Source organism: Telopea speciosissima, chromosome 9, assembly GCF_018873765.1.
Source record: "Telopea speciosissima isolate NSW1024214 ecotype Mountain lineage chromosome 9, Tspe_v1, whole genome shotgun sequence".
Taxonomy (NCBI): domain Eukaryota; kingdom Viridiplantae; phylum Streptophyta; class Magnoliopsida; order Proteales; family Proteaceae; genus Telopea; species Telopea speciosissima.
Window position 1 is genome coordinate 42424558 of NC_057924.1, and position 71209 is coordinate 42495766.

The 71209-nt window shown below is 41.1% G+C and overlaps 3 protein-coding genes across 3 annotated transcripts; 2 read left to right on the plus strand and 1 right to left on the minus strand.

Moving 5' to 3' along the window:
- Window positions 1–22325: 22325 nt before the first annotated feature.
- Window positions 22326–22895, plus strand: LOC122638921. Its single transcript, XM_043831771.1, has one exon. It carries the CDS (start codon window positions 22326–22328, stop codon window positions 22893–22895), a length of 570 nt encoding a protein of 189 aa, XP_043687706.1.
- A 12954-nt stretch (window positions 22896–35849) lies between these two features.
- LOC122639679 (cytochrome P450 710A11-like) lies at window positions 35850–37479 on the plus strand. The gene is made up of 2 exons (XM_043832572.1): window positions 35850–37422; window positions 37455–37479. Exon 1 carries the CDS (start codon window positions 35899–35901, stop codon window positions 37414–37416), a length of 1518 nt encoding a protein of 505 aa, XP_043688507.1. The 5' UTR covers window positions 35850–35898; the 3' UTR covers window positions 37417–37422; window positions 37455–37479.
- A 1919-nt stretch (window positions 37480–39398) lies between these two features.
- On the minus strand, window positions 39399–54000 carry LOC122640481 (protein SRG1-like). The gene is made up of 4 exons (XM_043833696.1): window positions 53752–54000; window positions 40189–40436; window positions 39776–40100; window positions 39399–39682 (listed from the first exon to the last, which is right to left on the minus strand). Exons 1-4 carry the CDS (start codon window positions 53998–54000, stop codon window positions 39416–39418), a joined length of 1089 nt encoding a protein of 362 aa, XP_043689631.1. The 3' UTR covers window positions 39399–39415.
- Window positions 54001–71209: the final 17209 nt, after the last annotated feature.

The following is a 71209-nucleotide window of genomic DNA, read 5'->3' on the forward strand; positions in this document are numbered from 1 at the left end:
TACCCTACCTTCTGAATTTGACATCAATCAAACTTACTATATTTCCCAAGATGGAATTTGGAGTATTAATAAGCTTATTTCTAGGGTTGTATCTGAGGAAGAGAAACTAAAGAAAGATAAACCCCTCTCGGCCCTTCTTACTTCCAAATCCCATAAGAGTAAAAGTATAAAAATCATACTCATAAGTCTATCAATAAAGAGTCCGATCGGATTAACAATTTGGGACCCAAATAAAAAAAAAATATGATCGCTGCTTCTTTTGCAAGAAGAAGGTTCACATAAAGAAGAACTGCAACAAATAGAAGACTTGATTATCAAAACCCAAGCCATCAGGTAATGATTCTTTGGCTTTTGAATCCAATCTATTAAAAGCCTCATCCAATTCTTGGAGGCTATAGCGGAGCAACTATTTATGTTGCTTTTACCATACAAGTGGTTCATAAATCGGAGGAGGCCAAATCAGAATGAATCAAGGCTTGTCAAAACGTTATTTTTAAAAGACCTTTATCTAAAGAACGGTCTTTCACATTGTGGCACAAGAGGTTAGGTCATATTTCTAAAGCAAGAGTGGAAAGGCTGATAAAGTCTGACATCCTACCTACTCTTGAAAGTGATCTAGAAACTTGCGTAGACTATTGTAAGGGAAAGATGACCAAAGTAAAGAAGAAAACTGCAGTCCGTAGTTCTGACCTATTGGAGGTCAATCATACAGACATTAGTGGTCCTTATTCAGCTACACTGTGTTAAAATTTTTATTTTATTACTGTTACAGATGACTATTCCCGATATGGCTATCTGTTCTTAATTAAAGATAAGTCTGAATCTCTTCACTATTTCAAGATTTTTAGGACTTAAGTTGAGAAACAACTGAGAAAGTTATTAAAATTGTTAGATCCGATCGTGGGGGTGAGTATTATGGCAGACATGGCGATGCTGGACAGTTTAAGGGCCCGTTTGCCAAATACCTAGAGGACTCTTGGATAGTTGGTCAGTTTACTATGCCACGAAGTCCTGAACAAAATAGTGTCGCCGAAAGGCATAACTGCACCGTTATAGAACTGGTGAGGAGTATGGCTAGTAGGACGAATTTACCTAAGTTCTTATGGGAGAAGCTTTGAAAACTACCCTTTATATCCTTAACAATGTAGCTACTAAACCCAGTTTAAACCATCTTAGAGTTTGGGGGTGTCCTGCAAAAGTAAAACTACATTATCCGACTTTGAACAAGTTGGATCCCAGGACTACTAGTTGCTATTATGTTAGCTACCTAGATCATTCGAAGGGATATAAATTTTATAATCCCTGCAGAGGCACTAGGATTGTGGAGCCACAGACAACAAAGTTTCTGGAATTTGATGTGGTCAAAAAGAATGATTATTCTCAGACTGTTCAAGATAGTGATATGATTGGTACATCAGTACCTGCTCTTTTACCTATTCAGACGGATGTGGGGCATACTACGCCATTGGTTACACTTGTTGGAGTTCGGGAGCCTAATATTGATGCGGTCCCTAGCATTCATGTAGCACTTGATGAGATTCCTCTCCATCAGGATGCGACTGAGGATCATATCATTGATGTAGTTCCAACTGAGATTCCTCAGATTCAGGGTGAGGCAGTGGTAGCACCATTACGAAAATCCATTAGGGAGAAAAATTCAGCTATACCATCTATCTATGAGGTCTATTTGGGACAACATGACTACGACATAGGTTGTGTGGTTGATCTAGTTACTTATTCAGGCATTGTTTTCTAGTCCTTATATTTATGGTTAGATGTGATGAGAGATGAGGTGCAATCGATGAAACATAATGGTGTTTGGGAGCTTATTGATTTACCTAAAGGTTGTAAGCCCATTGGGTGTACAAAACCAAAAGGGATTCCAAAGGAAAAGTTTAGAGGTTTAAAGGCAGACTGGTAACCAAGGTATTTACTCAAAAACAGGAAGTAGACTATAACAGGACTTTTCTCCAGTCTCTTCAAAGGATTCTTTCAGAGTGATCATGGCATTGGTAGCTCATTTTGATATTGAGTTGCATCAGATGGATGTTAAAACCGCCTTTCTCAATGGCAATCTTAATGAAGAAGTCTATATGGTTCAGCTTGAGGGTTTTTGCGGTGGATGGTTTAGACCATCTTGTGTAGACTTAAGAAGTCTATTTACGATCTCAAACAAGCTTCCAGGTAGAGGTATTTGAAGTTCGACAGTATCGTGACTTCATTCGATTTGGTGGAAAACAAAGTGGATCAGTGTATATACCACAAGGTCAGTGGGGGCAAATTCTATTTTGTCATAGTTTATGTGGATGACATCCTGCTTGCTAGTAGTGACCTAGGAATGTTGCATAACACAATGCAACTGTTATCTAGGGAATTTGACATGAAGGACCCTGGTGAGGTTTCTTTTGTCCTTAGTGTTGAGATCCATAGGGATCGTTCTCACCTTTACTAAGTTTTTCTCAGAGGGCTTATGTTGATCGTATTCAGGAGAGGTTCAGTATGTTGGATTACAAACTAGGGAACGTTCCTGTTCTTAAAGGTGACAAACTGAGCTCGACACAATGCCCAAAAAATGAAGCTGAGAGGGATGAAATAATGAGGTGTCTTATGCTAGCGCACTAGGTAGTATCATATATGCTCAGGTCTGTACCAGACCGGATATTACCTTTGTGACAGGTCTTCTTGGTAGATATTAGTAAGATCCTGGTCTTAGCCATTGGGTTGCTGCCAAGAAAGTATTGAGGTACTTGAAGGGGACAAAAGATTATATGCTAACCTACAGACACATTCCTGAACTCAAGCTAGTGGGTCATACAGATTTCGACCTTGTTGGTTGTGAGGATGATAGGAGGTCCACATCTGGTTATGTTTTATTGATGGCAGAAGGGGCAGTATCATGGAATAGTATAAAACAAACATTGGTGACCACTTCGACTATACAGTTAAAGTTTGTAGCATGCCATGAGGCTGCTACTCAAGTTATTTGACTTAGGAATCTCATAAAGTAGTTGACCATTTTAGATTCTGTGAACAGACCCATCCAGATATACTGTGATGACAGCTTTATTATGTTATTTATAAACAACAATAAAAAACTTAGAGGGTCTAAGCACATGAAGGTCAAGTATTTGACCATAAAGGAGATATTAAAGATAGGTGACATTGTAGTGGAGCATATTGTTAACATATGATATGGTTACAAATTCCCTAACCAAAGGTCTTCGCCCTTGTATTTTGAGAGACATGTCATAAACATGAGCTCAGGTGCATTATGAGATGTGCTCAGTTAGTGGGAGTTATTTCTTTGCTCCATTGTAAAGTGAAATTTCTCTTCATCTATAAATTTTTTATCGTATGGTAAACTTTGACTTATATACATCAGTTGTCATTGCATACAGTTTCTTTTGAACACATGGGTGTTTTAATTATTGACATGATATATAAGTTTTAAAGTCTTAAGGTATGTGATAACCTTAAGCAAAGGTAGGGGCACTTATTTATTGGCCTTAAGGTATGTCTTGTATCACATAAAGTAAAACTCGAGGTACTAAATGTAAGACATACAGGTTCGTTGGAACCATAAAGTTTTCTCTATTGTGTCCTTGCATCACTTAAGGAAAGGGAATTGGACTGACAAAGAGATGACACATAAAGATTATCTACAAAGTGTTATTCAGTTGCTACACTACCATATTGCATCCATTTCAGTAGAGTTAAGGGCAGTCGTGACTATGGATGGTCATGTGTCGCTTAAAAGATGCAGTTACTACCATGATTCGGTGTTTAAGACTCTATGTGAGGGGATTGATCCTTTAGAATTATCCCTAGACCAACATAAAAGCACACGCATGTTTACAAAAAATGATTTTGAACTGTTTTGAACAAAAATGCAATTTTTGGTTTTTAAACTTTGGTTACAATTAATATAGTCCAAGTGGGAGAATGTTAGAATATTTTATTTGATATTCTTACCTTTTTGGGTGGGCTCTATTAATTGTGGCAATTACTATTTCTATGGGATTGGCCTAATAAGGAAGATATGCAATATCTTGGGGATCTAATATGGACTGGCTAGTGTGGGCTCACAAATCACCGTTAAATCTGTAATGGGAAGATCTATGGGAATTTGTATAAAAGGGAAGCTAGGTCCCTCCTCTAACCCTAATGATCAATCACAATATTGAAACACCATTATGAAAAAACTGTGTCTCTAAGGTTCTACCATTGAGCCAATGCTAAAGGGGAGTCTAGAGGAGAAAATCCTTGCTTCAAGAAAGACTAAGAGAGATTATTCCGCTGCGTTCTTCGTCGTCTCTATGGATTATAAAGAAGGTACGCTCCGATGAACGATTCCATCACATACTTTGTTGTGTTCTTAATCTATCTATATGCGATCCTATTTGGATTTAATCTTACAAGAGAACCTCTTAGAAGTTGTTCTGAAGAGGTTACTTAGGCCTAGCATCACTTCTCTGATAACTCTATATGCAGCCAGGTCCGTAAGTTCAGCATGATTGTAGCCATCTATCGAATTTGGTTGGTGAGGAATGAGAAGCTTCTTAGTGATTCTGCCTGCAGCCCAGATGCCATTTTAATTCAGGTTCTGCATGACACCCGCTCTAGGTTCTCGGATTGGAATTCTTCCATCCCTGACTCTAGTAGTAACAGGGCTTTCTTCATCAGATGGCAGATCCAAGTTCCTTTCTCCCTTCCTCAACCTCGTCCTCTTATCTGGCCTTACCCTCCTAATGGATGAGTTGCAATCAACTGCGATGGTTCTGCCAAGGGAAACCTTGACGGTTTTGGCTCCCTAGGCCGTGACAACAGGGGGAATGTGCTCTTTGTGATTACTGGTGCTGTTGAAGACAACAACATTGTTCGAATGGAGCTAATGACAATCTATCGCAGTCTTACTATGGCTCAAAACATGGGGTTTACTCAGGTTCAAGTCCTTTCGGATTCCTTGGTTGCGATTGAGGCAATCCTTGATAACTTCAACGTCCCTTGGTTTGCAATTGGAATGGTTGAAGAGATTCATGATTTAAGAGATTCCTTCTCTTGCTGCTCTTTCATTCTTCACGTTCGTGAATTGAACTCATGTGCTGACTTCTTGGCTGGCTTGGTCCTTGCTCCTAATGAGATTTGGTTTCGTGCGAGCAATCTTCCCGATGAGTTGATCTCCCTTGCGAGGGACGATGCCAGAAGGAAAATCTATTATGGATTGTAATCCTTCTTTCCTCTTATTATTATTAATATAATCTCCTCCCTATTCCAAAAAAAAAGAGGCTCAGGGGACATCATTAATTGCTATGTCTGTTGATGTGGCATTTCAAAATTTTACCAATTTGGTGGGACTTTAGTTATTGTTCATGGGAAAAATAACTTTACCTCAACTTTACCTCAATATTTTCGCCCAATAAAACCCCACCAACATGTGGGTCCCATCTTCCCAACAACCCCTACCCCACCTTCCCCTCTAAACAAACTGGGACTTGGAGTAAACCTTGGAATGACATTTGGGAATGCATACAAAATGAACAACCGGTTTTTTCAACACTTAACAAATATGTTAGAATCACCATTACAATATTAGTTATATGCAATATTCCAACAATATCTATCTTGATTGATTTGAGTCAAGCTCCTTAGAGTTTGAGGGGTTGCTCTAGATCTTGTCTTGAACAATTGGGGACTAGTCATGAGCATGCTTAGTGACATTCATATCTTAGGGCCTCTTATGCTTTGTTGTGTTAAGTTCAATGTCATGAAATCACCAATAGAGTGTTGTGTGCAAGCAAAGCTCATGTAAGAGGGCTCATTGATTTGACTTGAGGGCTACGAACAACCCTCTCTTATCAGACGTCAAAGCTTAATGAACACCTTAAAAAAGGTTGTGCTACAATGGTAAAATTGCTGCCAATGGAAATTTTTTCTCCTTTCTTAATAATATAATCATGCATGGCTAAATATGGTTAATTTGTATAGCATGATTTGGAAGATGTAATAAAAGTAAATTATTTCTCTTACCTCCTACCTCAATAAGAGCTTGTGTTTTGAAAATACTGTTTTTATGTAGTATGGTGTTTTTCTATTTAACATCAAACACGATTTGTTCCGGTTCAGTCCGATTACTTTGTATTGAACCATTTATACATTTGGTCTAATATTATCACATACGATATAAATTTTTCGAGCATTATGTGCCCATAAGTTTTACTTAAAATGGTAGTCACGAATAGGGTTGGGTTGGGCACCCTTATCATATGGTCGTCGCATTGGGTATGCCTAGACATATTGATGTCAGGGTATGAATGCGAGTGCACATCATAATGTGCATTGGCGAAGAATCTTATTTGTCGATTCCCTCATGTATTACTGCTAGATGTAGGATGGGATAGACATGTGTCACCGAGACCCTGTACCTGAGAGGACCTCATCACAGCAAAATGTAAACGCATTCTTTGGATCATCAATGACTGAGATTCAAGAGAGTCAAAGCCGGTGTTTTGGGAATGCGCAAATATTTCGTGAGTGAGAGAGTTACTTATCACGGTCACCACTATCCGATTGGGGAACATCAAGACAAAGATTGTCTGTGAATGATCAGATCGGAATCTGGATCCAGTGCCGTTTTAGAAATGATTTTTGCAAAACCTATTTTACATAAAATGATAGTTTATGCGTAGTTTTTATTTAAAATATTTTATCATGTTTTGCGGGATCCGATCACGTACACAGATGCTCTCATATGGACAAGTTCTATGGAATGGGGTTTGGCAGTACATGTGTACATGCCCTAGATTCCATAACGATGATGTTGATTAGTAGTGGGTTGGTACGTACATAATGATTCATTATTATGTGAGGGTATAATTGGAATTTACAAATTAATTAATTGTTTATTTAATTTATTTGATAAGGTGCTATTTTTATTTATCCATTAAATGTAAAATAATTAATTAATTAAACATTCTCTATTAGATTTTGCTTCTTCACCAATTAGAAGCCCAACAGCTTAAATAGTTCCAAGTCAAAGAAGAGAGAGAGAAACAAACTCTCATTGGGTTTTACAAAATAGGGCTTTAGAAGCCCATTTTAATTAAACATTAAAAAATATGGAGGGGGGCACAACATTTTCAGCCTTGGGCGATTTTGGGTGCCCCCCCCCCCTCTTCCATGATTTTGGCTCTCTCTCTCTCTCTCTCTCTCTCTCTCTCTCTCTCTCTCTCTGTCTTGATCTCTTCTCTCTCTCATTCTTCTTGCTCTCTAGTTTTTGAGAGTTAGGGTTTTTGGAAACCCAGGATTGCTCTTGAAGATTTGAAAAAGAAGATCTAGTTTTGACTTGGAGAACCTTGGCTGCACCATTAGAGGTTCAAATCTGTTTATCTAGTGTGCTTGTTGGAGGAAGAACCACTGTCTATTGGAGGAGCAACACTTGAGGCTCATCATGTTAGCAAGTTTCTATTAATTGCTTTTGTTTTAATTATATGATTATTCATGGGATGTGAAAGGAACCTGAATCAATCTCTTTCCGTTGTGCATTCAGGTATGGATCTCTCTTTCCCTGGGATGGAAAAGAGATGAATTTTCTCTCTCTTAGGGATCCCATAATTTTATGGGACAAGAAAGAGAAGGATTGGGTAATGGTTTATTATACCATACCCTAATTGAGTTACACCAGGGCTCCCACGGGCAACCCTAAAATTAAAATAGGGCACCCATGGGCAGCCATGGGTTAACCCAGGAGGTGTAAAACCCTAATTGGTTTATAATTGGTTGCTCTAGGGTTACCATGGGAGACCATGGGCTGACCCAGATAAATTCAACCATAGGTTTTAGCCATGATCAACATGGAGATGATCCCATGAACTGCTATTTGACTAACAAATCATGGTTTTGTGTGAGGTTAGATTGTTTAGGATGTTACTCTCTCTCTATCTTAAATTTTACATGCTTCTTATTTGTAACCTTAATTGTATTTTCTTTGTTTATTTTCGTAGTTTGTTTATTTTATCAGTGTGCTTTTCTTATGGGCTCATGTTCTCTGTGCCGTAGCACAGGCTGCGCCCAGACACATGGGCCTGCCACTCAGGGGGCAGGGTGGTCATTGCGCCCACCTCCATGTGTCTGGGCGCAACCTGCGCCCCCGGCACAGAGAATAGTCTCCCTTTTCTTGTATTTGTTTTCATAGATTGTTTCTCATGTTTGGTTTTCTTTATTCTTCATTTTTTATTCCTATTTTTGTTTTATCCATATTTTTGCTTTATGCTCTCTCTTTCTCTTATTTCTTCATAATCTAAATAGGGTATTCATCTTAGTGTGATCGACTGACCTAGATAAGTAGTCAATTGAATCTTACGGGGATTGAATTCCGAAGACATGTTTCATTGTTAATCTCTCACATTTATTCCTTCATTTCCTTCTTATTGTCCTCCTCAAGGAGATGGATATCTCATTATATCTTTCCTTGTGACTACTGCCATTCCTTTTTCCTCCTCACTATTCTTCCCAATGAGATGGATTTCTCACTAATTTTTTTTTGGGGTTTCCTTTGCCCCTGATTTGCTTCCTTGTTTCTAGTGCTATTAGCACTAATGACATCTTTGCTAGTTTTTAATCCTTCTACTTGTTCTAGGCTAAAAAAAAAGTGTGTACCCAGTGCATGAGGCTCCCGCCACTGCGGGGACTAGGAAAGGTCATAATGTACGTAGTCTTACCTCTGCTTTTGCAGAGAGGCTGTTTCCAGACTCGAAACCGTGACCACTTGATGACAATGGAGCAACCTTATCGTTGCACCAAGCCCCACCCTCTACTTGTTCTAGGCTATCTTTTTATTTTTCTATTTTATCAATATTTTCAATATGGTTCTCACTTCTAGTATTAGACTATATTTATTTCTTATTATTGTTTTTTAATCTATATTATTGTACTTTATACTTTGTGTTCCTAAGTCATTCTCTATTTTCTAGTCAATGTCTCTTCTCTTATTCTATTTTGAATTAGTCTTATGTCAGATCTAATGTAGTTGTGTTTCTTCTTATCTTTCAAAATGTAAGTGTGTCTGTGCTTGTAGATAGTTCTTGTTTTCTATTTTCAGTTTATAAGTTTTTCATTTGTATTTTGTTTTTTTTTTTGGTCCTATGAATTTTCAGTTATTTATAAATTTTCTTGTTTTATCTATTTACAATGACTTGAAGTTTGTTGGCTATGGAATCAATAATCACGTGCTATCGTTGACATATCCTATGCTTAAATGATTTATCTCATACCCCTCAATCATCTTTGTTGATGGCAAAGTGGGAGAAAGATCCAAGAAAAAAAGTTCTTTAAGAGAACTTGACTAACAGGAGAAATGAATATATGATGGTGTGCGTATTGTGTATAACATAGGGGGAGAACTGTAGTTTCCGTGGATGACAACTCGTGCTGCACGACTCCCAACGCGATGTACCACACTCCTAGTGGGACTCTGATCACCGACGCAATCGCATCAGGAATGACCCCTAAACTTGGGGAGCACGGAACCCAACTAAGAGGCCAGGTGAGAGGTGTTCAGAAGTGGAAGCCTTCACCGTCTCGGTAACCGTGAACCCTATATAAAGGCAACGGGGGACCATGAAGAGATACATTCACTTTTCTGACTCTGACTCTTTCAGTACCCTTCTCTTACTGTTCTGCCAGACTGATTTTTGCATCGGAGAGTCCCCCCTCGGAGTCCGCTCCGGGCCTCTTCAGTGTCCTCTTCTTTTGCAGGTCTCCACATCATCGAGCAAACATTCTGATGGCAACAGATTGGCACCGTCTGTGGGAACTGGAAGAGCAGAGTCCGTAATGGTGAATACCAGAAACACTCATCGAACAGCATCAAACCATGAGGCTGCGAACAAGAGTAATCCTAGCCATGCCAACACACCCCCTCCTGAAGATCAACACCCAACGTAGAAGAAAGCAAACCACGGCGGGAGGGCCCCTAGGGGCAGAATCCGAAGGACGCAGTAGCAACAGGGTCAAACCAGTCGGGATCTGCTCCCACTGGATCCTAAGGTGCCGGTAACCCAGGGTCAGTTCATGACTCTACAGCAACAGTTCGAGATGCTGACTCAAGCTCTTGAATAGAACTCGAGGGCCCTTATTCACGCTGCCTCGCACGGGAACACTCCACCTCCCCCTCCTCTATGGACTCGTAATCAGGAGAACCAGAAGAGTAGTTCTGGCTCCACTCACGTAAGTGGGCATAGCCACGACCGTGACGCCGAGAAACAGAAGAAGAAAGCTACCGATCGAAACAAGACACATTCAAAGCATCAGCCCAAGGATGCCCTCAGAAAAGCCCCCGTACAGGACAATCTGAACAAGCAATTGAAGGTCCTCTGGGAGCAGATCCAGAGGATGGCTAAGAGACAGCCGTTGCCCAAGAAACCTGTCTTCTCTGGGAAGACAGCACTCTCGGATGAAATCATGACAATCTCCTTCCCCAAAGAGTTTAAGATGCCGGCGTTCGAGTACTATGACGGTACCATTGATCCTCTTCAGCACCTGAAAGGCTTTAACTCAATAATGGCATTTTGTGGGGCCTCTGACGAGATCATGTGCCGCGCTGTTTGAGTTAAAATAAAACCGTAAGCATATGGGTCAATCGTAGCTATGGGTTGAACACGAGGAGATATACGCCACTCTATTTAACTAACTTAAAAGTAATGCAAAGTGAACCAAATTAAAGTGTTAAATTAAACTAATTAAACTAATGAAAATCAATGCATCCTAACTCATAAGCATCTAACAAAATTAAGGGATTAAATCTGCGTCCTAACACATGAGCATCTAACCTATCAAACTAAAATGAATTGAAAGGAATAAAAATGCAGCCACACATACTAACCACATAAAAAGAAATAAGGGAATAAAAATGCATCCACAAACCACAACCATATAAAATTAAAATAAAAGAAATAGAGGGAGAAGAAGAAGAAGATAGAGAGAGATAGAGGAGATGGAGAATGAGATTGAGAGTTTAGATAGTAAAACCTGGATGTGCTTGCATGAATGTAATTGAAAAGCTTGAATACTTGCATAAACTTACCATGACCTCCTCTTCTAAATCTTTAAGTCTTGTCATCAACTTAAGAACTTAGACTAGAAGGCTTAAAACCTAAATTAGAATTAAGAAATTACAACCCAATTGAAGACTTAAATTGAAATTAAAACATAAACTAAACCTATTATAACCATTAAATGAAAAAAAAAAAAAAAAAAAAAAAAGCAAACTAGAACTTAGAAAAGCCAAAAATCACAAATTAGAAGGAGAAGAAGAGAAGAAGAGAAGAAATTTCACTAAGTGAATGAGCAAAATTTACAAGAGAGGTAGGGGGTATTTATAGGGGAAAGGGGAGAAGAGGAAAGAGGGAAGTGTAGGAGAAATATTCCCTAAGAAAAGAGAATATTCGGTTCTCCTTCCTCCTTTACATTGCCTTGAATCCCAAGAAAAAAGAAAAAAAATAGAAAGAGGGAGAGAAAAGAATATTGTTTACATAAACCTTCTATTTCTAGAAAAGTAAATTTCTAATTCTAACTTGTGCTTCCTTTTCTTTGTAGATATCTTCTCCAAGCAATAAAATTAAAGCATCTTTGATTTTTCAACCTTCCATAGATGAGAAAATATCTTTCAAAATAAATCTATAGCAAGTGAAATTTCAGGAATGCCCTTGAAAAGTTGGAGGAGAGAAAGAGAGTGATGACTAGGACTCCACTCAACCAAATAACAAAATCCCCAATGTGTCCTCTAAAAATCGTGGGGCATTAAATGCAGCCCATAAAAATCGTGGACACCTTATGGGCCTTTAAAATTAATGGAATCTAATGGCAATGTGGGTAGCAGTCCTTCTCTCTCTTCAAGAATGAAAAATTATCGAAATGGCCCTGTACTTGCAGTAGATCTCCACCATTGCTTAGAAATATCTTCTATAATGTCAAAAATGTCCTTGGGTAGTGGTAGACTGACTGTGGGCTTGCACTACAACTCCTTTTTGACCCATTATCCTTTCTTGGGCTGAAAAGAATAATCAACTGTACGGTGGGCTAGATGAATGCGTACTTGCGTTCCATCACGTCCAATTTGCTCCAAATTTAGTCCTCTTTATAGCCATGGAAGAAAAAATGGTAACTTTACGTGTAACTTGGGATATGCAGCTCCCGATAGTCCAGAATAGCCCAAAACCTGAAAAATACAAGAAAGCACCAAAGTAACTCTGCCCAATGTGGTAAAATGTATGCTTTATGCCTTAAGATTTCACACATAAATGTGCTCATCAGATTCCCCCACACAACGTTACTTTTCCTCAAGTAAAGCAAAAAAAAAAAGTAACCTAAAATGCAAAAAATCTTAACTCACTTTTGTAGGAATCATGGTTGCACTTAGCATGTGCAATAAGCCTTTAAACCCTTAGGTTACCCCTAGTGGACGAGTTGTGTCTCATGGGTGTTTGCAGTGAATATACACCCAAAATTCAATAAATCAAAAAGAATGACGTAAATCTTTCTCATGGCATAAGTAAGATAGTGCACACAATCTCAAAGAAATACTCAACTAAAGATCAAGGAGCCAAAGTGTTCCCCCACACTTGAGTTTTATCACCCCACATCAACTTAAGTAACAAGCATGTATCAAGGTCAAGGGATCTCCTCATATTTTCTAAACACTACTCACCTTCAAGTAAACCACTCATAATATCAATGGAACCAAAGACTTAGGCATTGAGTATTTTTTACCATACTCTATTTTTTTTCAGGCATTAAGGCAAAAGCTTTTCTTTTTTTTTTTTTTTTTTTTTTTTAACAACAAACTCTATTTCTACTCCACTACTGTTCTCTGAATGACATGGTGGAACATACACCAGACACCCAAATACTTGGTAGCTTCGCTTTTTGCATATATCCATAAGATATTGAGACATTGATGCAAGAGTTTTTTTTTTGAGTTTCCTTCCAAGGAGTTTCGATCAAGTCACCCTGCTTCATGAGGCACAGTGCCCTGTCTAGTCCCAAGGAATTCAACTTTCCTTTCTGTTTCTTTTTTTTTTCCATTCACTTTCACTTTCATGCCTTGCCTTGCCACAAACAAGTTGGTCTCAACTACTAGCCAAAAGATCAAGGGGTACATAAAACACATAGAGAAATCTAGTCATCAAATGAAATAACGCTCATATTTTCCAACTCAATCCCTCTCACCGGATACAAACCAAATAGCCGTCCTTGAAAAGGGATTTTTTATTATTTCGTATGCTAGGGAACCTAATTTCCTCTTTCTCTCGCTTTGCAATCAAAGAGACTTATGCACAAAATCAAAACTACCGCCATAATCAAAATTCACAAATAAAGTCCAACACACCCCCCCCCACACTTAATTTATGCAATGCCCTCAATGCATGCAGAAAAGAAAGAGTAAGGACTAGGGAGGAGGAATATACTGTGAGGTCATTCTTCAAGGTAAAGAGGCTCATGGAGATCCATGACCTCTTCTACAAGTGGAGTGGGCATCTCAATGTATGGCTTCAATCTTTGGCCATTGACCTTAAATGTAGCACCCGTATTTAGATTGAGGACTTCAACAGCCCCATGAGGGTAAACTTTTTGAACAATATAGGGGTCATCCCATATAGAACGCCACTTACCTGGAAAGATATGCAAACGAGAATTGTACAACAAAACTTTCTGGCCTACCTCAAAATATTTTCTCAAAATGTGCCTATCATGGAAAGCCTTGGTTTTTGCCTTGTAAATCCGGGCATTCTCATACGCCTCATTCCTAAGCTCTTCCAACTCAGATAGTTGGAGTTTCCTATGGGCACCTGCAGTGGGTAGGTCAAAGTTAAGCTTCTTGATAGCCCAAAAGGCCTTGTGCTCAATCTCTACAGGTAAGTGACATACCTTTCCATACACCATACGGTACGAAGATTGACCAAGATCAGTTTTGAAGGCTGTCCTATGGGCCCACAAAGCATCTACCAACCGGTTAGACCAATCCTTACAGTTTGGGTTGATGGTTTTCTTAAGAGTTTGGTTTATCTGCCGATTTGAAACCTCAACCTGGCCACTAGTCTGGGGATGGTAGGGTGTGGCCAACTTATGGACGACACCATACTTTCTCATGAGGACCTCAAAATGTCGATTACAAAAATGCTTGTCCCCAATCACTAATGATAGCCCAGGGAGTACCAAAATGGGAGAAGATGTTCTCCTTCAGAAATTTCACAACCATCTTGTGGTCATTGGTCTTACAAGCAATAGCCTCAATCCATTTGGACACATAGTCCACAGCAAGTAATATGTACAGGTTATCAAAAGAGTTAGGGAAAGGCCCCATGAAATCAATACCCCATACATCAAACACCTCAACCACTAGAATTGGGTTGAGGGGCATCATATTCCTCCTAGAAAGACGTCCTAAATATTGGTATGAAGAATATGCCTTGTAATAAGTAAAAGCATCTTTAAACAGACTAGGCCAATCAAATCCACACTGTAAACCCTTGGCCGCCGTCTTATTGGGCCCACAATGGCCTCTACAAGCCTGATCATGGCAAAAAGATAAGACAAATTATTGCTCATGATCAGGAACACATCTCTGGATTTCCTGATTCGGACAAGTCTTAAAAAGATAAGGATCATCCCAAAAGAAATATTTAACCTGTGAAAAGAAACGATTCTTATCTTGGGTGGACCAATGTGCAAGTGTCACACCCGTAACCAGATAATTGACAATGTCAGCAAACCAAGGTTCACTAGACACTGTCATCAGATACTGATCAGGAAAATTCTCGTTGACTGGAGAATCAATAGTCAAGGAATTAGGCAGCCGGGATGGATGGTCCGCAACCAAATTTTCACACCTTTTCTTATCCCTAATTTCAAGATCAAATTCTTGCAACAAAAGGACCCACCTAATGAGGCGAGCCTTGGCATCTTTCTTCTGCACAAGATATTTGATAGTTGCATGGTTAGTACAAACAATAACATGTGATCCAACCAAGTAGGGCCTAAACTTCTCTAAAGCAAACACAATAGCTAAAAATTCTTTCTCAGTAGTGGTATAATTAAGTTGCGCATCATTAAGAGTCCTACTTGCATAATAAATCACATGGGATAATTTGTTGATTCTTTGTCCAAGAACATCCCCTATAGCAAAATCAGAGGCATCACACATAAGCTCAAATGAAAATGTCCAATTTAGAGCTTAAATAATGGGGGCTGAGGTTAATGCTCTTTTTAATTGCTCAAAACTCTTATGACACTCTGGAGAAAAATCAAATGGGCAGTCCTTTACCAAAAGAGAGGTGAGAGGTCTAGCTATCTGGCTAAAATCCTTGATGAACCTTCTATAAAAACCTTCATGGTCAAGAAAAGATCTAATGTCCTTCACACTCTTAGGTGGTGGTAAATTGACAATAAGGTCCACCTTAGATCTATCAACTTTAATCCCCTCTTTGGACATAATGTGACCAAGAACTATGCCTTGCTTCACCATGAAGTGACACTTCTCCCAATTCAAGACCAAGTTCTTTTCTATGCATCATTTAAGAACCAAAGAAAGATGATGCTAGCAATTAAAAAAGGTAGAGCCGTGAATAGAAAAATCATCCATAAACACCTCTAGGAAGTGCTCTACCATATCAGAAAAGATACTTATCATGCACCTTTGAAATGTAGCAGGGGCATTGCAAAGCCCAAAAGGCATACGCAGGTAAGCAAAAGTTCCATAAGGGTAGGTGAATGTGGTCTTATGTTGGTCCTCTAAAGCAATAGGGATTTAGTTATAACCTGCAATAACCATCAAGAAAATAATAATATTCATGGCCAACTAGTCTCTCTAACATTTGATCAATAAAAGGCAAGGGGAAGTGGTCCTTCCATGTTGCTGCATTCAATTTCCTGTAATCAATGCACACTCTCTACCCCGTTTGGATACGGGTTGGAATCAATTCATTATTGGCATTCTCAACTACAGTGACTCCTCCTTTCTTAGGCACAACATGCACAGGACTCACCCATTGGCTATCAGAAATAGGATAAATGATGCCATGATCCAAGCACTTTAGGATCTCTTTCTTGATTGCCTCTTTCATCATAGGATTAGCCCTCCTTTGAGGTTCCCTAGAAGGTTTGGAACTCTCCATCAGATGGATATGATGTTGAACAATGGAGAGGCTAATACCTTTAATGTCAGATATGGTCCAACCTATGGCTTCCTTATGGTCCTTTAGAAGCTTAATCAACTCTTCTTTGTGAACAGAAGTCAAATCAGAAGCAATAGTAATAAGAAGAGTGTGATCTTGCCCTAGGAAGGCATACTTGAGGTTGGAGGGCAATGCCTTCAACTCTAATGTGGGGGGCTCAATAATAGAGGGTTTGGGAATGGAGGTGGATAGGGATCCAAGGGGCTCCAAAGGTGGTTGGATGCTCCAGACCTCAGATAAGGGGGTATCATCAACACCCTCCAATTCCTGCATACATTCTTGAAATCCCGAATCAAAATCAATCTCAAAGAACATATCAATATCATCAAGAAACCCTTGAAGCATATGTACCTCTTCATCCATATCAGGCTACTTGCCCAACCTAAACACATTGAAGTCAATAGAAGTATTGCCAAAAAATAATTTCATGAGACCATTCCTGCAATTGATTAAAGCTTTACTGGTAGCTAAGAATGGCCTACCCAAGATGATAGGGATTTGGTCCTTGAAGTTGGCAATAGGTTGGGTATCTAAAACAATAAAATTTAAAGAAAAAATAAATTCCCCAACCTTCAATAGGACATCCTCAATCATTCCCTTAGGAACTTGAACCGACCGATCTGCAAGTTGTAGAGTAATTTTGATCGATTTTAGTTCTCCCAATCCCAGTTATTGGTAGACGTGAAAGGGTAAGAGGTTCACACTTGCACCAAAGTCTAATAAGGCATGATCAATAGTGATATTGCCTATAGTGCAAGAGATGGTGGGACTTTCAGGATCCTTATGCTTGGCTGCTACTGGCTGTGAGATGAGAGAACTAATGTTAGCAGCCAAGAATACCTTTTTGGGCACATTTGTGATCCAATTTTGGGTGCATAAGTCTTTGAGAACTTTAGCATAAATGGGGATCTGGGCAATAGCATCCAACAAGGGGATATTCACCTAAACCTGTTTAAAAACATCCAAAATTTTTTCCACAAAAAGAGACTTCTTGCTAACCAACCTATTTGGGAAAGGGGCAGGTGGGGTATAAACTCTTTCAGGGGTGGTCTCCTTTACTTTCTCAATAGAATCATCTTTAGTTTCTTTAACCAAGTCATCTGGGATCTCTTCAGGTTCATCAGACGAACCAGGAATAGTAGGCACTTCAATGGCCTCTTCAGAAGGGGGAGAGTCAATAGGAGTATGAGATGGTAAAGACTGAGGTATACTAGCCTATTGATACTCACAGCCACTCCTTAAAGCATAGATAGCATTAACCTGGTTGGAGGGCCCTTGAAGCTGTTGGTCTTGTACCGGGTTGAGTAGAGGAGCTTGGGTACCTTGTTGAATATAAGCCTGATGCCTAGGATTTGGTTCAGGTTGGCTAGGTAACTTTCCTGTTTCCCTCTCATGCAAAATTGTGACAAGTTGGGTGAATTGCTTCTCCATAAGGGTCATTCTTTTCTCAATCTCACCTATTCTTGGTGCCTCTCCTGTATTGATGAACCCTGGGGGTGGCTGATAGGGTGCAAGGAGAGGAGGCCTAATAGAATTCACAGAAGGTCCTAGATGAGGACGAGGGGGAAAGGGGTTAGGAGACATTCCTTGACTTTGTGTTGCATGGTTAGGCCTTTGGACACCAAGCTGGCCTTGATGATTAAAGTTGGATGGGCCTGCTTGGTTCCCTTGATTCCAGGAGAAATTGGGATGATTTCTCCATCCAGGATTGTAAGTATTACTATATGGGTTATTTTGGTAGAGAGCAATTGCCCACCAAGGTGTTGGAGCATTCCTCCAAAATATGTCCAAGTGTTTGGCACCAACTGCATATTGTCACCTAGTTGACCTAGTTAACCGGTATAGACACTTTAAGAACTATGGACTCCAACCTTTTTATGAGGTTGTCAAGTTTTGCCTCCTTGACTGGCATACCCTCAATGAGATACCCCTTAGTGGTCCTTTCAGCCGCTTGGGAAGATTCTCATTCCCTAGTCTTATCAGCCAAGTTGGTTAAGAATGTCCATGCATCATTTTCCTCAGAAAAAGAAGTAAAGCCTGCAAGATACATGGACTCTACAAGTTGCTTGGTCTGATAATCAATACCCTCATAAATAATTTGGCATAGCTACCACAAGTCGAAATCATGGTGAGGGCATTCTAAGAGGAGGTCCTTGAATCTTTCCATGCATTTAGAAAAGGACTCATGTGGTTTCTGCCTGAACTGGAGGATGTCACTCTTAAGCTTATTGGTCTTGTGAAGATGGAAGAATTTTCTCAAAAAGACAATGGTGAACTCATCCCATGTATTAATGGAATTTGTAGGCAGTCTATAGACCCACTTCTTGGCCTGATCTTTTAGGGCAAAGGGTATAAACCTAAGTCTAACTGCATCATCAGTCAAATTCTGGACCTTAATTAGAACATAAACCTCCTCAAATTCCTTAAGGAAGAGATATGCATCTTCATTGGCCATCCCATGGAAGTGGGGTAGCATGCTAATGAAGTTGGTCTTGACTTTATAATTGTTTCCTGTAACAGGTGGTAAGTTAATGCAAGAAGGCTGTGCAGCCCTAGTAGGGTAAAACCTATCCTTAAGAGTCTTGGGTTGTTGGTCACCCATGGTCAAAGGTGGGGTTAAGGGTAATGGAGAATGTGGTATTCTAATAAGATGATTAGACAAATCATGAGTCCACACCGTAGCCACCTAAACAGATATGAGGTCTCTTTTAGAAAAATTGAAGAAAAATAAAAGACTTAAGAAAAATTACTAAAAACAAGAGGGAGCCCAAGGTAGATAGTGCATCTATCCCTAAAAAATCGAAACGATAGTTCAAAAACTATAAGGATGTCATATAGGTTGACAGCAAGGGAACCCGTATAGTCTTCTATAGCCACCTACGGTCGACTCCAAATGGATTCTGATGTAGAGTGGAGGTCTATTATACGTTTATGTTTCCAACGCTCTCACTATGTCGCTTTCCTGTTATCAAGAGTGGTCACCTCCAAAGATAAGTCACATGCCAATCCACCCAACTAAGTCAAGATGTAGCGTCATAGGTAACTTAATCCTATGAGAGACACCAAAAGATGGAGGGTTGAAGCATATGAAGGACTTTAGATTGGGCGCACACTATTTGAAATAGAAGAGAAACAAGAAGAGGTTTTAAAAACTGATTTTTTTTTTTTTTTCAAAAAAAGAAGAGAAAATAATTAACTAAAACACTTCGAACTACTTAAAAATCAGAGAAATAAAATGGACAATAATCTCCCTGGTAACGGCGCCAAAAACTTGTTTGAGTTAAAATAAAACCACAAGCATATGGGTCAATCGTAGCTACGGGTCGAACACAAGGAGATATACGCCACTCTATTTAACTAACTTAAAAGTAATGCAAAGTGAACCAAATTAAAGTGTTAAATTAAACTAATTAAACTAACAAAAATCAATGCATCCTAACTCATAAGCATCTAACAAAATTAAGGGATTAAATCGGCGTTCTAACACATGAGCATCTAACCTATCAAACTAAAGCGAATTGAAAGGAATAAAAATGCAGCCACACATACTAACCACATAAAAAGAAATAAGGGAATAAAAATGCATCCACAAACCACAACCATATAAAATTACAATAAAAGAAATAGAGGGAGAAGAAGAAGAAGATAGAGAGAGATAGAGGAGATGGAGAATTAGATTGAGAGTTTAGATAGTACAACCTGGATGTGCTTGCATGAATGTAATTGAAAAGCTTGAATACTTGCATAAACTTATCATGGCCTCCTCTTCTAAATCTTCAAGTCTTGTCATCAACTTAAGAACTTAGACTAGAAGGCTTAAAACCTAAACTAGAATTAAGAAATTATAACCCAATTGAAGACTTAAATTGAAATTAAAGCATAAACTAAACCTATTATAACCATTAAATGAAAAAAAAAAAAAAAAAAAAAAAAGCAAATTAGAACTTAGAAAAACCAAAAATCACAAATTAGAAGGAGAAGAAGAGAAGAAATTTCACTAAGTGAATGAGCAAAATTTATAAGAGAGGTAGGGGGTATTTATAGGGGAAAGGGGAGAAGAGAGAAAAGGAAAGTGTAGGAGAAATATTCCCTAAGAAAAGAGAATATTCTCTTCTCCTTCCTCCTTTACATTGCCTTGAATCCCAAGAAAAAAGAAAAAAAAATAGAAAGAGGGAGAGAAAAGAATATTGTTTACATAAACCTTCTACTTCTAGAAAAGTAAATTTCTAATTCTAACTTGTGCTTCCTTTTCTTTGTAGATATCTTCTCCAAGCAATAAAATCAAAGCATCTTTGATTTTTCAACCTTCCATAGATGAGAAAATATCTTTTAAAATAAATCTATCCCAAGTGAAATTTCAGGAATGCCCTTGAAAAGTTGAAGGAGAGTGAGAGAGTGATGACTAGGATAGTGATGACTAGGATTCCACTCAACCAAATAACAAAATCCTCAATGTGTCCTCTAAAAATCGTGGGGTATTAAATGCAGCCCATAAAAATCGTGGACACTTTGTGGGCCTTTAAAATTAATGGAATCTAATGGCAATGTGGGTCCCTCCATGTGGGTAGCAGTCCTTCTCTCTCTTCAAGAATGCAAAATTGCCAAATGGCCCTGTACTTGTAGTAGATCTCCACCATTGCTTAGAAATATCTTCTATAATGTCAAAAATATCATTGGGCAGTGGTAAACTGACTACGGGCTTGCACTACAGCTCCTTTCTGACCCATTATCCTTTCTTGGGCTAAAAAGAATAATCAATTGTATGGTGGGCTAGAATAATCAACTATACGGTGGGCTAGACAAATGCGTACTTGCGTTCCATCACGTCCAACTTGCTCCAAATTTAGTCCTCTTTACAGCCATGGAAGAAAAAATGGCAACTTTACGTGTAACTTGGGACATGCAGCTCCCGATAGTCCAGAATAGCCCAAAACCTGAAAAACACAAGAAAGCACCAAAGTAACTCTGTCCAATGTGGTAAAATGTATGCTTTATGCCTTAAGATTTCACACATAAATGTGCTCATCACGCGCCTTTCCCCCAACATTGAGGAAAGCCGTCAGGACTTGGTTCACTCACCTAGAGCCTGGCTCTATTCATGAATTTAAGCAGCTCAGCACAGCCTTCGCCTCTGCTTTCACGAGCAGTCAGAGTTACTAAAAGACACCTATGAGCCTCACCACTGTGAAGCAGAAAAGTGGCAAAACATTGAGATCTTACCTAACTCGGTTCAGCCAGGTCAAGTTGGAAGTAGAGGACCTTTATCCCAAAGTAGAGTACACTGCTCTATTGGCCGGGATCCGCGACAAGGACTCAATTGGGAACTCTGCAAGAGCAATCCTAGCAATCTGATGGAACTCCAGGCTAGATGCGAAGAGTACATGACGGCGGTCGAGACTCTAGCGCAAAGATGGATGCTCAGGGCAATAGGGCAGAGAGAAAGAGAACCGAGAGAGATGGAAGACGAGGCCGAGAAGACGATAGGAAGAGGTAGCGACGTCGGAGCAGAACCCCTCCAAAGCAGTTCGAACAATACACTCCGCTCAATCGACCCCGCTAAAAAATCTTGATGCAGATCCAGAATGAGAGGTACATCAAATGGCCGACAAAGATAGGCAACAGCCCAGACAAGAAGAATGGTGACAAGTTCTATCGTTTACATAACAGGACCGGTCACGACACCGATGAATGCAAGTACCTCAAAGGAGAGATCGAGAGCCTGATCCAAAGGGGCTACCTAGGGTGCTACGTCCATGACCGACAAAACTGTGACCACCCTAATGACCATAGAAGGAACCAAGGGAATGAACAGCATGCTTGTCGAGAAGAAAGAGACCATGGTAGAAGACGTGGTGCAAATCGGAGGTGCCCCGCATCTGCCGAGCGTCCTAGGAAAAATGATCAGGGAAATCCCAACGTTCCAACAGGAGTTATTTCCACCATATACGGAGGCCCGGTGGTAGAAGAAAGTTCAAAGTCATCCAGGCAGATGAAAGCTTATGCTCGAAGGGTCAACTCAACCAAAATTCCGAGCAGGAAGGTAAAGACCGGCCAAGTCATCTCGTTCTCTGACGATGACCTAGTATGGTAGTAACAATGCGGATGGTGAACTTCAATGTGAAAAGGATCCTCAATGATAATGAGAGTTTAGCCAACATTCTTTTCACAGAAGCCTATGATTGGGTGAAACTGAGCAGAGAAAGGTTGAAGAGGGTAGACTACCCCCTGCAAGGTTTTACGGGGCCAACCGTGAATATAGAAGGTTCCATTGATTTGCCACTCACAGCAGGAGCTGGAGACCAACAAACCACTATGATGGTCACCTTCCTGGTGGTCGACGTGCCCTTCATTTATAATGCCATTCTTGGACGAGTAGGGCTCAACGCACTGAAAGCAATGCTGTCTACGCCCCACCTCAGGATGAAGTTCTCTACCAGCCAGGGAGTGGGTGAATGTAAAGGAGACCAGCAAGTGTCACGGAACTGCTACACGACCGCACTGCAAGGGAAGGGGAAAGTAGGGGAGGTGCTCCCCATCGAAGACGTAAGAGATGAGAATACCCAAAGCCAAGCAGCCGAGGATCTATCCCTTATTGACATTACAGAGGGAAATGACAGCAGACAAATCAAGATCGGGTCGCACCTCCAAGGCACCCAGCGTGGATGATCGATTTCCTATGATCGAACTCGAACATCTTCACCTGGTCCACCGTAGATATGCCCGGGATTCCCCCAGAGTGTGATCGAACACAAGCTAAGTGTTGATCCAATTAGAAAGCCAGTGAGACAAAAGGGAAGGAACTTCGCCCCCGACCGGCAGTTAAAGATCAAGGAGGTCGAAAAATTACTGAAAGCCGGGTTCATCAAGGAAATCGTCTATCCCGAGTGGCTTACAAACGTGGTCATGGTGCCCAAGGGAAACGGGAAGTGGAGAATATGTATTGACTACACCGACCTTAATAAAGCCTTCCCAAAAAACACTTACCCACTACCGAGGATAGACCAGTTGATGGACGCCACTGCTGACCATGAGCTATTGTCATTTATGATGCCTATTCGGATATAATCAGATAAAGATGTATGAGCAGGACATCCCAAAAACGACATTTCAGACCGGCAATAACCAATATTGCTACAGGGTTATGCCGTTCGGGTTGAAGAACGCGGCCGTGACCTACCAGCGGCTGGTGAACAAGATCTTTAAAGATCAAATCGGGCGAAGCATGGAGGTATACATGGACGACATGCTGGTGAAGTGCATGGAGCAAGAAAAGCATATAAGCGACCTCGAGGAAGCCTTTCAAGTCCTGAGAAAGTACAGCATGAAATTGAACCCCATGAAATGTGCCTTCGGAGTCACCTCAGGCAAGTTCCTAGAGTTCATGGTGTCAAAACGGGGGATTGAAGCAAACCCTATCAAGATCGAGGCAATCCAAGGAATGACTTCCCCTCGAACAATCAAAGAGGTGCAAGAGCCGACAGGGCGCGTAGCCACGCTGGGCCGATTCATGTCCAAGTCGACTGACAAGTGCCTACCATTCTTCAAAACCTTGAAGCATGCCAAACAGTTTGAGTGGATGGACAAGTGTGACGAGGAATTCCAACAACTCAAGGAATACCTATCGTTACCACCGATGCTAGTGAATCCCGGAGCGGGGGAAGAGCTACAATTATATTTGGCAGTCTCCCCGGTGGCAATAAGTGCAGTTCTCATCCGAGAAGAGAAGAAAACCCAAAGGCCAGTATACTATGTTAGCCGAGTTTTGCTGGATGCAGAAACCAGGTACCGTAAGATAGAGAAAGTTGCATATACGCTTGTCATGGTTGCTCAGAAGCTCCGCCCATACTTCCAGGCACACACTATCGTGGTGCTGACCGAGCAGCCCCTAAAGAAGATCCTGCAAAAATTGGAACTCTCCGGGGGACTAGTGAACTGGGCCGTTAAGCTGGGTGAGTTTGACGTCCACTACAAACCAAGGCCCGCCATTAAAGCCCAAGCATTGGCAGACTTCTTGGTCGAAAGTACTCTACCAGAGAAAGATGGAGAGGAGGAGGAAAAGATAGCAGCTTGGACACTCTTCGTTGACGGGGCATCAAATTCTTCAGGAAGTGGAGCAGGGCCAATTCTGACCAGTCTAGAAGAGTTCAAGGTAGAATACGCCCTGTAATTCACCTTTCCAGCATCCAACAACAAAGCGGAGTACGAGGCACTGCTCGTTGGAATGAGACTGGCCAAGTCACTAATGGTCAGAAGGTTAGTTACCTACAGCGACTCCCAGCGTGTCGTAAGGCAGGTGAACGAGGAATACGAAGCCAAGGAACCTAGAATGGAGGAATACTTGAAAATGGCGAAAGAAAGAATGGAAGACTTTGAAGAATTCCAGATCCTCCAAATCTCCAGGGAGGAAAATGGAAGCGCCGATGCCCTATACAAACTGGCGACATCCGACTTCGTTCACTTAGGATGAATGGTGTACGTCGAAGTACTGCCACATCCAAGCATGGAAGAATTACTAGAAATTCTACCAATTATAGAAGAACCATGCTGGATGGATCCAATCATCATCTATCTACAAGGGGGCACCCTACCAGAGAGTAGAGAAGAAGCGAAGAGGATCAGGGTCCGAGCAGCCCATTACACGTTGATAGATGGAACCTTATATAAGAGGGGCCACACCCTACCCTACCTCAGGTGCCTAAGGCAGTCCAAAGCTGAATATGCCTTGAAAGAGGTACACGAGGGGATCTGTGGGCAGCATCTGGGGGAAGAGCCCTAGCACAGAAGATTATAAGGCATGGTTACCACTGGCCGCATCTACTACAGGGCACAATGGAGTTTGTCAGAAAATGCACAAAGTGCCAATTGTACGCGCCAGTGTCACACCAGCCCGCAACTCAACTGAGGTCGATCGTATGCCCGGTACCCTTCACAATCTAGGGAATGGACATCTTTGGCCCCTTTCCTGTAGCATCCCGGCAGAGAAAATTTGGATTAGTCATTATCGATTATTTCACAAAATAGGTGGAGGCCGAACCCCTAGCCACCATCATGGAGAAAAATGCAGAGAGGTTATTTTGTGAGTCAATAATATACCGATTTGGTATACCCCAGGCGTTGGTCACGGACAATGGTACGCAGTTTGACAACGATGAGTTCAATAATTTCTGTAGCACTTACGAAATCGAACACAAAAATACCTCAGTCGGGTACCCGCAAGTAAATGGCCAAACTGAAGTGACCAACAGAACCATCCTGGATGGAATAAAAAAGAAGTTGGACGATGCCAAAGGTCTTTGGGCAGAAGAATTGCTCAGCATTCTGTGGGCCTACAAGATAACTATCAGCGCCACAATGGGAGAGACCTTGTACAGGCTGACATATGGCACGAAAGTAGTGATACCCGTAGAAATCAGGCTCCCATCACCCCGAATAATCAACTACATTGAGGAGGAAAACGAAGAGGATCTGCGAGCGAACCTGGATACCATCAAAGAAGTACGTGAGAGATCCCAACTTAGGATGCAAGCATACCAATAGAGGGTTGGAAAGTACTACAACTCTCGCGTCAAAGAGAAGGTGTTTCAGCCTGGCGACCTTGTACTTAGAAAGGCGGAGGTTTCAAATCCAAGGCACCAAGGAAAGATAGCGCCAAACTGAGAAGGACCCTACAGAGTTACCAAAGTCATCAAGCCTGGCACTTACCACTTGGAAACTCTAGGGGGCAAGGAAATACCCCACTCCTGGAACTCGGAGAACCTCAGGAAGTACTACCAATAGCATCATCCATGCTCCATATCTTTTCGCTTGCTTTTTTCCTTTCAAGTGTTTGATTCATAGCTCTACTGGCACATTTGTATGCCTATATTGTTTTCATCAGAAGTAAAGTAAGTTTTTTCTTCAAGATGTGCTCCAATCAACTAAAGGAATACCATGCCCTTGAACGGGTAGAATACGCTGTGCAGGTTACCTCGGCCATGCCCTTGAAAAGGCCAAATACGCCAAGCAGGTTACCTCAGCCATGCCCTCGAACGGGCAGAATACGCCGAGCAGGGTACCTCGGCCATGCCCTCAAACGGGTAAAATACGTCGAGTAGGTTACCTGGGCCATGCCCTCGAATGGGCAGAATACGCCGAGCAGGTTACCTCGACCATGCCCTCGAATGGGCAGAATACATCGAGTAGTTTACCTCAGCCATGCCCTCGAACGGGCAGAATACACCGAGCAGGTTACCTCGGCCATGCCCTCGAACGGGCAAAATATGCTGAACGGGTCACCCCGGCTACACCCATAAATGAGACAGAACATACCATAGGCCCGATACGCCTCAACATCTCAAGGCATGCCACACACACCAAAGACGGACACCAACAAACAAAAATAAGACAAGTCCATTAGCAATAACATAATGGGCGCTCGGCCCTACAGAAAGCATAATGGGTGCTCGGCCCTACACAAAGTCAACATCCTTACAAAGATTTTTTGGCACAAGGCCCTATAAGAAGAACAAAAAAAAAAAATTGCCTCAACACAAGAAGAAGATCACATCCCTCGGCCGGGAGTAAGAGGAAGGTCGCGACCCTCAGGGTTATCGGTTATGGGCTCACCAGTAGCTGGCAGGTCCTCATCCTCGACCTCGTCCTGATCATTGTCTACTCCACGGAACATCGGACATTCAGCGTAGTTAATGTCTGGGTATGATGCAAGAGTTCAGTCCCGCACGATGTGCTTCCTTGCAAGAAGGCGTCAGCTCCTTCCTACGTGACCAACTGGGAAAATGCTTCAGACCTCTTGAAATCATCCACCGTTGTTTGCGTCATAGCTTCTTGGTCTTCCACTGCCTTTGCGAAAAGATCCCTCAACTTCCTCTCAAAGTCCTTCCACCGCTTCCTCATCTCCTTCTCCAAGGACACAATCTTCTTCCCCTACCCGTCCCGACCTCCTTAGCAAGGGCAAATTTTTCCTCAGCTGCGCGGTTATACAAGATGGTCATCTCCTCAAGGCGAGAGGTCACTTCGGCCATGTGTAGTAGAGCTTGTAGTAAAATAGTAACAATAACAAGGTTAGGAAAAGCGACGGGAAAGTGCAAACAGAATTGAAGAGGAGAGAACTCACCCCAGCCATTCAGAATATGCCCGAGCGGTGGCAGTACCGTTCGTATTGCCCTTCAAAACTTCAACGTCCCTGGGAAGATGACTCTGGAGAATGATCTCCCTGGCCACCTTGGGATCTCCTAAGGCGGTGTCATCATCCTTCATAACCCAAGCTGGGGTGAAGGTCACCTCGTTACGTATGGATTGAGATGCCTCAGCCCACGATGGCTGTGTCGTGCCACTACCCGAAGTCGAACCATGAACAGGAAGTGAGAGGACCACCGGACGAGGCATGGAGCGAGAGGGTGGAAGAGAACTCTCCTTAGCGATCGGCTCATCAATACGGACCTGCTTCTCGCCTTTCTTCGATTGACGATCATTCACCACGGTAAGATACTTGTCTGAGTCGAGGACCACTACGAAAATTAAAAAAATAAAGAGTTAGAACAAAACTGATATTGACAAGGTATACAACGGAAGAGAACCTAAAAAGTTCACCGAGACTCAACCCAAATCGGACCAACAAAGACTCATCCTCAATCTCATATGAGCGAAGGCACTGTCCACCACTAGTCCTAGTCAAGGCAAGCGAAGTTTTGTCCTCGGCATCAAGGAACCTCCTCTCATTCACCTCGGCATAGACTGCGGTGCCCCACAAAGAACTAAAAGGAAACCCGCTATCAGATCTCACAAAAAGAACCCTCTCTTCCACCCATGGATAGACGACTTGAGCTTATCAAGAATCCTTATCCCCTCCCATTGGCGAAAGTAATACCAGTCATCACCCTCAGGAAGGCTATATAGGGTGAAACAATGAACGAATAGATTCATGTGCACCCTCCTCCTATGATGGGAGAAGAATAGGAGAAAGGCAATCACCAAGCACCAGACATTGGGAGCAAACGGGGCGGGAGCTAACTTGTAGTAGCGAAAAAACATGGTATAGAAGCCATGGAAAGGCAGACGAAGACCGGCCTCCAAATGATCTCTATAAAGGCACAACTCATGTCGATTCCTGAAGCTGGCCCTCTCCCCTTCCCTGGCCGCCCTAATAGTGAAGGAATCTGGGATACCATACAAATCCCTAAGTCTAACTAGATTAGCTCCCTTGAGGTAAGAAGGGATGTCCCTAGCCACAACCTCAAGTAAAGGGTAGGCAAATGCCACGTCTATAGCACACGACTCATTGAAATCTTCTGCCTCACACTCAGCGACAGCGGGAGCAGATGATGGTTCAAACAACGAACCCGAATCATCGGACTCATCCGAAGATAAGTCCTTAGAATCAGAACTAGAGGACGAACTATCTAAGGGGTCCTGAGGAACAAAGGGGGACGAGCTACTAGAGGCCATAAAATAAGCAAAGAAAATGCGACTTACTTGTCACTTTGCCGAACGGAGGAGGGGCAAATCAGACCAAGCTTAGCCGAATAGAGCTTGGCTGAATAGAACTCAAATGAGCAGAACTTGGTCAACTAGAGCAAGAATGAGCATAGAAAGGATGAGCAGAGCACCAGAGAAGCAGAGCACCAAAGACCTCCAAGTGAAAAATGCAAGAGCCCCCCACCTCTATATATAAGGAGTGGAAGGGAGAAACTTGAAGGAGAAGCTAGGGGTCACCTCAGATACGCTTCCCAAGAAATGATGTGATAACCCATCTTTAATGCATAATAAGGGTTTCCCCCCTAGGTTGGTGACAAGACAAGAGTATCGCTTGTCAGAGAAGCCAACTAAAGGGGGTCTTCCCAAAAAAGGTTGATGTGTCACCCTGGCATTAATTTAATTCCCCATTAGCATTAATGGCAGGGTAAAGTCCCTGAAGCCCCAACAGCCTAAGCCGACCAGGCATGACCGAATTGGTCAACCTGTCGAAGGCACCAAGCCGACCAGGCACCCAGCCGACCAGACACTATCGACCAGACTTGCCCAATTATGCATCTAGTAGGCCAGACTGTAAGCCGGCCAGACCAGCCTAGTCAGCACTCCAGGCCAGCTCGAGTACACGCAAGGCCAGCCCCGCGTGCATGCAAGGCAAGCCCATCACGCACACCAGGCCAGCCCGAGCGCAACGCCAACCCAGCCAGCACGCCAGGCCAGCCCAAGCACACGCAAGGCCAACCCCATGCTCATGCAAGGCAAGCCCAGCACGGACGCCAGGCCAGCCTCGCACGCACACCAGGCCTGCCCAACACGCTCGCTAGGCCAACCCGCGCGCACACCAGACCAAACTAGCATGCACGCCAAGCCAGCCCAGTACGCACACTAGGCCAACCCGCGCACACACCAGGCAAGCCCAGCCAGCGTGCTAGACTAGCCTAAGACGCATGCCTGGCCAGTCCCATGCGTGCGTAAGGCCAGCCGAGCCAGCATGCCAGGCCAGCCCCCTGCGCATACAAGGCCAGCAAGCCAGCACGCCAGGCCAGCCTAGCACGCATACCAGGTAAGCCCAGCCAGCGTGCCAGACCAGCCTAGCACGTACGCTAGGCCAGCCCCCCACGCGCGCAAGGCCAGCCTAGCCAGCACGCCAGGCCAGCCCAGCACGCACACCTGGCAAGCCCAGCCAGCGCGCCAGACCAGCCTAGCATGCACACCAGGCCAGCCCTGCTCGTGCTTAAGACCAGCCTAGCCAACACGCTAGGCCATCCTAGCATGCACTCCAAGCCAGCCCTGTGTGTGTGCAAGGCCAGCTTAGCATGCATGCCGAGCCAGTCGTGCGCAGACTAGGCCGCCCCATGAGTGCAGTGTCCGCCCGCAGTCCAAGAAAAAAATGAGGGGAGGCGACCGAGTTCAGAGCCCAAGCAAGTCCGCCGGCTAGGTCCAAGAAAAAAGAAAAAGGGGAGGCCGACCAGGTCAGCCGAGCAGACCTGCCCGGCCAGGTCCAACAAAAAAATAAAAAAATAAAAAAATAAATAAGAGAAAAAAGAAAAGAAGAAAAAAAAAAAAGAGGGGATGGAAAAGTCTCACTCCCTAGGGCCCCTGGCAGCGCCCCGCGGAGTGGGGAGTAGCTGTTATACCATACAACGGCCCGCCAATGGAAAGCAGACATGTGGATGACAACTTGTGCTGCACGACTCCCAATGCGATGTACCACACTCCTAGTGGGACTCTGATCACTAATGCGATCGCATCGGGAATGACCCCTAAACTTGGGGAGCATGGAACCCAACTAAGGGGCCAGGTCAGAGGCGTACGGAAGTGGAAGCCTTCACCGTCTCGATAACCGCAAACCCTATATAAAGGCAATGGGGGACCACGAAGAGGTACATTCACTTTTCTGACTCTGACTCTTTCAGTACCCTTCTCTTACTATTCTGTCGGACTGACTTTGGCATCGGATAGTCCCCCCTCGAAGTCCGCTCCGGGCCTCTTCAGTGTCCTCTTCTTTTGCAGGTCTCCACGTCATCGAGCAAACATTCTGGCGGCAACAACACCATTGGGCTTAAATGATCACATCTATTGAATAGTTCCATTGCTTGGCTGAATTTTTAATTTAATTGAGTTATAGCTTGATGGCATGTAATCTAGCATATTAGCTACATAGTATGAACATTAATTGGTATCATCTTATTTCATTTTGTAACCAATATGGCATGAGTTGTGGGGGAGCATCATATGTTTTCACCTTTTCTCAAACTAGTTTGTTGTCACCAAAGAAGAGGTGAATGTTGAGCTATTGCATTTGATATATTGAATGTTTTTGGTGATTACTAATTGTGTTTTTGTTCGAATAAAAAGATTGTGAGTTTATTAGTATCCTGTCTCAAACATCAATAAATTACAAGAAGGAAACCTCAAGCAAATGAATGAAGTCATCGAGCAAATATCTTAATGGAAGATCCAAGTCAAGCTCGATGAACCAAAGTCATGAACCAAAGTCATGAACCATTGAAGCACTCAATTGATCAGACCAAACTTCAAGGAATCTTCATGAAGGTCAAGAATTAGGAATTACTTTTAATCTTGTAGATCTCTTTATATTCCTAAGTTGCAATTTATTCTCAAGTACTTAGATCCCAAAGACTTAACTTTAAGTCACCTAAGCTTTAATAAAGTCAAACCTTAAGTTAGAAGGTTGACCATAGTGACTTTACACATTTCCAACACAAGTCCTCTATTTCATGTACGTCCATGAATTAGGGATGAGTAACTGAGCTAAGAAGAGTGTATCAAACACTCTTAGGCCCTCTGTCTGGAAGACGTCTATATAAGTATACACAGAAGTCCACAAGATAGGACGAGTGTTTGATGTAACTCATTGGTGTTTAGAGGAATAATTTTCAGTAATCCTCAGTCTCTTGTCACAAATGTGTGAGTAATACAATTATTATGACTATTGGACCTTCAACGTCTATATTTATGACCGTTGGAGCTTAACGGACGCTGTTGAAGAGTAACTGCCTAATTCTTGTCAAATGTTTGTCTGTTGATTTTGGGTTGAAACACTACCGAGTCAAAGATGATATGACCAACTAGGAGCACGGAAGCAATAAAAGCATGCCCACTCTCACCGGATAACACAATGGACCAATGCAGGGAAGATAATATGAACAATATAATCATGAAATTCAAAATCCAACCAAGTTGCCAAATAGTAAATTTAAGACCATCTAAATAATATTTTCTAAACAGGCCATTTTGAAAACTCTTACCCTTCTTTTCTTCAAAGACTTTTTAACCAATACCAAGTGTCATAACATTGATCATGCTTATTCGTTTTGCAACTGTGTCCAAAGTTGTAGGAGAATTATGAAAGTTCTACAATCTCCAAAGTCAAATATTAGATTAGTTGCATTTTTTGCAATTTAATACAATTGGGGACATGTTTTAATTCACACACAAAAGGTTTTCAATGGATAGCATTTCAATCTTGATCGGATACATATGTTAAAAGCGAATCTGGACTAATTGATATTCGAGCCTATCTGATCCATTTAGACCATGACTAATCAATAAATATATATATATATGGATTTAGCTAGATCTAGTAGTCTAATCACAATCCATATAGTTATAACTTTCCATGTAAATAAATATATATAATTTATATAGTAATATATAAACATATAATACATTTGATTAATGGGAAACTTGGAGTTAGATGTTTGAACTTGTTTTTCTTTTTCTTTTTCTTTTTTGTTTTGTTTTTATGCTTTATACTTATTTTTCTATTGTCTTTGACTTACGAGAGTCATAATAATATGATAACTTGAGTAATAAAATAGGACTTCAAAGTTAGATGTTGGAAATGCTTTTGTTTGTTTGTATGTGTGTACGTGTTGTCTCTAACTTATGAAAATCAGAATTTTATTACGAATACTCCTTAGATATCTAATAGTTTAAACTTCTTATATGTTTTTTCTAATCTTAGGGAAAGGATTGTGCATGCCGCCTGCTTCAAGTAAGCAGCCTGTTTCAAGTAAGCAACAAGGTAGTTCTTTCTTAGGGGGAGGGGGAGGAGAGAGATAGATATAGGGTGGGGACCCTAGCGGTGTGCCTATCGTTTTCCCTTAATCTCATTAGGATGAATATTTTTCTATAGAAGAGGGTAACATATGAAATCAGAGTATACTTTTCTACCAATAGGAGGAGAGGTGACAAATCGTCCAATAGGAGTTGGACATTTATGAAGAGAGAGGGTGTAACACCCATGGGTGGTATGTGAGAATACGTGTAAAAGAATCTATACACTGGCATCATGTGATTCCTTTTCCTTTCTTGCGCACTCTTCAATTGGCCGGGGTGCAAGTGTAGGGCCACACTCCTTTTCCCGGATTGTTATCCTCTATTGTTCTCTACTCGAATAGCACCTGCTGTCCCCTCAAATGGAGGCGAAATGATGACTTAACCTCCCTATCCAAACACACTGCCCGAAAGAGATTAAGTCGTCATTTTGCACCCCATGTGAGGGGACAACACTGTGTTGTTTGGACAGCAAACAGCAGAGGATAAAAATTCCCTTTTTTTCCCCTTAAAATATTGATGATATGCAATAGGTGAAATCTTAACATTTTCTAAAATGTGATGGGGAACATAAAGTGCTGTCAAAGGAATAGATCCAGTAATTAATTGGCTAAAGATATGGAAGGGTAAATTTGATAGGATATGCAAACATGTTAAATTCCTTATCGGATCAGACATTTATTTTTTGGTAGATATCGGATCAGACATGAAGTCATTAAGGATGTGAGAACCCTTTTATTTAACATTGACCACCAACTCTTACGATTATCCACCCACCACGTGGCAACTTTTAAAACTTTATTTTTCACAAATTATATAAAACATTTGCTTGGGGAGAAAGATTCTCATTCAACTGAGATTGCAGGAAGTCTCAATGTCTCATTACCATCAGAGTCCCGTCTAACCATCCAATCGCAATACCAGACAGAAAATAAATAAATAAATTATTTCAGTGGGTGAAGAGAAACTTGGTACTTTGCTTTGTTGGTAAAATCCAATTAAAATTGTGAAAAACGTACTGCATCACGTAATCAACATTGCCAAGAAAGAAAGTTCCCAAAATAGTCAAACAGAACATCACCGCTCACGTCATATGGTCATACCATATGAACAGAGCTAAACCTATAGTAAGTGATGACCAAAGGAGGAAATATGGCTTCTGATTAGGGGTATTTTCAGAAAATGAGAATATAAGGGAATCAATAAAGAGTAACAAACAAGAAAATCCATATCAGCTGTGCGGGTCAAATTCGAATAGGAACTGAAAACCAAAATTGGAATCAGATCGAATACTTCCAAAGTGAATCGCATCGAACAAAATACGATTCGGTTTGAGTATCGGATTTTAGAATCGATCGGGTTCTTGGTTAAGTTCTAGATCCAACATAGGAATCAAATTCCAGAACCGAATTGAATCGGATTTGGATACTAATATTAATACTAATATACAAAAGTATATTAATACATTATAATACTAATATATTATTAATAATAATATTTTAATTTAGAATACTACTATACTAATATACTATACTATATTATAGAATATATTACTAATAGTAATATTTGAATTTAGAATACTACTATACTAATATATTATACTATAATATTATAGGGAGATTTTTACCAAAAAAATATATATATATTATAGGGAGGTAGTTTTCTAGGTGGAAATGTGGCCTACGCCAGCACTTCCATGTATTTATTCCTCTCCTCCTTAAAATAAGGGGGGGGCAAATGTGTCTTTTCATAGGATTGAGCTCTTCTTCAGGGAGCTCAGTGCCTAGGGAGTGCCTAGGGGGCATCCAGCCGTTAGGTTGCGCCGCACACATCCTGATGGCTGACTGGGCGTGCGCCGAGATATGTGAGGCACAACCTAGCCCTTGGATCCCTCCTGAGGTACTCCTAGTGCGTGGGGTTCCCTAGAAAGGAGCCGGATCCCTTTTCATATGGGGACGAAAGAAATAGATTCATGGGAGTGCTGATGTAGGCCGCTTTTGGACAAAGGTTTTTTCCCCATATTATAATATAATAATGGGCAAGATATTGTTGATTGGTTGTGTATCCCTCCATTAGCACAACGGCCAATGAGACTCATGGGCATCCACACAAAATGAGATTTTTTATTTTAAGAGACGTTGAACTGTAATTTTATGGTCATGTGTTTGGAGTTAAGAGCCATGCATGACGCAACCAAGCAGTGTACTTTTTTTCTGTATATATATTGTATATTATAATATATAGACCGAATACAGAAATTAGAATTGAGCCGTATAAGAATTGAATTTAGAAGCCATAACCGAGCCGCAAAGGTTCGATTTGAATATCGAGTTTCAGAATCTCTTCAGTTCTCAATTTGGTTTTGGATCATACCAACACTTTTTAGAACCGAATCAAAACCAAAACCAACCGGACGGATTAACCGATTTCAAACTGATTTAGACCCTTTTTATTATCAGAAGACTGGCCCGGTTCCCTCATTTACACCGCCAAGTGTTAACACCTATAACGTTAACACCAATAAATGATTGAAGACAACAAAGTCCTTTTTCGTTTATATTTTATAAATTCCCAAATCCTAAAGTTATTTGCCATGTCATCCATTAGTTATCCTGGCTGAGATCCTGGCTGACCTCCAGGTTGTGGGCCCAATTCTAACACCAGGTACTCTTCCCCTGTGCCCTTTAAAACTACTCGTCTCCCACTTGTTTTCCCGCTTCAGGGTTTCCTCTGTCTTTCACAAAGTCTCAAAGCCTAAGTTATGGTCTGTGAATCGCTTCTTTGCTTATTTTTCTGATCTTGTGTCGTTTGTTCTTTATTTCAGATTGTCTTTCTGAAGAATCATTCTCTGAATCTCCCTGAAACTGTAGAACTTTACATTTCTTTCTTGATTGAAAACTGGCTTTGTTTCATTTACGGCTCTTCTTTCTGTTTACTTCTTTAGACCATAAAACCCCCCAAATTTGACTGCTAAAGTTGATTCTCTCTTCTAGAGTTTGAGAAGGTTCAAACAGAAAGTTGTTTTGGATTCGACATCGTTTCTTGTTATATCTTCCCAAAATTTCTCATTTGGACCAAATCATAGGCTACAGCTTCTTCGTAATAGTGTCCTTCGGCCATGGATTCCATATGGAGCAGCTTGGCACTTGCAATTCCCTACCTCATCTCCTTCATTGCTTTTCTGATCGTAGTGGAGCAATTCAGCTACTTGAGAAAAAAGGGAACCCTTCCAGGTCCTCTGCTTGTGTTTCCTTTTCTGGGCAACGCAATCTCTCTGGTTCGTAACCCCACAAAGTTCTGGGACCTCCAAGCATCCTTCGCTAAATCAAACCCTGTGGGTGTCTCAGCCAACTACATCATCGGTAACTTCATCGTCTTCATCCGAAGCTCTGAGCTTTCTCATAAGATCTTCGCCAACGTTCGCCCTGATGCCTTCCATCTCATCGGCCACCCGTTCGGTAAAAAGCTCTTTGGTGAGCATAATCTCATCTATATGATGGGTCACGATCACAAGGATCTTCGCCGTCGGATTGCCCCAAATTTCACTCCCAAAGCCCTCTCAACCTACATCTTCTTGCAGCAGAAGATCATTTTCGAACACCTAAAACGCTGGCAGTCTCTCTCTTCCAGTAATCCTTCTAAGCCCATAGCTCTTCGTCTCCTCTGTCGTGACATGAATCTCGAGACTTCTCAGACTGTCTTCGTGGGTCCTTACTTAAGTGCCAAAGCTCGGGTGGGTTTCAACAGGGATTACAGTCTGTTCAATGCAGGGTTGATGAAATTACCGATCGATCTCCCTGGATTTGGGTTCTACAAGGCGAGATTCGCCGTCAAGAGGCTTTGTGAAACCCTAGCTGTTTGTGCAGGTCAGAGCAAAGCGAAGATAATGAAGGGAGAAGAACCCTCCTGTTTGGTTGATTTCTGGATGCAAGAGACAGTGAAGGAAATCAATGCAGCGGCGGAATCCGGCGAAAAAGCTCCTTTTTCCGACGATATTGAGATCGGTGGCCACCTTTTCGACTTCCTCTTCGCAGCTCAAGACGCTTCAACATCGTCTCTGTTATGGGCTGTGACACTTTTGGATTCACACCCTCGAGTGTTGCAGAAGGTCAGAGAAGAGGTCTCTGCAATCTGGACGCCTGAATCTGGTGCGCTCATCACCGTGGAGCAGCTGAGAGAGATGAAGTATACGGAAGCGGTGGCACGTGAGGTTGTGAGGTTTCGTGCTCCGGCGACTCTGGTGCCTCACATTGCCGGAGAGGATTTTCCGTTGTCAGAGACTTACACGATTCCAAAAGGAGCCATTGTGTTTCCTTCTGTCTTCGAGTCGTCGTTTCAAGGGTTCACTGAACCGGAACGGTTCGACCCGGACCGATTCTCGGATGAGCGGAAGGAGGACCAGTTGTATAAGAGGAATTTCTTGGCTTTTGGATCTGGAGCCCACCAGTGCGTGGGCCAGAGGTATGCGATTAATCATCTTGTGCTGTTTATTGCAATGTTCACGTCGCTGATCAACTTCAAGAGGCACCGAACGGACGGCTGTGATGACATCGCGTATGTCCCCACCATCTGTCCTAAAGATGATTGCCTGGTTTACCTCTCCTCGAGGTGTCCACGTTGCCCGCCCTTCATGTAATTGTGTGTGTGAAGTTTTGAACTTTCGAGTAAGAAGAGGAAGAAAAACTACAGTGACGAAAATGCCCTTCTATTATCCTTCAAAGTTTGGACAATAGGGGTGGATGTGTAACTGTGTATAGATAAGATAGAGGGTGAGATTCTTTTTGTGGGATTGTGAGGCCTTGGTAGGTGGGCAGGTAATTGGAGATGATGGGGGTAGGCTTGGGAAATAAACAAAATTTGTTGGTGGTGTATTGTATTGTGATAGTCCTTGATTCATTGGAAAATTGTTTGATTTGCTTTTCCCACTTTTGATTGATTTTAATTTAATATAATTAAAATTGTTTATTGAGGTTGTTGTGAGTTGTGGCTGTGTGGCTGGAAGCCCTGAACGGACCAAAACCGGTCCAAAACTGGTCTGAGTTTGAATGTAGCTGTTGACAAGTCAATGATTGGCAGATGGACCGGTGAATCAAAGGATCTTTTATCTGTGGGTGGAGTTGACATCTCCGCTTACGGAGCTAATATTATAAACACAAATTCTAATCTTGACAAAATTGACAAGAAAACCCAAAATTAATTGTTAATTAATGTACGTACAATAAGCATACTGATGTAAGGAAAAAACATTCTTAATTTGGAACGAATCAAAAAAAATTTATAAGGTTTCTGTTATCCGTAGAATCAAGCACTATCAGTCTGTGTGTGGAGTTGACATCTCGTCTTCCAGACCATTCTAAACTCTAATTCTAAAGTTAACAAATTGACAAGAAAACCCAAAAATTAATTTTTAATTAGGGGACATAAAATGAGGATAATAATTTAAGACAAAAAAAAAAATCCAGCTTCTCCCGTACGTATACAAGATGACTCCCCCTCTGTCAGATTGATTCCAATCGAAGGGTGTCCAACTTGGAGGGGCTTGCTGGGCTGGGCCTAACCGATCAAATTCCAGTTCAGCTCTTATCAAGGATTCCAAAGGGACTTTGTAACTGCATTGGGTCATCTAGTCTTGGACTTTTCCACCCCACCCAGGCCCATCTTAACCAGCTAAAGCGGAGACCCTCTCCTTGCCTCCCATCGACCTTGAAACCCCCTTCTCAACCGAATCGTTATCCTCTCCTGTTACAGCACGGTGCTGTAACGCATCGTGCGACACTGCAGAGGTCATGTGGCACAGTGACCCCCACATGGTGCACATGGCCTCTCCAGTTGCCGCACGATGCGTTACAGCACCGTGCTGTAACAGGAGAGGATAAAAATTCCTTGTCAACCTTCTATTGGTAAGATTTAGAAGGTTCTTCTGCTGGAAGGCCTTGTTAAATGTGGCGGTGGAAGTGTTCCATATAATATACATATAAATTTTTTTTATAGTCAAGGATCTCAATGAATACATCCATTAAAACTAACAACGAAGACTCATGATTATTCTGAATATATATTGATGGTGTGTTCCTCGAAAAGAATGCAGCACTCGGATATGATCTCCATCGAATGGACCATCTCCAATAGCTAATTCTAAGCTTGAAGAAGAAAAAGACTTCTCCTTTTCTCTTTTCAACTCTTTTATTTTTTATTTTTTTTCTAATTATATATGTTGTACAATTTAGGGGTTCAGCCATTCAAGGTCCAAGACCTCATCGATGTGTACTAATTTTCAATACAGATAGATGCGATTTTAAATTAAACATGCATAGATTATTTTCATTACGGTCACACCAGAACAAATCTTCAACAGTTCAACATTATTTTCATTACACACTTTACCAAGAGAACGGAACCAGAAGAAAACCGAACCGAACCAACCTTCAACACTTCACAACATTATTTTCATTACACACTTTACCAGGAGAACCGAATCAGAAGAAAACCGAACCAAACCGAACCAATCTTCAACACCAAAGCAAACCTCAACTTTTTATTAAACATAACAACACATTGGCAAGTTCAGAGCAAAGTCCAACTTATTTATATGCTTATTAGCATTTAACTAATTACTGAATCTTTAAGTTATATCCTCAATTAGCACTGCCTTCCCCGTTTTGAATCCTCATGACTTCAATATAACCTTTTCCATCAAGCTTCCGAGAAAAGAGTGCTTTGAAATAATCTTCAACCCTTACTATTCTAAACAATGCTGGTCTACCTGGTCCGATCAAGCTTCTTGCAGGGCCCACTTCTTTATCAGGATTTGGGCTGTAGAATGTCGCCATAGAGAGTCGCTCTTTCTCTGAGTTCACTGTTGCCCTGTGCTCAATGCTGCGGTATGTCCCATTGCTCACAATCTATCATAACAAAGAAATCAAATCACCTATATATGTGAATGGCTGAAGACCAATAACATGAAGACCAAGACACTAAGAATATGTAGTCTTTACCTCCATGATGTCTCCAATGTTGACTATAAAAGAATCTGGAAGAGGTTTAATTGGAATCCAGTTCCCATCTTTTCTTATCTGAAGTCCTTCCATTTCGTTAAGTTGAAGGAGAATGGTTAAACCCACCGCATCTGAGTGTGGTGAAAGTCCAATTACTTGCTCTGGTCGAGGACATGGAGGATAGTAATTCATTCTCATTGATTGCATCCCATCACTAAACAGCTCTATTATCTCACCAGTCTCCATCTTCAGGGCTTTCCCCATCTGTTCCAATATGGCCATGGCAATCTTTTTCAGCTCCAACGAATAAACATCCAATGTGTCTCTGCAAGAGAAGACATTTTAGCATATAAATAGGTAGTTAATTAGCAAGTTTGAGAGAGAGAGAGAGAGAGAGAGAGAGAATTATAAACCTGAAAGGAAGGGGGAGTTTGGGAAATAATTGGGGCTTCCGTTGGTATGTTGGCTGGGTTACCAAGTAGAACATGTCTCCCCAATCAAGTTTCTGCTCCACAGGTACAACAAAGGCCTGCCCAAAGCCTTCCAAATCTCCTGGTTGCTGCCAGAACTTCTTTTTCTCTTCCATTGGTAACTTGAAGAACTCTTGAATCTCCAACTTTGTTTTCTCCACTAGTGAAGAGCTGACTCCATGGTTTATCAGCTGCACATTTCAGTCATTGTTGTTAATAAAACCAATTCTTATCTGTGCTTCTCAATATCTTTATCTTGAGTAATCTAAAATTGAGAGAAAAGAACCTATATGCTCCTACGTTGTAGCGTAATATAAATCAGTAACACCAGTAATCAAAGCTTAGGAGAAGAAGGATGCTGAACCACGATAGACTCAGATTAGAGATCTATAGTGGTCTATTCCCTTTATAGATAATAACTTACAAGTATAGTTTGAAAAGGAATACTTAAGGTAGGAAAGAAAGTAACTACTAACTCCTAACACCTACTAATAATTCCATAAAAAAAAAAACCTAATAAAACTTAAAGTAATAAAGCAACGTACACATAGAAAAGATGTACCCCAACGGTACACTTTTAACACTCCCCCTCAAGTTGGAGCTTATAAGTTACCCAGCTTGGAACAACCTATCCTTTACGTAGAAAAAAATAAGTGCTTCTTGGTAAATACACCACCATGTTGATCAGCAGAAGGGGCGAACAATCTCAATAAGCTTCTTCATAACAGCTCTCTGCACAAAGTGACAGTCAACTTCAATGTGTTTGGTTCTTTCATGATCGAAACACCGAATTGCTGGTAATGTTTATTACAACTTGTTTATCACAAAACATCTTCATATGTTGATTAACTCGAAACCCTAACTCTAGAAGCAAAAGACTTCAACCACATCAAGTTAGCTGTAGTATGAGTCATGGTTTTATACTCAGTCTCAGCACTAGATCTAACCACCATTTTTTGTTTCTTACTTCTCCAAGTGACAAGATTTCCACCGAGAAACATTCAATAACCAGTGGTAGACCTCCGATCTTCATCAGTACTAGGCTAGTCAGCATTAGAAAACCCCACCAATTCAATATTCTAATGCAGACAATAAATGAGCCCCTTCGTTGGAGCCCCCTTCAGATACCTTAAGATACGACAAGCACCCTCCCAGTGAACTTTTTTCGGTGATTTCATAAATTGGATAATAACACACACAACAAAAGAGATGCCAGGTCTATTAACAGCTAGATATATAAGCTTCACAACTAACCACCTATAGCACTGTGAATCATCAAAATCCTCACAATCTCTTGTTCCAAATTTCTGAAGCGAATCCATAGGAGTATCAATTAATTAGATGCAAGCATCACAGTCTCAATCAAGAGGTCTTACTCATGTTAACGTTGGGATGCAGCAATGCCTTTCTTGTTTCATAGTAACTCAATACTAAGAAAATATCTTAGGGAGCCCAAGTCTTCCATCTAAAAATTGTGCTGTAGATAAGATTTTACCTCTACAATCCCTGATGCGTAACCACCATATATGGGAATATCATCAACATAAACAATTAGCATAACTACTTTATAACCTCGACGGCGAATAAAGACAGAGTGATCAGCATTGCGAAAAACCGCATTGGATAACAATCACGCTAAATTTGTCAAAGTAGACTCATGATGATTGTTTGAAACCATAGCTTTGTTTAATTTACATAGTCGGCGAGAATTCTCCCTCCTGAGCAACATATCCTGGGGGTTTCTCCATATAGACCTCCTCCTGTAAATCAACATATAGGAATGTATTCTTGATATGTAGTTGATACAGAGGCTAGTCCATATTTATAACCAAGGAGATAAGAACACAAACCGAATTTAATCGAACAACCAGTGAGAAGGTCTCGACATAATCAACACCATATGTCTAAGGAAAACCTTTCGCAACCAAACAAGCCTTAAGCCATTCAATTGAACCATTAGGAGTGTACTTAATTATGTGCACCTGACGATACTGTACCAGATCTTACTCTTGGAAGTAAATCCATTGGAGTCCATATCTATCGAAAGTTTAACACATCCATTTCTGTGTCCATAGTAACTTTCTACCTAGGATGAGAGAAAGCTTCTTGATAAGTCTGAGGAATGGAGTTAGTAGATATGGATAGGGCAAGATAATGTAAAGGAGAAGGGAAGTAAGAAATAGAAACATAATTCTCAATAGGGTATGCAGTTGTAGCTTTGTGAAAATGGGGACCTTTGTAAAGAGTCAATGGTAAGTCAGTAGGAGCTTCAACAAGAGGAGTAGACCGGTGGTGGGTTATGGCATAGGTGATTGACTCTTTTCCACACAACTGATACACTTGCAAAAATGGAGGAGAGGATACAATTGGAACACCATCAAACATCACAAGAACCGACAGAGGTGGTACATAATTACTATTATTCTCAAAAAAGGACCAAGCATGTGAGGAACAAAATGGAGTGCTTTCAAAGAAGGTAACATCGGCGCTAACAAATTGTCGAAGAGTAATTGGGTCATAACATTTATACCCATTTTGGGTTCTAGAATAACCTAGGAAAATACAGCCTACTGCCTTGGAAGACAACTTATCACCCTAGGGTTGTAATATATTAGCAAAGAATACACAACCAATGCGATATACAACAAGAGAATAGAGAAGAACCAACGCCACTTGCAGATAGAGATGTAAATGGATATTAAAAACTTCGTATTCGATCCGCATTCGTATCCATTTAGGAGAATTCGAATCCGTTAAAAAATAATCGGATATGAATATGATAATCCCTCTATCCGACCAATTATTATCTGATTCGTTTAGCAATCCGACGGTAATAAATATTTGAAATATATCTCTGTGTTTGTCTATCCTTCTAAGTTACCTAATTGGATTTTGTTATCTTATTTTTATATTTTTATAAGTTAAGATAATGTGATTCTTTTTCTAGATTTTCTATCGGTTTATATATATTATTTTATACAATGTGTTACGTGGAATCACATATCTATTAAAATAAATACAAGATAAAATCAAAAGTAGAAAACGTGAGAAAATCAAAGACTAAGAAGAGCACATAGAAGAAAGGGTATTTACTGAACTCTCAAGTCTCAACCCTAACCCTCATCATAAAAATGGTAAAGATGTCAATGCTAGTCGAAAACTCGTATTCAATCCATGTTCATATCCATTTAGGAGAATCCGTATTAAAAAAAGCATTATTTTAAATCTATTCCAATCCGTCCAAAAACCAATAAGATATCAGAATCCATCCGAATATAATCGGATACGAATATGATAATGCCACTATCCGATCGAATTCAATCTATTTGCATCCCTACTTACAAAGCCAAGCTGAGATATGGCCAAGCTAGCGAAAGACTCCAGACACCCTTCAGCTATGAGCCGAGCATCTGTCTGCAACAACATGCGACACAAAATTTCTCCTGTGATGGGACTATCACCCAGTATAGAATCCCCTATAGTAATGTTCCAGTCCAGAACGAAACGTGATGGACCGGTCCCCTGCTGACTTTCCCTCAGATCCCTAGCATGACACTCCAGGCTTGCTCTCACGACCTCCCCATCGAGACCCTTGTCAGGGTCCTGCATCTCCCTAGGAAGCTCATTCCTTACCTACACTACAATGGGAGAATCCACCCTGTCGAGCTCAGCTTCCGGCCTTATAGGCGTAGAGCCCAACTTGCCATGCTCGTCCTCAGGCGTCGGCTCACCATCGAAATATGGCAAGATAATAGCTACCTCTCTGAACTCTTTGGTCAAACTTAGCTGAGCTACGAAATCATTCCTGGCCTATAACCCTCGTTCAGGAACACTTCCAAAAGGACCAACAGAGGCCTCAAATCCCATACCTACTCCCATCGACTGCGACTTAACATAAGCAGAAGACGAGCGGACCACATCGCAATCTAGAACCAACCTCCTCCTCTTATTCTTCTTCACTTCAACCTCAAGGGGGCCTGAGCCACCCCTCTTCTTCTTCCCAACAGTAAAAGCATTAGCTATAAGCATAAGACGAGCCTCGCTCCTTTGAACAGCATGCCTCTTACCCTCACCACCGCCAACAAGCTAGGATCTCCTTCCCTTTCCTACCAGCAGACTGCCCCACTACATCGCCACCCTCAAAAACTTTATCTATAAAAAATAACGGGACACCAAATTTTCAAGAACAAGAAAAACCGCATAAAAGAAAAATATGCCAAGAACTGAGCTATCACTGACCCCTAATAAGGCCGATCTCGATCAATATGCGACAATCGGTCAAACAAGGGTGAGGCACCCCCTTCACCGGATAGATAGCCCTCATATGCTCCTCCTCAGATTTAGTCAACACACTAGCCTTATTCACTTGGTTTATCGATACTACCTCCATCCAATGTATGGCAAAACCAAAAGAAGCCTCCAACCTAAAGAACTTGTTCCTTCAACCGTTGGTTGCCCTATTTGGGAGCTGAACTATCTTCACCTCCTTCCTAATGTGAGAGAAATAGTACGACGACAATGCCTCCCCTTGTGATTTCAAAATAAAACAATAGGGAAAGATCCCAATTGAAGGCATGATGCCACTCCGCCGACTTGCCACGACAAACCCAGCAATGCACTTCCACGCGTTTGGAGAAAGTTGCACGGGAGCAATCCAGTAGCGACAGAGAACATCGATGAACAAAGAAAGGAGGGGAAGCTACACGCTGGACATAAACATGTCCTCATAAGAAATACAACCCCCAGGCCTCCTCGACATCATAGTCTAGTTATTCTTTGGCAGAGACAACTTAAAATAGGCCAAAATCTGATACCTCGACCTAATCTTTTCTAAGTCCTCCTCCCTCAGTATAAAGTAAAAATCCCTGGGGCCCCTTGGGCCCTTGCTATGAGTACGAACCAAAGAGTCAGCTACCTCTAACCTCTTACCCCTAGGGCTTCAACGCGCTGTCGTGGAAGCCGTCAAAGCTGGAGACAACATGCAACCAAGAGAACCTTCAGAACCACCACGATCAGAAGATGAGCCACTACCCTCGCTCACGGACACATCACCCCTCTTATCAAACTCTGAAGCCATCTTCCTTGCCTTCAAACAAATAGACAACGAGCAACGTACTGTAAAGATAGCTGCACATCTTGTGAGAAGTAGAAAAGCCCTAAAGCACAATCAAGAAACACTCAGATGATAACTTGCAAAGGAAGAAACACTCACGAAAGAAGAAATACACATATATACGTTTCTCAAAAGCAACAGCCCCGGATCCAACAAAAAATAATCCATAGTAACGCACGACCCAGATCATAACTTCTTTCAAATCAAAAGACCAAAAGCACCAACATTTATTATCGAAAAGACCCAAAAAGTCAACACCGTCACGACTACCAATAAAGTTAAAAAACTTTATAACCATCTGACAATAGACAATAGAGAAGATCCTTCATGAAATAAATATAGATGGCCTCACCGTTGGATGAGAATATTTTACTCCATCGACCCACTAGAGCGCCTCGACGGAGTAGGGGACTTATATGACACACATGCTACGTCACACCCTTACCTCGAGCCCCATAACTTTTTCAAAAACTTTGTCTTACTCCATTGACTCTTCATAAAGACTCGAAAGAGTGGGGGACTTATGATATAGCTCATAGTCAACCTCCAATGCCAGCCAAACATGTGTAAAGAGTTTAGGCTAGGAAACCAACCCAAGGGAAGAAGCATCCATGGTCCAACCGGATTCTCAACTATGATCTCACACCCAAAGCATGCACAAACAAACTTTACATGTGGACCACCAAATGCGCATTTACTGATGAACACTGACAGTTTGGTTACAGGTCCCCAAATCGGATCGCCAACCTGTCTTGGAGACTATGTAACGCTAAAAAGGCAAAGGGGCATCAAAACCTTAGGTTTTGGCCATTAGGAAAAGCTCTGAGACCAAAGCCCCCATCTCTGGCCCCGTTGACTGTTGTTTGATCCCAAAATCTGACTTAGGTATCAGAGAAATCTCCCCTGGGACACATCCTAGGATGTTGACGCTCCCTGTCTTCTGGTTCTATTGTTATGTAGGCTTACATTGGACGGGAACAGATCAGAGGAAGGAAGATTCTGGCATCAACACAACCATTTTTGTTTAGTGCTATTCTCCCAAAAGTGTTACGAGAACAATGAAGCAACTTTTTTGTGCTTCTTCATTACTGTTTCTTTTATTTTCCTGATGAAATTGAGACGTACAAATGCATTTTCACATTTTTTTAATTCCACCCCCACTGTTGGTGGGGCCCAGCCCCAATTAATGTCCAGCCCATATGGACTTCTTTAGTTCGGTCAAGCGGTGGAATTTGAATCGTCTAAGGGTTTTGGGTGGTGGAACCTAAAGAGCCTTTTTTTCAGCTTTTGTTTTTCTTGCTTTTGGTTTTCAATTTTTGGCCGTGAGTTCTCAAGAGAAGAAGCATCGATTTTACAAAAAATCAAGAGAAAGAAAGAAAAGAAAAGGAAGAAGAGGAGAAGAAGGAGAAGGAAAAAGCAAGGAGCTTGGGATCTGTTTTGAAGCCTTATGTTTCTACTACAACTTTGAGATCTCTACAAAGCAAGGAGACTTTGTGAGACGTGGTGTTTGTGGTGAGAACTTGGTTTGACTTCTTTTGAGTTAATCCCCTTTTTGTATTGTCTCCAATTGCTTGTACATCTCAAGTTTGGGCAAAAACTTGAGAGAATCATTATTCCTATTTTTCTCATAGTGGATTAGTGCAAGATTTGCCCCGTAGTTTTTTCCCTTTACATTGGAGGGTTTTCCACGTAAAAAATTCTTGATAATTTTGACATTGGATTATTGCTTTCTCAATACAGACTAGACAAGTGGGTTTCATTAATCTCAACAAGTGGTATCAGAGCTGCGGTTCTCAGGTTGATTTATTTACAGTGTTTGGTGTGTATTAAGATGGAAGAGTCATCTAGTACGATGATTAAACTCACTGGTCCTAATTATTCAATATGGAAGCCCAAGATGGAGGACATTCTTTATTGCAGTGATTTGTATGATCCAATTGAGGGAATTGAAGCCAAACCAGAAAATAAAACTAAAAAAGAATGGGACAAGATGAATAGGAAAACCATTGGTACTATCAAAAAATGGGTTGATGATTGTGTGTGTCATCATGTTGCCAAAGATACCAATGCCCAAGCACTTTGGAAAAAATTGGAAAGTCTTTATGAGCAGAAGAATACACAAAATAAATTTTTCTTGATTAGAAAACTTGCCAATTTGAAGTTTAAAGAGGGACGTTCTATTGCCGAGCATTTAAGTGGTTTTCAAAGTTTAGTAAATCAGTTGGCTACAGTGAAGATGACTTTGGAAGATAAACTGTAAGCATTACTACTATTGAGTTCTTTACCTGACACTTGGGAAACCTTTGTTGTTTCACTAAACAACTCTGCTTCAGAAGGTGTGTTATTACTGAGTGTGGTAAAATATAGCATATTCAATAAAGAAACTAGAAGAAAAGATAGGGGTTTGGATAGCTCACAGGCTCTTATCACAGAAAATAGGGGTAGGAGTAAAAGTAAAGGACCAAGAGGTTGCAGTAAATCCAGAGACAGGTCAAAATCCAGAGAAGGCAGAAAATGTTATCATTGTGGTAAAGGTCACTTGAAGAAAAACTATTGGGAATTGAAGATGGAACAGAAAAATGAGAAAACTCAAAAGAATTCAGATGATAAAAATACTACAGCCACTGTCTAATTCTGAAGAATTGGTGGTGCTTTCTTTTGATGAAGAGAAATGTAATCATGTTATAGACCATGATGTTGAGTGGGTTGTTGACTCAGCTGCATCCTTTCATGCCACTTCCACAAAGGAGTTCTTCACTCCCTATAAAGCAAGAGACTTTGGGAATGTGAAGATGGGAAATAGCAGCTACTAAAAAATTGATGGAATTGGAGATGTGTGCCTTCAGACTAGCATTCGGTGCACATTAACTCTGAAGGATGTGCGACATGTTCCAGACAGTCGCCTAAGTTTGATCTCCGTCAATGCTTTGCACCATCTCGGATTTGAGAATCATTTTGGCAATGGAAGATGGAAACTTGCCAAGGGATCACTGGTACTTGCTAGAGGAGAAGCATGCCACACACTATATAAGACATACATGAAGGTGTGAGTGGATGGGCTGAATGCAATAGATGATGATTCTTCACCATGTTTGTGGCACAAGCAGCTGACTCACATGAGTAAAAAGGGGTTGCACATATTGGCAAAGAAGTCTCTCATTCCTTTTGCCAAAGGTATGTCATTAAATCCTTGTGATTACTATTTGTTTGAGAAACATCATAGAGTATCTTTTAATAAGTCATCTGTTAGAAAATCTAATGTGTTAGATTTGATTTACTCTGATGTTTGTGGTCCCATTGAGGTTGAGTCACTAGGTGGCAATATATATTTTGTTACTTTTATTGTTGATACTTCATGAAAAGTGTGGGTGTATTTTTGGAGAACAAAAAATCAGGTATTTCAGCACTTTTAGAGATTTCATGCCATGGTGGAAAGAGAAACATTAAATCAATTGAAGTGTCTCAGAACTAATAACGGAGGTGAATACACATCCATTCAATTTGAAAGCTACTGGTCAGAGCAGGAAATGCAACATGAGAAGACAGTTCTTGGTACCCCACTGCATAATGGTGTGGCTGAGAGGATGAATCGCACCATTGTTGAAAGAGTTAGATGCATGCTAAAAATGGGTAAGCTGCCTAAGCCATTATGGAGTGAAGTTGTTCGTACTGCCTGTTACCTAATCAACAGATCTCCATCAGTGCCTTTGGGTTTCGATACTGCAAAAAAAGTGTGGACAGGTCAAGATGTTTCATACTTTCATTAGAGGTATTTGGTTGCAAAGCTTTTGTACATGTGCCCAAAGAACAAAGGACAAAGCTTGATGATAAAGCAGTTCCATGTGTGTTTGTTGGCTATGGAGATGCAGTGTTTGGTTACAGGTTATGGGATCCAGAGAAGAAGAAAATGATTTGAAGCAGAGATGTGGTTTTTTCATGAGAATGAGACTTTGGCAGATTTTGAGAAGACTGCAGAGCCTAGGGTCAAGGCTTATGGTGCTCCAAACCCCACACCAGTTTCTTCTCCATCAGATAGTATCACAGATAGGAGAGAGGTGCAAGAAGAACATGGTGATTATGATGAGTTAGAGACAGTTGGTGATGAAGATATGCCAGATGCAGAAGGTGTTGAGCAGGGGGAACAGCCCCCTCCACCAAAGATTACAGAACCTCAGGTCAAAAGGTCTATATGAGGGAGCCAACAATCAATCAAATATCCCAGTTCTGATTATATTTTACTTACTGATGAGGGGGAGCTAGAAAACTTTCAAGAAGCACAATCTCATAAAAAGAGAGACAGTTGGATCAAGGCAATGCATGATGAGATGAGTTCTTTGAAAAAGAATGACACCTATGATTTGATGGAGCTTCCAAAAGGAAGAAAAGCATTGAAAAACAAATGGGTATTCAAACTCAAGAAAGATGGTGAAAAACTGGTGAAGTACAAAGCTCGATTGGTGGTAAAAGATTTTGGTAAGAAGAAAGGAATTGATTTTGGTGAGATCTTCTCTCCAGTTGTGAAGATGAGTTCCATTCAAGTTATTTTGGGTTTAACAGCTAGACTGGATCTTGAGTTGGAGCAGTTAGATGTAAAAACTGCTTTTCTCCATGGTGTGTTGGAGGAAGAAATATATGTGGTTCAGCTAGAAGGATTTAAAGTGAAAGGGAAAGAGCATATGGTTTGCAAGTTGAAGAAAAGCTTGTATGGATTGAAACAGGCGCCAAGGCAGTGGTACAAGAAATTTGATTCATTTATGGTGGACCACAGCTACACAAGAACTTCTGCAGATCATTGTGTTTATTTCAGAAGATTCTTTGATGGTAACTTCATTATACTTCTTCTTTATGTTGATGATATGCTATTATAGGACAAGATTGTAAGATGATTGGCAGGTTGAAAGATGAATTGTTCAAGTCTTTTGACATGAAGAACCTAGGCCTTGCAAGACACATTTTAGGAATGCAGATTGTTCGTGACAGGAAAGCAACGAAATTGTGGTTGTCACAAGAACAATATGTTGAGAGGGTCCTTGAGAGATTCAATATGAAAGGTGCTAAACCAGTTAACACACCTCTTGCAAGTCACTTTAAGTTGAGTAAGAAGATTTGTCCCTCCACTGAAGAAGAAAAAGAAGAATTGACAACTATTCCTCATTCATCTGCAGTTGGGAGCTTAATGAATGCAATAGTTTGCACACGTTCGGATATTGCCCATGCAGTTGGTGTGATGAGCAGATGTTTGTCTAATCCTGGTAGAGATCATTGGGAAGTAGTGAAATGGATCTTCAGATATTTGAGGGGTAGTTCCAAGTTGTGTTTGAGTTTTGAAGGTTCCAAACCAGTCATGGAAGGCTTTACAGATACAGATATGGCAAGTGACCTTGATGGTAGAAAATCCACTTCAAGGATTTTACTTACTTTTGCAGGGGAGCTATGTCATGGCAGTACAGACTGCAAAAATGTGTTGCTCTATCTACAATTGAAGCTAAGTATATTGCTGCTTGCCTGCTACAGAAGCAGGAAAAGAGATGTTGTGGATGAAGCATTTTCTTGGTGAATTGGGTTTGAAACAAGAAAAGTATGTAGTATTTTGTGATAATCAGAGTGCTATGGACTTGAGTAGGAATGCTATGTATTATTCCCGCATGAAGCACATTGATGTGGGAAATCATTGGCTACATGAAGTTGTGGAGAAGCATTTTCTTCGGCTTAAGAAGATTCATACTAAGAAGAATCCTTCAGATATGATGACCAAGGTTGCTCCTAGGGAGAAGCTTGAGCTTTGCACAGCTTTGATCGGGATGGACTCCAAGTGAGGAGTCGTGTGGTGGATCTCCTTTCTCATGGGCTAGAGGGGGAGATTGTTGGTGGGGCCCAGCCCCAATTAATGTCCAGCGCATATGGACTTCTTTAGTTTGGTCAAGCGGTGGAACTTGAATTGTCCAAGGGTTTTGGGCGGTGGAAGCTAAAGAGCCTTTTTTCGGCTTTTGTTTTTCTTGCTTTTGGTTTTTGGTTTTTGGCCATGAGTTCTCAAGAGAATAAGCATCGGCTCTACAGAAAATCAAGAGAAAGAAAAAAGAGAAAAGGAAGGAGAAGAAGGAGAAGGAAAGAGCAAGGAGCTTGGGATTTGTTTTGAAGCCTTGTGTTTCTACTGCAACATTGAGATCTCTACAAAGCAAGGAAGCTTTGTTAGACGTGGTGTTTGTTGTGAGAACTTGGTTTGGCTTCTTGTGAGTTAATCCCTTTCTGTATTGTCTCCAATTGCTTGTACATCTCAAGTTTGGGCAAAAACTTGAGAGAATCATTGTATTCCTATTTTTCTCATAATGGATTGGTGCAAGATTTGCCCCGTGGGGTTTTCCTTCTACATTGGAGGGTTTTCCACGTAAAAAATTCTTGGTATTGATTGTGTGGTTGTTCTCTTGCAATTTTATTTCTCTTATGTGCTTGGTTAAATTTGCTTGATAATTTTGACATTGGATTATTTCTTTCTCAATACACAATAGACAAGGGGGTTTGATTAATCCCAATACCCACCTCCAAAAAAAAAAAAAATGAAAATACTTGGTAGGAATTTACCAAAGATGTCGGCTCAGGTTTTCATACACGTAAGGGCGTGTTCTGTTGAAGGTTTCTGAGGAGTTGGATTTGATGGGATCTGGATTCCGTAATTTTTTTTTCGTGTTTGGTTTCTCGGAACACGGTTCCGTGTTGAATTCCAAGAATCCACAGGAATCCATTTTTCTGTGTAACTTGAGAATCCACTAGAATTCACCCCAAGGGGTAAATTCTAGTACGAATCCACACAAGTCCATTTTCTCGAGTCTCCTTCAACCTCTCTAGGAGTGCAGCAAGATTGGGAAAACGCAGGTCTCCTTCACCTTTGAGTTCGCGCAGGTCTCCTTTACCTTTGAGTTCACGCAGGTTGGAATAGGAAAAAGAAAAAAGGGTTTTACACTGGAGAGATTGGGAAAACACAGAGGTGCTCGGTACTCTTGAGTTGCAGAAGATGAGATTGGGAGATGAGGTTTAGTTTGAAGTGGAAAATCCTAAAGACCTAAACGAAAGGGGAAATTGGAGGTTAGTTACCTCTTTATTATCTAGGTTTTGTTTTAAATCTATTTTTTTTTGATGGGTTCGTTAGAACTTCCAAAACTTACAACGTGGGGTGGGGGAGATCTGTTTTAGACATTTGATTTTGATCTGCTTTTGCGATGTTTCTTGGACTTGATTTTGAAGAAAATAGAGGACGACGGAAGAACCCACATTCTTTTTCGTTGTTTTGTTGATTTATCTTATTGGTTTTTTATTTGCAGGTTCCTGGGTTGTTTGTAGAGTTGAATTTCAGTTTCCCATCTTCTTTAGAGAGAAGCTTCGAGGGACAACTACCATTCTCTTGAAAGAGTTCTTAGCTAAGTACGTCAGAGGTTTAGGTATTTTGAAGCAAGGAGGACTGGAGGAAGTGGGTAGCTTCCAATAACGGCAACAGAAGAGGCATGTGGATTGCAGAAAAAAGTACTCTGCTTAAATCGGGGCTTTCAACAGGTCATCAAAACTTAAAAGTTTAGTTTTGATCTTCTAAATCTACTTTGGGGAAAGAAGACATTTTTTTTTTAATATTCGTGTGATTGGATTGTTCATCGAGGAAATTTAGTTGCTCCCTCCAACTGATTTTGAAGGTTATTGTTTGTAGCAGTTCTTCTTGAACTCTAGATGTTCTATGCTTGGATGTTCTCTCTGTTAATTACTTTGTTGATGTTGGTACTTGTTTTTTGAAGTTCAATCTAGATTTTTATTGCATGAAAACGGTTTTGAAGGGGAAGATCGCTGTTATTCTGTGTTACATTGGCAAATTTCCTTCTTTTTCTCTTAAATTTTGTAATCTCATCTCATATTGGAAGAGAAGGGTAACCAAACAGTTTTACAAATGGATTCAGAAGGATTCCATCTGACAGACTCAGGGTAACCAAACAGTTTTTGTTCTCAACTACGAATCCACATGAACCAGATCCAAAATCAGAATTTGACTCCTTAAAAACCTTCAACCAAACACGCCCTAAGGGTTTACATATGGAATTACTCACTCTCTTGGATTCCATATGTGTGCCTTTAGGCATAGAGCGAGAATGGTTCGTACGAGACTTGAGCTAGTCCCTTTACCAAAGGGGGGGGGGGGGCTAAGTGCCAAATGATTTTAGTTTAATTCTTCTCACTAAGCAGTATACTAGATCAACCATGACTTGGTATCCCCCCCTTTTTTTTTTTTTGTTTCTTTGGGGGTGGGTTAGCTTCCTAATTTCTATATTTGAGTCATACCTAAAATAGGAGGATAACTTGAAAGTTTCTGAAACTCTCGCATGAATCATAGAGATATGAAAACACTAATCACTTACTTGGAAGAAACCCCATTCTTGACAAGCAGAGTGTAGCCTCGTCAGTTCTGAGTCCATGGATTCTACCGAGAGTAGTTTCTGCAAGTTAATTACAGGGACTGCAGGGAGTGAGACAGCATCAGAGATGATTGGAGGATCTTGATCAGGACGGATGTAGCGGAGTGGAACACTGTTGATGGGTTCCTTGATCAGCACCTGAACGCTAGGTACAGCCAGTGATCCTCCAAAAGTGACCGGTTTGGGAGCCATTAATAGTTATTATGCTCTGCAATACCCAAGACTGGATCGAGAAGTATAGAATTTTCTCTCTTCTTTTGAGCTCTTCAAGCAGTAGAAGATTAAGTAAGACGAATAGACAAACCTACGACCAATGCAACCCTATTTATTATCCGATACTTCTCTTGTGAGAAAGAGGTTTGGCCTCTCCAAATTAGTCAATACTTTCCTATATTTTCACCATCGTCTATCTTATATTCCTTCGTCAAAATAGGTAAATCAGGGATTAAAATCCTCTACAGAGCGGGCATCTTACGTTGCACTGTAGTGCAGGCCTGAGAGATTGACACGTAGAAGAAACTTCATCCAATAGTGTAAACTTGATGCATGACAGTTTTTTTTTCTTCTCGAACTTGGCACTGTTGGATGTCGCGTCTTTCATGTGTCGAGTTCTCAGGCCTGCACTGGAAGAAGCTTTATCCAATGGTGTAAGGAAGTGTTTTTTTTTTTTTCTCAAGCTTGACACCATTGGATATCGCAACTTCCATGTGTCGAACTTTCAGACCCACACTGCAATGCACCGAAAGACTAGGCCCAATAGAGGATTTTTTTCCGTAAACCAGCCAAGACTTGCACGTACCATATGCTCTCATAAAAATATATTCTTAAAAGAATATCCAAAAACATAGCGAAACCACTAAGTCAAAAGTTCGGGTATTGCTGGATTTAGAGGAAATCTCCATTTTCCTTGTTTATTATTTTTTTGTGTTGTTTTCCCTTCACAGGTATTTTCTTCAGAATAAAATGTCATCCAACCACCAACATGATCCACTAATGCGAATAATACCCCCACCAATTTTCATGTCTTTTTCACCAACCTGTCGTGTCACGGTTCTCGTATACAATATAAAATTAAGGGATGCACATGTAAGATTAGTCAAGTAATCGGCTGATTACTTACTCAATATGAGAAATAAATATGGCCTTCGTACGAGGCAGCTAAAGCAAGGACTTTTTGAAACCGATACCAACAATTCCAAAGATGGCAAGCTCTTTGAGAAACAAGCCGCACAATCGTTGCTGAATCAGAGTTTTTATGACAGCCCGAGATATCCAAGTCAGCATACATTCTATGCCCATCAAGAACAAACTCTCATCTTTGCCATTGAGTTGGTGCAAACACCAAAACATTTTGAAAAGGCCGTTAGTAATCTCCCATTGTGGTCACAAATAATCCCCCCCCCTCCACTAATATAATCCACATTTAATTTTACCATATTGAAAGGTGGGAACCAATAGATTGGTACCAGGAAATTTTGCTTTATTTTTGGAGGGATCATATGAAGAACTTGGATGACAAGGCTATCCTTCATCGACATCAATTTAGTGAATTTTGAAGGATGAAGTGTTGGATTTATGTGTCCATCAAATCCGGTTCGGTCCGGTTCAATATGATTTTATTTTGTATTGAATCTTTATACATTTTGGTTTAATATTATCACATGTGATATAAACTTTTTGAGTATTATGTGTTTGTAAGTATTACTTAAAATGGTAGTCACGACTAGGGTTTGGGCTGAGCACCCTTATCATATGGTCGTCGCATTGGGTATGTCTAGACATGTGATGTCAGGGTACGAATGTGAGTACTCACACGTTCGATGTGTGTATTGACGAAGAATCTACTTTGTCGATTCCCTCATGTATTACTGCCAAATGTAGGAAGAGATAAACATGAGTCATCGAGACCCTGTACTTGAGGGAACCCTATCACTGCAAAGTGTGACCGCATTCTTTGGTTCATCAATGATTGAGACTCAAGTGAGTCAAAGCCGGTGTTCTAGGAATATGCGAATACTTTGTGGGTGAAGGAGTTACTCAACATGGCCACCACTACCCGATTGGGGAACACCAAGATTGAGACTGTCTGTGAATGGTCGGAACAGAATCTAGATCCAGTGCCATTTTGGAAATGGTTTTTGCAAAACCTATTTTACATAAAATGATAGATTACGTATAATTATTTGATTAAAGTGTTTTATCGAGTTTTGTGGGACCCGATCAGATACGTAGAGACTCTTGTATGGACATGTACTATGGAATGGGGTTTGGCAGTACTAGTGTACATGCACTGGATTCCATAATGATGGGGTTGTTTAGTGGGGGGGGTTGTACATGATAGTTTATTATCATGTAGGGAGTTATTTGGAATTTGCTAAAATAATTGGTTATTTATTTAATTAATGGATATGGTGCTAATTATAATTATCCATAAATTAAAATAATTAATTAATTATATCATTCTCTATTAGATTCTGCTTCTTCACCAATTAGAAGCACTTGAGTTTAAACAGAAAAGCTAACAAGGAGAGAGAGTGTCAGACTCTCATTGGGATTGATCAAAGTAGGGTTTTAGAAACCCTATTATATATTCACACCAAGGGGAGGGGGCAGCTACACATTTTTGGCAGCCTTGGACGAATGTGGCTGCCTCCCCCCCTTTGGACGAATTTGGTTCTCCCCGTCTCTCTCTTGTGATCTCTTCTTTCTCCTTCTTCTTGCTCTCTATTGTTTGAGAGTTAGGGTTTCAAAAACCTAGATCTATGCTTGAAGAACTGAAGAGGATCTAGGATTACCTTGAAGAACCTTGGTTGCACCATTGGAGGTTCAGATCTGTTTACTTGGAATGCTCATTGGAGGAAGACCCACTGTCTATTGGAGGAGCAACACTTGAGGCTCATCAGGCTAGCAAATTTATATTAAGTCCTGTTGTTTTAATTTTATGATTATTCATGGGATGTGAAAGTAACCTGAATCGATTGTTTTATGCTGTGCATTCGGGTATAGGATGGTTCCCTCTTTCCATGGGGTGGAATAGAGATGTGTTTTCTCTATGACATGGATCTCATTAATTTTATGGGACGTCAAAGAGATAGATTGGGCATTGGTTTGTCATACCAAACCCTAATAGGGTTCTAGTAGGGCACCATGGGCGACCATGGAAAACCCTAAAAATTGAAAATAGGATGCCCAAGCCAGTTTAGGGTGCCCTAGGGCAACCCTAGGGTTCCCTAAGGATAACCCTGGAGATCCCAAGAGTTGGGAACTCGAAAATATAATTTCATTAGTTTACCAAGGTGAACCACCATGATCCCATGGACCATAGCATCGCCTATAGTGTGGTATCAGAGCCACCTTTTTCACCCATGGATATCATATAATTAATGTTTTAATGTAATTATCATGTATGGGATGCAAGTTGTCAGATTCTTTATTGAATTTGTTGAAGATGCACATGGGTGGTTATATGGTTGTTGTAACAACCTTCCCATGTGCACATTGGTAGTTGCAAAGTTGTTAGATTCTAGCAACTTGCTCATGTGATTGGTTATAATGACCATGGATTTGATTGATTTTGTTTTTTCCAATTATAGAAAAATTGTATCTATGAAAAGGGAAATTTTTATTTATTTAAATTTTTTTTTTATATGATGGATGCAGGGATGGAGCGCACGCTGCCAACCATGCCCACGCCAATGCCCTTGCCCATGCCACTTGCCCGCGGCCAGCAGCCAGCGCACAAGTTGTGCGCGTGGCCTGTGCAGAGGTTGTTGCCTGCGACTTGTGCGTTTGACGCGCACGGCAGCCGCCTGTAGCAAGCCACAAGCAGCACTACGCGAGCGCGCAGCCTGTGGGTGCTGCCCGTGGCTTGTGCCCTTGTTCCCTTGTACATTCTGAGCAGAATTTTTTCTGCAGTTTTTCCCTCCTAGTTTTAATAAAAAAAAAACAAAAGGTTTTACAAAACAAAATTTTTTATTTGTTTTGTTTTGGAGGATGAAGATGCGTGAAGAGATCCTTCTCTCCACCCATTTAGGATTAAAATGAGATTTTAATTGGTTATTGGCTTGGATACATGTTATCACATGTGATGTGGTGGTTCAATGATTGAAAAAATCCAGTGTTATGCTTGTTTGCTTTAATGATGCCCATGCATGATGTTATATTGTAATGTGATTATGGGATTGGCTTTCTAATAAAATAGATGGTAATTTGATGTATGTGATGCATTAGGATTATGGGTGGATGTGATGCTTACCTCTCTTTCTCTCTTTCTCCCCCTTTCTCTTTTATAAACGAATGTACTCCACCCCATGGGCAACCCAAAATGGTGGGTCGGTTTCTCCATGCGGAGTTTCTTTATTATGGAAAGGAAAGTATATAGAATTCTTTCCTAGGTTTCCATTATAATTTAAGAGGAGTTAGGACTCCCCGGACATGTTGATGATGATCCACATGTGGCACTCAAATCTTATGGAGATGAAAGTCACCAACTTTGAAGGCATGATCGGGCGGAGAAGATGATCAAGGCATGGCATCCATGACATGTTTGATGCACCCATAATTAAAAAAAAGTTATTAATTTTCTTTTTATTGGGAGGATTCTTTAATTGCTTCTAATAAAAATGCCGCCATCCCATAATCACTTTTAATCCTTAGAGCGCTCTCTGGTGGTGCTTCTAAATTGAAGAAGAGTCGCACTGGTACTTGACTTGATCAATGCGAGTAGCCTTCCAAGTTCTCAATTGGTTCTAATAAAAGCCAGCGACCGACAAAGAGTGCCTTATTCACTTTTGGGTACGACTGGTACATGTCTTGTCTAGCAGACTAGGGTCACCCACCCTCCGAACCATGGCAATCCTTTACTAGTAATCCCGATGCTCTACAGAGCCGTTCTGCAATAAAGAGAGTTTAGTCATGTGGGCCAACAGAAGAATCGAATTCTCTTTGAGTACCAACCCCATTTCTAACTGACGCATTGGGGCAAAGACTTTATAGCTAATTACTCATAGTAGGCCTCCTTTGCCACTCCAGTAGTGGCTCGGCTTGGTCTCGCTCCCTTCGCCGGCCTATCATATCGGCTTGGCTTTGCTTAATGTTGATTAATTGTGTCATTTGATTCCATCCATGATATGTATGTGAGAGTTGCTTTGTCCCTCTTTGATTATAATATATGTATGATATGGACTAGTCTAAGTTAGTAGACATGTCTATGGCCTGCTATTGAAAGTAAATGTAGAGATTGTGTGATATGACCCTGCATACACCGACAAGACATTACCAGGCTCGTTATCATAGGGTTATCTATATTTACCTCTATCTAGATACGTTAGGATATGGATAGTGAGAGGGCACTGCGACAATGGGCCATCTTTCATGATTCCATGATTCTAACTACTGCAATAGGTTTTTGCATAACTTAGATGTATATCAGCTGACAGGATCTGGACATGACACCCAGGTGGCCAAAAATATTGGAAGCCCATGAGGCAGACAGATTAGTCCATATTACCACGGTATGTATAATGATTCCCGACAGGGTAAGTTATGCATACAAGGGTTGTAGGTATCCAATTCATTTTTTGGGTCATGAGGGAGACCTAAATCATGAAAGACCATTGATATGTATGTGTAGACCCTGGATTTTGCCACCCCCAAGCGATGAAGAGAACTAGACGCGAAAGACTAGTAATGCCCTTTTAAAAGCACTTTTCCTTCGGAGTGGCACGGACATCCCCTGTTCCACCTCGTTTCCACCCGCGGTCCCCTTACATCCCCTGAACGACCCCACGCAATGCCCTAGCTTGAAGCCCTGACCCAGTGGCACCGCATGTGGCTGCGACACTGTGCGGCAGCACCACACCTAGCAGCGGCGCTGCGTGACAACGCCACGCCCGACCGCGGAGCCGCATAGCAGTGCCGTACCTGGCCGTGACGTCGCACGGCAACGCCGCACTCGACCTTGGCTTCGCACAGTAGCGCATCACCTGGCAATGACACTGCACGACAGTGCCGAGGCTAGCAAACCTTCCCCACGTGGCACTGCGCCCCAAGTTGCGGCGCTGTCGGGTGCCCAAAATGAAAATTTTTTATTTTTTGCGGCACCACAGGTTTTGCAGTAGCACTGCTAGACGGAAAATTTTACCTATAAATACCCCCTTCTACCCCTCATTTCAACAAGTTCCAAGTTGAGGAGAGGGGGGACCCCTAGAGCTCCAGTTTTTAGTTTTTTTCTTTTTTTTCTAGTTTCAGGGCCCTGCCCCAATCCGATTTCGAGCTTTCAAGCCTCATCCCTCCGTCCGGAGTCCAAGTCCCTCGAACCTGCCTTTCCTAACCCATTTCCACCCAAAACCTCAAAGCCTCCCATGGCCTAGTCACTCTGCCCGATGTCCTAATTCCTAGTTTTTGAAGCTTTCTGACGCCGTTATTCTGTCCAAGGTCTTAGTACCCAACACCCGTATGCCGTTACTCTATCTGATATCCGAGAAGCCTAGTTTTTGAAGCTTTTCGATGCCATTATTCTGTTCGAGGTCTTAATACCCGATACCCGTACGCCTTTACGCTGCCCGACATTCGGGTAATTACTCTCCAAAGATTTTTCGACGTCGTTATTCTGCCTAGTATCTAGACAAATACTTTCTGACCCCGTTACTCTATCTGACGAAGGACAAAGCCAGTCTTTTGCCTCCACCTGAGTTGGGGGATGCGATTCATCTCATATAATTGCATTGGTTTAACACATACAAGTATCTAATCCTTTCAGCGCATTTTAATTCCATAACGATGTAGACTTTTAAGTTATGCCTATGTAGTGTATAGTAGTTAGTTTAATTAAGCAGTTTGTGCATCATTTTAGCTATACATGTGAAAATAGGACATTTATGAAGGAAAAATATTCGAAAACCAACATCTAGTAGAAAGACCGGTTTACCCAGGCGAAGTGGGTGCCTAACACCTTCCCACTCTCGTAACCTGACCACTTACCCTGAATCTTTGACCAGACCAAACGAAGTCCTGTAGCCCTTCACAAGGCTACACCAATGGGTCCTACGCCCTAATCCTAGGTGGCGACTCCATTTCATTTAATTGTATGACCCCCATCCCCTGATAAATCATGAACTTTGAGAAGACGCATTCCTTCTCTCTCTCCAACTGAGGAGCATAACCCAAACCCCTGTCCGAAATTAGGCGCCAAGTGCAAACACCCCAACACTCCAAGCGTTTGGAACGCGCGAGTGTGGTGCCTCCCAGAAAAAGGAATGGATCCTCACAGTATGCTCAATTTTTATCAATGGTTATTAATATGCATGTGATTTTACTTGTACATGTGTAGATTATTAATCAATGGCTGCCATTAATTTCAACCTGTTAACACTCATTAGTGAATACAAACTAAATGGTACAAACTATGTAGATTGGTACCGGAGCATTAAATTGCTCCTGACTGCAGAAGGACTTTACACAGTTCTGATGAACAAGTTCCTCCTCAACCTGACCCAGATGATTTTGAGGCATATGAGGAGATGCAGGATTTCCTTAAAAGGGACTTCAAGGCATCACTATATATCATAGGATCATTGGAGAAGTCAGTACTGGACTCAGTCAAGGATATATGTACCTCAGGCGGTAAAATGGATAAGCTTATTGAATTGTTCAATAGACAGCTAACACATACACATTCTGATGTAGTGAGTCAGATCCATAACTACAAGATGTCCTAAGGGACTCTAGTGATGGACCATGTCATGAAAATGATTAATCTATTCGAGAAACTGGAATCCATAGGACCAAGTTTGAGCTACGGTACAAAATTGATTGGATCTTAGCATCATTCACCTCCGCTTATGCATTCTTTAAGATGTCCTATAAGATGTCAGATAAGGAACTGGAGCTCATCGAGCTTGCTAATGCACTGGTAGAAGAGGAGACCACCTTGAAAAAGGATAAGGTTGAGGTCCATGCTACTAATTTGAAGCCTTCTTCAAATGGGAAGAAGAAAAAGGGAAATAAGGGTAAGCCCCTGAAACCCAAGAATGGGAGGTCTGGTAATAAGAAAGCTAAAGGTAAGTGCTTCTATTGCGAGAAGGGGGGTAATTGGAAAAGAAACTGCCGTGCATTCCTAGCTACTGAAAGACAAGAAGCCAGATGATACTAAGGTTGCAAAAGAAGGTACATGTGATGTTTACATTCTTTATGAGTCTAATTTGTCCTTTGAATCGACCAATTCTTGGTTGGTGGATAGTGGTTCCATTGTTCACATTTGTAATGATTTGCAAGGTTCAAGGAGACAAAGAATCTGAAAAAAAAAGAAGCGCGTCTTCGGATGGGCACTGAAGCTGAAGCCATGACGATGGCTGTGGAAACTTTTATTTTAAATTTTAGTTCTATTAATTCAGTTTTAAAGGATTGTTACTATGTACCCTCTTTTATGAGGAAGATTATTTCAGTTTTAAAACTCGTTTTGGATGGATATAGTTTTTCCTTTAATACTAAATTAATTATTCGTTTTAATAATTCTTTTGGCATCTAGATATATACAAAGTGGATTGTATTTCCTAGATTGCCCTATTAGAATGAATGTTATTTCGAATGTAGATTTGAAACGGAAAGCAGCTCCAGTGAACTCAATATATCTATGGCATCTAAGATTAGGTCACATTAATTTAGACCGAATCAGTAGATTGGTAAAGGATGGACCCTTAGAGTGTCTGAGGGTGGAACCATTCCCTATCGGTGAGTCATGCCTTCAGGGCAAAATGACCAAGAAACCCTTTAGCAATAAAGGTACTAGAACCACAGATCTGTTAGAGTCGATACATACTGATGTGTGTAGACCCATTAATATACAAGAAAGGTATGGATTTGAGTATTTCATAACTTTCATCGATGATTACTTTAGATATGGTTATGATATATATTTGATGCATAGAAAATCGAAAGCCTTTGATAAATTCAAAGAATTCCAAGCCGAGGTCAAAAGACAGCTCGATAAATGCGTCAAGTCCTTACGATCAGATTATGGAGGGAGTATTTATCGGATGAATTTAAATAACATCTCATATCACAAGGGATAGTTAGTCAATTAACTAATCTTGGAACACCACAACAAAATGGTGTATCCGAACGACGCAATCGAACTTTATTGGATATGGTCCGGACGATGCTCACTTATAGTGAGCTACCTCTCTCTTTCTAGGGGTTCGCTTTAGAAACAACTATTTATATCTTGAATAGGGTTCCATCTTAGTCTGTAGCTAGGATGCACTTTGAGTTGTGGAAAGGGTGTAAGCCCAGTATTCAACACCTTAGGGTATTGGGTTGCATAGCATATGTGCGAAAGTAACAGACAGACAAGTTGAAATCCAGGATTTTGAGATGCTTTTTCTTAGGCTATCCTAAAGGCACAATAGGTTACTACTTCTATGACCTGGTTGACCAAAAGGTCATTGTAAGCAAACACGTTACATTTCTAGAGGAATAAATGTTAACCAAGAGGTCTGAACCTGTAGTCATTAAGGAGTTATTGGATAACTCAGAAACTTCACTTCCAAAAGTGAGACCAATTGACATACCCACTGAAAAGCAAACACCTCAAGAACCTCGACGTAGTGGGAGGAGTATTAGACTACCCACCAGGTTTATTTTTCTCACCGAAGAAGAGCAAAAAGTGGAAGAGTTCCACATGGTTTCAGTTGAATCGGATGATGATTCGATGACATACTCTGAGGCTTTTAAGGATGTTGATGCCACTAGGTGGTTGGAGGCAATGCGCTTTGAAATCGATTCGATGCATTCCAACAAGGTCTGGACTCTGATCGATCCACCACTTGGTGTTAAGCCAATTGGTTGTAAATGGATCTTCAAGAGGAAGAAGGGCGCAGATGGAATGATTGAAAGATTCAAAGCGAGACTGGTGGCAAAGGGCTATACCTAGAAAGAACGTATAGATTATGAGAAAACCTTTTCACCGGTGGCGATGATGAAGTCCATCAGGATTTTATTGGCAATCTTCTTATACTTTGATTATGAGATTTGACAGATGGATATGCAAACTGCATTTCTGAATGGATTTCTTCAAGAAGAGATCTAAATGCAATAGCTAGAGGGGTTCTCTTCCTTGGAGGAAGAAAGAAAAGTATGCAAATTATATAGGTCCATTTATAGACTGAAGCAGGCTTCCAAAAGCTAGAACATCAGGTTTGATCAATCAATAAAATATTTTGATTTTGATCAAAACATGGATGAACCATGCGTTTACAAGAAAATCAGTGGGAATGCAGTATGTTTTCTTGTTTTATACGTAGATGACATATTGCTGATGGATAACAATGTAGGATTTCTTTCATCGGTGAAACAATGGTTGTCCACAACTTTCTCGATGAAAGACCTTGGTGAAGCTAGCTATATCCTTGGGATCAAATTTGTGATAGATCTCCAAAAAAGGATGCTAGGCTTGTCACAGGCTACCTATATAGACAAAGTCCTGGCCAGATTTAGCATGGAGAACTCCAATCGGGGAAGTATTCCTTTTCGACATGGAGTCAGTCTTTCCAGATCTTAATGTCCTCAGTCTCAGACGGACATTGAAGAGATGAAGAGGATTCCCTATACCTCTGCAGTACGGAGTCTTATATACACTATATTGTGTATGAGGCCGGATATTTGCTATGCAGTAGGTATTGTAAGTCTTTACTAGTCTAACCCTGGACGAGAGCATTAGAGTGCTGTCAAGAATATCCTTAAGTACCTGAGAAGGACTAAGGATTATTTCTTGGTTTTTGGATCTGATCATTTTTAGTACTGGGTTACACATATTAGATTTCCAAACTCACAAGGATGACAGAAAATCTACATCTGAAATGGTGTATCTAATGGGTGGAGGTGCCATTGTGTGGCGGAGTGCAAAACAGAAATCTACAGTCGATTCCACTACCAAGGTAGAATACCTTGCAGCCAGTGATGCAGAAAAATAAGGTGTTTGGCTGAGGAAATTCCTATCAGATTTGGAGGTTATCCCTGACCTTGTCAAGGGCCCTATTCCCCTATTATGTGACAACAGAGGGGCCATTACACAAGCTAAGGAGCCTAGGGCTCATCAGAGGAACAAACACGTGCAGCAGAAGTATCACCTCATCAGAGAGATTATCCAACAGGGCAACATGAGTGTCTCCAAAGTGGACACAACTGAAAATGCGTCAGATGCCATGATAAAGGGTTTGTCTCCTGGAGTCTTTGAAAAACACATGGAGGGCATGGGTTTAAAATGTATGGGAAATTAGCTTTCATGTACAAGTGGGAGATTGTTTGATTTATGTGTCCATAAAACCCGATTTGGTCCGGTTCAATCCGGTTTTATTTTGTATTGAACCTTTATACATTTTGGTTTAATATTATCGCATGCGATATAAACTTTTTGAGCATTATGTGTCCATAAGTATTACTTAAAATGGTAGTCACGACTAGGGTTTGGGCTGGGTACCCTTATCATATGGTCGTCGCATTGGGTATGCCTAGACATGTGATATCAGGGTACGAATGCGAGTACTCACATGTTCAATGTGTGTATTGGTGAAGAATCTACTTTGTGGATTCCCTCATGTATTACTGCTAGATGTAAGAAGGGATAGACATGAGTCACCGAGACCCTGTACCTGAGAGAACCCTGTCACTGCAAAGTGTGACTGCATTCTTTGGTTCATCAATGACTGAGACTCAAGTGAGTCAAAGTTGATTTTCTGGGAATGCGTGAACACTTTGTGAGTGAAGGAGTTATACATTTTGGTTTAATATTATCGCATGCGATATAAACTTTTTGAGCATTATGTGTCCATAAGTATTACTTAAAATGGTAGTCACGACTAGGGTTTGGGCTGGGCACCCTTATCATATGGTCGTCGCATTGGGTATGCCTAGACATGTGATATCAGGGTACGAATGCGAGTACTCACATGTTCAATGTGTGTATTGGCGAAGAATCTACTTTGTGGATTCCCTCATGTATTACTGCTAGATGTAAGAAGGGATAGACATGAGTCACCGAGACCCTGTACCTGAGAGAACCCTGTCACTGCAAAGTGTGACTGCATTCTTTGGTTCATCAATGACTGAGACTCAAGTGAGTCAAAGTTGGTTTTCTGGGAATGCGTGAACACTTTGTGAGTGAAGGAGTTACTCAACATGGCCACCACTGCACGATTAGGGAACACCAAGATTGAGATTGTCTGTGAATGGTCAGATTAGAATCTGGATCCAGTGCCATTTTGAAAATGGTTTTTGCAAAACCTATTTTACATAAAATGATAGATTTAGTTATTTGATTAAAGTGTTTTATCAAGTTTTGCGGGACCCGATCAGATACACAGACACTCTTGTATGGACATGTACTATGGAATGGGGTTTGGCAGTACTAGTGTACATGCCCTGGATTCCATAATGTTGATTAGTGGGGGGGTTGTACATGATAATTTATTATCATGTAGGGAGTTATTTAGAATTTGCTAAAATAATTGATTATTTCTTTAATTAATGGATATGGTGCTAATTTTAATTATCTATAAATTAAAATAATCAGATTTTTGGGTACATCATATTCATGCATTTACGATCCATGTGACGGTATTAATACTACTGAAAGGTGTTCTATTTGCTCGTAGCTCCCGTTTGATACCCGATAAAGCAAATCTTGGTTTTCGTTTCCCCTGTGACGGACCTGGAAGAGGGGGGACATGTCAAGTATCCACCTGGGATCATGTCTTCTTAGGTCTATTCTGGATGTACAATGCAATTTCGGTAGTAATATTCTATTTCAGTTGGAAAATGCAGTCGGATGTTTGGGGTAGCATAAGTGATCTAGGGGTGGTAACTCATATCACGGGAGGAAACTTTGAGTTTAAACAGAAAAACTAACAAGGAGAGAGAGTGTCAGAACTCTCACTGGATTGATCCAAGTAGGGTTTTAGAAACCCTATTATATATTCACACCAAGGGGAGGGGGTAGCTACATGTTTTTGGCAGCCTTGGACGAATTTGGCTGCCTCTCCCCCCTTGCACGAATTTGGTTCTCCCCCTCTCTCTCTTGTGATATCTTCTTTCTCCTTCTTCTTGCTCTCTATTGTTTGAGTGTTAGGGTTTCGAAAACCCAGATCTATGCTTGAAGAACTAAAGAGGATCTAGGATTGGCTTGAAGAACCTTGCCTGTACCATTGAAGGTTCAGATCTGTTTACTTGGAGTGCTCATTGGAGGAAGAACCATTGTCTATTCGAGGAGCAACACTTGAGGCTCATCAGGTCAGCAAATTTATGTTAATTCCTATTGTTTTAATATTATGATTATTCATGGGATGTGAAAGTAACCCGAATCGATTGTTTTCCATTGCGCATTCGGGTATGGGATGGATCCCTCTTTCCATGGAATGGAATAGAGATGTGTTTTCTCTAAGACATGGATCCCATTAATTTTATGGGAGGTCAAAGAGATGGACTGGGCATTGGTTTGTCATACCAAACCCTAATAGGGTTCCAGTAGGACACCATGGGCGACCATGGAAAACCCTAAAAATTGAAAATAGGATGCCCAAACCAGTTTAGGATGCCCTAGGGCAACCCTAAGGTTCCCTAGGGACAACCCTGGAGATCCCAAGAGTTGGGAACTCGAAAATATAATTTCATTAGTTTACCAAGGTGAACCACCATGATCCCATGGACTGTAGCATCGCCTACATAAAAAATTTCCCTAACTTAGGATTTATCCTTTTCAATTATTGTCGAGACCGAATGAATGATCTCCCCATGTCTGCGGTTATTCCTTTCCTTCCTACAATAACAACAATAGCAACAACAACAACAACAACAACCCAACCTTATTCCTTTTCTTCCAAAGCTCCCAAACAATGAAAGATGGAAAAATCCCAGTAATGTAATTATAGACACCGTGAGTGGCCATTTGAGATTGCTAGAAAATATTATGACTCCCAACATCCTGAGTGGAGGTGATTTTTTTTTTATCCAAATATTATCTGGGACTCGGACTGGCCCTTAAAGTTTTATTAAAATTTAACTCATTTCAAGGGGGGGGGGGGACTTACCCGCCTTACCCCAACCCGGAGAAACAAAATCCAACTCTCGCACTCATCAGAGTAACTTGCAATCCTACAAAGCCCCAATAACAAAATAAAGCTACTTGCGCACAACAGGAAGACCTGCCACATCCTCCCTAATAATTTGTCTAAGATTCGTTGGAAGGTCAATTGCAAAATTGAAGTAGGAATTAGAAGCCGAATCACACGCATAGTTTGCCAGCCAATCCGCCGCCCTGTTACCTTTTCTAAAAGTAAACAATATAATTGGCTGCAGCGCTTCACTAAGAGTCATGATCTCATGAAACCAGTACCACCCCTTCCAGAGATTGCAATTTTTCCTGACGGTGCTCATTACCACCAAGGCAGAATCCGAATTCACATAAAAATTTTGGACACCCATCTCGGTACAAAGTTTCAGACCAACTCGTAAAGCTCTAAACTCCGCGATGGAATTTGTACACTCACCATCGAAATTTGTGAAGGCCGCCAATACCTGGCCATTAACGTCCCGAATAATACCTCCTCCTCCTTCCAAACCAGGGTTCCCTCTGCAAGCCCCATCAACATTAAGTTTCACTTCATTGAAAGGGGGCAACAATAGACAACAATGGGAGGTTTTTGACTGATCGGGGGGTGAGGGACATTAAGAACTTGAAGCAAAAGGGATTCTTTAAGCGAAGGCTGCTTTTTGAAAGAACCATAGAAAAGAATTTCCGTCACCCAATTTTTTATCACCTCAATAATAAAACTAGCTGAATGGGCTCGCTCCCCATGCCTCCTGTTATTCCTCTCCTTCCACAGCTCCCATATAATTAGAGAGGGACTTAACACAGTAATCAGACCACAAAACTCCTTCCTCATGGCATGGTTATGCCAGAACAAAATCCTGCTTCTTACTCCTTGTGACTGAACCATCTCCACTTCAAAGAGCCGAGAGAAAAAATCCCATACCTTTTGAGCCGTATTACCTGTCACCAAACAATAAGAAATAGATTCACAAGCAGGTGTAGCGCAACAATGGCATTTTGACGCCAGAGGGACACCCAACGCCTTTATGGGTTCATCAGTAGGAATACCACCACCCATAACCTGCCAAGAAAAGAACCCATATTTTAGAAGCAGTTCCACTAGTTATGAGCACATGGAAAGAAGACTCCCTCCAAAGGTCCCTGCAACAAAAACATTTAGATACCAAGGGGATGCATATGTTCATCAACATATCATCAATAGGAATTCTTCCATTTAGGATCTGCCAAGAAAAAAGTCCTATATTTGTAGGCACTGATGTGTTCCAAAACCATTTCAAGTAAGGGATGAGAGCGGCGGAATGGTGTCGAACCTCTTGCCATGCTGATTTAATGGAAAACCTACCATCAATGCAGGAGTCCAAATGAACTTATCATACATATTAGAGATTGAAAACATTACTATTGGTGATTAAATCACGAATACTCTTACTATCAACAAGATCCAAGGTCGCCTAATCCCAAGAGCCATCTTTAAGCAGCACATCTTTTATACAAGTGTCAAGATGTACATTGAGGGCACCATCAACATAGTCTAAGATTGGATCTACTCCGATCCAATCATCAAGTCAGAAAAGCACATCACCTTACCCAATTAACCACTTTGATTTTGAGAGGATAACCTCTTTTAGGTCCAAGGATCCCCTACCTCCATGTTTTGAAGCCCAGAACTCTTTTCTGAGCGAAAATATTATGAGCCCCTTAAGGAACTTGGCCTTAAAGAAAGAGCACCACAGAGAATATTTTGAGCGAATGCATCATAGGCCTTTAAGTCTGATAGAAAATTTCGGACCCAAACCACCTTCTTACAAGAGTCTACAGATTTTTAGCCAAGTCACCTAGTGATGTCTTTTACCGAATTCTAATACACCTCATGAAAAATCCAAATAGATAGAATAAAACATTTTCATCACCGTCTGGGACATTTCCAAACATGATAAAATATGAATCGACATTAATGATAAAAACATGTTTGAGAAGGGTCAACCTCCCTCCTGACGAAAGCAGCCTCCCCACCCAACCTGCTATTTCAATCCTTACTTTAGCCAAGATATCATCAAAAAAGTAGACCTTTAACCTACTTGTATATAGAGGGGCATTTGGAACCAATCACACATTAGTATGCCTTATCCCAAAAAAGATGATGCTTCTAGAGTGAGTGAGTTGAGGCCAATCAGCCTTTTTAATGTATTTTATAAAATCATACCAAAACTCGTTGCAAACTGACTCAAGGTATTTCTCCATTCCTTTATCTCACCATTTCAGGCGACTTTCTTACTTGGTAGACAAATATCTGATGACATTGTCCTAGCCCAAGAAATGTTCCATTTCATGAAAAAGAAGAAAGGAAAGCTAGGATATGTTGCTCTGAAATTGGACATGTCCAAATCCTAGGTTTGAATGGCGTTTTATTCGAGCAACTTTTGAATTCCTTGGTTTCAAGGATGATTGGTGTGATTTAATTTGCTATCTTTTATCTTCGGTTTCTTATTCTATCAAACTTCAAGGAAGCTCTTTTGAAAATATTGAGCCTTCGAGAAGTATAGACAAGGGTGCCCTCTCAGCCCTTCAATCTTCATCGTAGCTAGTTATAGAAGCACTTTCTTGTCTTCTCCTAGCTTACAGAGAGCTCAACATGTTCAAATGTATAAAAATTGCTCGATCTACCCTTGAAACATCCCATTTATTTTTGCAGATGATACCTAAGTTTTTTGTCGTGCTTCCTTGGAAGATATTCTAACAATTAAAGCTATTCTTGAACTTTTTTCTGAATTGTCTGGTCAACATATTTACCTGGAGAAAAGTGATATTTGTTTTAGTCATAATGTCTATGTAGATGATCGAAGGCACTGTGAGGATCCGTTCCTGGAACCATGCGTTGCAACGCTTGGTTCAGAGGGTTTAGGTTATGCTCCTCAGTTTGAGAGAGAAGGAATGCATCTTCTCGAAGGTTATGATTTATCGGGGGACGGGGGTCATACAATCAAGTGAAATGGTGTCGCCGCCTAGGATTAGGGCCTAGGACCCATTGGTGTAACCCTGTGAAGGGCTACATGACTTCGTTTGGTCTGGTTAGAGATTCGGGGTAAGTGGTCAGGTTACGAGAGTGGGAAGGTGTTAGGCACCCACCTTGCCCGGGTAAATCGGTCTTTCTACTACATGCTGATTTTTAAATATTCTCCCTTTATAAATGTCTTATTCCCACATGTATAGCTAAAATGATGCACAGACTGGTTAAAATTAAACTAATTTAAATTAACTACTATACACTACACAAGAGTAATTTAAAAGTCTACATTA

What these genes read in the sequence shown, in the direction of transcription:
- LOC122640481 (XM_043833696.1), bottom strand. Translation starts at nt 54,000, where the DNA reads ATGGCTCCCAAACCGGTCACTTTTGGAGGATCACTGGCTGTACCTAGC. An exon ending in AAGAATGGGGTTTCTTCCAA is followed by an intron (nt 40,437 to 53,751) that starts GTAAGTGATTAG and finishes TGAAATGTGCAG; the next exon opens with CTGATAAACCATGGAGTCAG. An exon ending in ACATTGGAGACATCATGGAG is followed by an intron (nt 39,683 to 39,775) that starts GTAAAGACTACA and finishes TTGTTATGATAG; the next exon opens with ATTGTGAGCAATGGGACATA.
- LOC122639679 (XM_043832572.1), top strand. Translation starts at nt 35,899, where the DNA reads ATGGATTCCATATGGAGCAGCTTGGCACTTGCAATTCCCTACCTCATC.
- LOC122638921 (XM_043831771.1), top strand. Translation starts at nt 22,326, where the DNA reads ATGCGGATGGTGAACTTCAATGTGAAAAGGATCCTCAATGATAATGAG.